General features: G+C 40.1%; 3 protein-coding genes and 1 non-coding gene across 4 annotated transcripts; all 4 read right to left on the reverse strand.

Moving 5' to 3' along the window:
• Positions 1 to 16,836: 16,836 nt before the first annotated feature.
• LOC142986626 (uncharacterized) lies at positions 16,837 to 17,712 on the reverse strand. Its single transcript, XM_076135164.1, has one exon. The coding sequence runs from the start codon at positions 17,710 to 17,712 to the stop codon at positions 16,837 to 16,839; it is 876 nt and encodes a 291-aa protein (XP_075991279.1).
• A 12,458-nt stretch (positions 17,713 to 30,170) lies between these two features.
• Positions 30,171 to 33,497, reverse strand: LOC142986474 (uncharacterized). Its single transcript, XM_076134990.1, has one exon. It carries the CDS (start codon positions 33,302 to 33,304, stop codon positions 30,407 to 30,409), a length of 2,898 nt encoding a protein of 965 aa, XP_075991105.1. The 5' UTR covers positions 33,305 to 33,497; the 3' UTR covers positions 30,171 to 30,406.
• On the reverse strand, positions 33,304 to 35,863 carry LOC142986629 (uncharacterized). Its single transcript, XM_076135165.1, has 2 exons — positions 34,741 to 35,863; positions 33,304 to 33,377 (listed from the first exon to the last, which is right to left on the reverse strand). Exons 1-2 carry the CDS (start codon positions 35,861 to 35,863, stop codon positions 33,304 to 33,306), a joined length of 1,197 nt encoding a protein of 398 aa, XP_075991280.1.
• Positions 35,864 to 69,355: 33,492 nt separating this feature from the next.
• LOC142986800 (U6 spliceosomal RNA) lies at positions 69,356 to 69,462 on the reverse strand. Its single transcript, XR_012960426.1, has one exon. It is a non-coding gene; the product is annotated as a U6 spliceosomal RNA (small nuclear RNA).
• Positions 69,463 to 72,089: the final 2,627 nt, after the last annotated feature.

Below are 72,089 nucleotides of genomic sequence, written 5' to 3' on the forward strand. Positions count from 1 at the left end.
ATTTTTCAAATCGGAAAAGTAGTTCCTGAGATTAGCGCGTTCAAACAAACAAACAAAGTCTTCAGCTTTATAATATTAGTATAGATATTGTTAACATTACTGGTTATAAATGTGTCTTGTTTGCCGATGATATCTCAATAGTTGTTTCCTCAGATACAAAATCTAACACAATTCATGATCACGAAGATGAAATTAACAAAACTATTGACAAATTGATACACTGGCTAGACTCAAATGACTTAAAAATTAATCTTGATAAATCCGTATATTATTATATGTTACTGTAAAAGCCCGACCTGTGGTAAATCCTAAGATTTTCTGGTAAAACCTAAGATTTACCAACTCTCAATGGTAAAATTCCGAACAAGCCAGAGTTTAAAAACTATGTTACGATATATAAAAAAATCCTCCTTCATAACTATGTTTATAACTATTTCACGGTATAATCTTCTTCTTCACGGTATAATTATATACTGTGACATAGTTATAAAGAAGGAGTTTTGGGCAAAGCGACATGGGTAGGTTAGGTTAGAAGGCTAAGGTGCCTTAGCCTTCGTGGTTATTTTTTTTAACCACCCAGAAGGAGGAGCCCCGCGAAGCGGGGCTCCGGCGACATCTCGGCATCATGAAGTGAGTATAGGTAAAAGTTCGAATTAAAAGAATTGTTCGGACTTTTACCATTGCGAGTTGGTAAATCTGAGGTTATACCAGAAAATCTTAGGATTTACCATCGTTCGGGCTTTTACAGTAACATATATACAATTCAATAAATCAACTTTTCTGTTAAACATCTCTTTTCATCCTATGGTTGCCTGTAAGAGATTGCCTTGTGCGATAAGGCCGCCGATTGTGCATTAGAATTGTATCCAGCCTTAGATTATAGTTTTTATTTACTCTTATATATTACTGATACATTGCGTACAATAAAGAGTTTTATTATTATTGTACATGTCATAGTCGTGGCGGTTATCAAATGAAGTAGTTAAAGTGAGATGATACAACTGTATCAAGTCCTTCACAGAGCGAGTTAGTAGGCAGTTGGACACTCACATAACGTTGTTTGCTGTCACGTCCCCACGTCACGGACACTTGGTCGCGGCCAACTATTGTAATTGTGTTTAATCGTTCTTCTCAGCTCTACCGAGTTCTACGACGCCGCGCCGCCCCGCGCCGACACTTCGGGCAATATCCGCCACGTATCTCTTAATATCGTTACACGATTGCACCCAGTTTGTGACAGTTAGCACATGTGTGGTCATTTGCGTGTATGGTTTCTTCGAATAGCCCACATTAAGACACAACAGTGCTGCGCTGGATAATGTGGATGTTAAGATTTTCATGAAGTGTTATCTAGATACATTTTCTGGACTTAAATTTGTGAATTAAATATTTTTATCCATTTGAATATTTAGTGGTTATGCTATAATAAGGTACGTGCGTAGAAATGTGTTCAAGACGTGGGCCACTACTTATATTTTGAGCCTAACTATGAAAAACGGTAAATATGTGAGTGAAAACTACTTTATCGTGTTCTCGGGTATTCTTATGCATGATCTGGATAGATTTTTATCCGATCGAAATATTTTTTTAATATATTTTTTTCTTTCCAGAAGACACCTCAAAACAGGGTGTTTAAAAGCATAACCTGTTACTTGAGCCGATGAAAAATTAATGTTTACGGTATTTATTGTTGACGTTTTTGATTAAAATAAAGTCATTTGATGTCAAACTGTAACGGTATGGCGAGAAACTCATTCATTCGATGTTTTCGTCCACATATTAGCCGGTTATTTAACAAGATGCGTTAAGGCTGACATTTTTTTTATAGAACTTGACATGTAGGATTTTGTGGTTTTTCCATGTTTCAAACCAGACTTAAGGCAAATTTTTGGTTGTAAATCAATAAAAATTAACTATTCTAAATTTTTCTGAAGGCACTTTGTGCAGTGATAACGTTTTTATAAAAAATCAAGGGATCGTTTGTTTCGAAATGCTTCGAGCGCGAATAACTTTTTCTGGATTTGGTTCATCTTAAAGCACCCATAAAGTCGACTGGTGTTTATTTTTCGGCTCATGCGCATAGATCCTAGTAGTCCATTGAAATGTTACATGAAATTTACATTTATTAGAGGACGCAATTTTATTTTTGGATCATGTAGGGGAGGTCAATAGAAGCTTAACTTGAAGTTTGTGGGGTCGCCACCCTTGTCCCCCGGCCGCCATCTTGGAAAAGGGGGTGGAAACACTTTTTTCACTATATCTCGGAAACTATGCGTCTTACAATAAAATTGTAAATGCATAATTTGTAGCAAATTATTTTGTCTACAAATATGTTTATAACTTTTTGCCCTAAATTAACAATTAAATAAGTTATAAGCAACAAAGTGCAATTTTTTTTATAATTATTTTCTTTATTGCTCTATTATTTTTTTTAGCGACAGCCGCGCGGATGGATCTCTGAGGTTAAGCCACGCTTGCCGAGATTATTTTGTGGATGGGTGACCATCTTACACATATCTAGTTCCTCCCTGTTTCGGAAGGCACGTTAAATTTTGGGTCCTGGCTGTCATTTTCGAAGATATTTGACAGTCGTTAACAGTACTCAGAAGCTTTAAAGTCTGACAACCAGTCTTAACCAGGGGTATCATTTTATATCCCAGGTAAATGGGTTGTGGAGGTCAGACAGGCAGTCGCTCCATGTAAAACACTGGTATTCAGCTGCATCTGGTGAGACTGGAAGCCGACTCCAACATATGTAGTTTGGAAAAAAGGCTAAGCTGATATGAATAAATGTAAAAAAATTAACTCAAACCAATCTTTTAGAGTATTTTTCGAGGAAAATCTTGCCATATATATATTTTTAATTTCATTAATTAGAAACTCAGTAACAGCGCTCCGAAATAGATCGAATATGGAAAGAAATTTTATGTAAAAAAAATTTCACAATTTTGCTTATACATATTTGTAGGCAAAATAATTTGCTACAAATTATGCATTTACAATTTTATTGTAAGACCCATAGTTTCCGAGATATAGCGAAAAAAGTGTTTCTACCCCCTTTTCCAAGATGGCGGCCGGGGGACAAGAGTGGCGACCCCACAAACTTCAAGTTAAGCTTCTATTGACCCCCCCTACATGTTCCAAAAATAAAATTGCGTCCTCTAAGAAATGCAATATTCGGCCCTCAAATTGTAACATTTCAATGGACTACTAGATCCGTGTTCTATCACGATTTGATACATGTATTTTGAAACAAAACTATAGATTTTTTAAGCATTTATTTGCGGTAATCGGCGCGAGGACCTTATCTAATTGTTGTAAAAAAAAATTGGTGCATTTAGAAAAAATCTTCTAATGGGAAATGTTGTTACCTTATCTTTTATATCTAAGAGTGGAAATAATGTTTAGGATTTCGTCATTCTTTTGATGCATCAGGAAACGAACTGGTGACCTTGGACGACCTTCAGGAATTTTATTGGTGAGGAAAAAGTGATCATGATCCTCTTCCCCCGGACCGCCGCAAGGTGTAGACGGGTACTCAGTGTCTTAGATATTTTTATTTTTTAATTATTTAAATTGTAAAGTGAATTTAATTCGATCACAAAAATAGGAGTGCATAAGATAATTCGCATCTTCTAACTCTAAATATTTCGAAAACCAAATATATAGCTTTTACCAATTATAATAACAGTCAACCCGGACCAAACATAACTATAAAAATTCGTACATGTGGTAACTCATCAAATATTGATTGTTCTTGTGAAAAGATTGAAAAAGTAAGCAATATAAAGTACCTGGGAGTTCATGTTGATCAGCGGTTATCATGGCATTCTCATATTGATATGGTCATGGCCCGAACTAGAAAACTGATCTGGATTTTTAAGCAACTAAGACATATGACAACTAATAAAATGTTAAATACAATATATGTCTCTCTGGCCCAATCCATTCTTATTTATTGTATACCCGTATGGGGCGGTGCAACAAAAACTAAATTTCTAGAACTAGAGCGGGTTCAGAGATCTCTAATTAAAGTCATGTTTTCCAAACCTTTCAAATTTCCAACTAATGAGTTATACTCCTTAAGCGACATCCTCTCAGTCAGAAAATTGTACGTACTTCATACCGTTTTAAAATTACATAAAACTCTATGTTATGACCCTCACCATCAACATAAGCGACGAAAACACAGTGTTGCACCTACTAAATACGTAAGAACAGCATACGCCAAAAGGCAATTCATTGCACATTCTGCCGTACTTTACAATAATATAAACAAAACACTTAACATAATTAATAATAATTATATCCTATGTCTGCAACAATCTGTAAAAAGACATTAATTGAATGGTTAAAACTGAAAACTTATGATGACATTGAAATATTAATGCAAACATCGTTAATATAAAATACTCTTAAACACACAGACTCACTAATTGCACACACTTACACAAACACACACACACACACAAACTTACACACACACATTAATGTAACGTATCATAAGACGTTTTTGTTTGTAAGAGATTCTATTTTGTTTAATATTCTTATAATTTTTAATTCTGTTATATTTAAATTTTCCTTTGTATTCCTTTTTTATATTTTATTCTGTACACCACTTTTACCCTTTTATAATTTGCTATTGAAGAGCGTGACCTCCTAGCACAGGTATATTTTTTACTTAAAAGGAGGTCTCTATGTAACATTTATTGTAAAAGTTGTTCGAGATAACGAAATAAACATTTTTGATTTTTTTTTTGATGATAGAACTCTATTTGTGTTTTAAATTTTCAGAGGATCGGACTTTATCGCCAAAATAAAAAATAAGTCGATATAGACACGGCTGTTTTTTTAAGTCACGTCGAAAGCCGTAAAAAATATTTGCACGAAAATGTTACATCCGAATGCCATTTTCCCGCACACTTACAATTTCTGATCGACGATATTGAAAATATTTTCAGCGCAGATTTCAAAACGTCGCGTTCTTCGGAATGTAGTAGTCAAAAATGTCAAACTTTACGGTGAAAACACCAATTGACGTCTAAAACAATCAGATTCGTCAAGGCTCAAAATATAAGTAGTGACCTAAGTACTATTACAAAGCTGAAGAGATTGTTTGTTTGTTTGTTTGAACGCGCTCAGGAACTACTGGTGCGAACTGAAAAAATATTTTACTGTTGGATAGACAACAGGAGCAGAGTACCAGTAAAAAATGTTACAAAAACGGGGAACATATGACCCATTCTCTCTTATGTGACCCAAGCGAAGTTGCGCGGGTCAGCTAGTAGCAGCATAGCGTAGCAGTACGTGAGACACTATTTATATTCTGAGCCGTGTTATGACACGGTAAATATGTGAATCAAAACTACTTCGTCGTGTTTTGAAATCCTTATATTTATGATCTTAGCATTTTTATTTGATCGAAACAATTGATTTTCTTCTATTCGCTGGAGTCCCCTCGAACACAAAGTACTTGTAAGCATTAACTGTTTCTTCTCTCGATGATATTTAATCTTGATGATTTTTAATAAAAGATTTAGAATAAAATAAGTCATTTGGTTTTAAACTAATTCTGTATTGCGAGAGCTACATCAACTCGATCATTTTCGTGTTCATATTATAGCCATTATGTTAAACTAGCTGACCCGTGCGGCTCCGCTCGCGTGAATTTCGTACTGTTGCTTATTCGTTTGAGATCGCGAATTGCGAAGCACTCGATACACCTACACATAAAAATGCTAATTGTGACACAGGCTCAGGCAGGCCTGATTTCCTGTGGTTACCTTCTTTTCCGCTCTCGTCTGTATCCGTACCAGTTTACAGTGTAAAATATAATACCTTATTATAGACTGACCATTGCTCACCCGTCTGGATTCAGAATATTATTATACGTACAGACAGACCTATCTGCGCCGGAGCTCTTCACACGCGTAATAATGTATACTTGCGATGATACGTCCGAAACCGCGTAACCCGTAATTATTTTTTATATATCATCCGTTGTTTATTTTTTAAAACTAACCACATAGTCTGTTTCATAGCTATCCAATTTATTTCCTTAATGCAACCAATTAATTTGGTTATGTGTTACGAACTACAACGCCATCTGCTAGTTGCGGCGAACAACGACAACAAACGAAATTACTCGGTTTGCCATCTAGGATATCCCGACCGCACCGGACCCACGTAAACCCACATTTTTGTGTAATATATCATACAACATTTATGTTTGAAAATCTAATAAATGTATAGCCAGTTTCAAAGGTATTTTTTTACAATTAAGCCATCAAAATAAATTAATAAGGAAAAACATGCTTTGTCGCAGACTATAACGCCATCGTTGGTGCGACAACAGGTATCGATACGGCCGGCGCCGCGTTCACTATGCGAATGTTGTGAATGTCTCTATAGGGAAACGCAGGTTCAAAACGATTTCTACGTATTTTTTTCAATTTTCTAAAAATCTATGATATTTTATACGATAAAAAGTATCCTATAAGTTGCTCCACTACTTATTCTATGCATATACCAAATTTCAGTGCATTCTAATCGGTAGTTTTTACGTGGCAGCATAACATACAGACAGAAAAAAGCCTGACCGTGACCTCTCTACTGATTTATTATAAGTATAGGTGAGTTGTGTTACGGCTGGCATTGTTTTAGTGGAATTCGATGAATAGAATTTTGCCGTACTTACATATTTTGAATCAGTCTTCACGTAAACTTGTGGTTGTAAACCAGTTAAAATAAACTATTCTACGTAGTCCTAAAGGTATTTTGCACCGTGACAAAGTTACTAGAAAATATTAGGGGACCATTCGTTTCGAAGTGCTGTGAGCGCGAACAACTTTTTCTGAATTTGATTCATCTTAAAGCTCCCATAAAGTCGACTGTCCAATTCATTTTTCATTTCATTTCATTTGGAAGCAAAACGATGTTTTTTTCAAGGATTTGTTTTCAATGAATCGGCTTGAGCGTCTTTGTGAAAGTATGTCAGATCACCAAAATGAGGAATCTACATTTACGTCAAGGCTCAGAATATAGTTTATTACCCTCAATATTTTTTACGGTGTATATTGAGCCCTGAAACACAAATAACAAAAGTGGTAGCGGAAACGTTTTAAGTACAAAACTGGACCTTTGTCTGGTGCATATTGCGTGCGCTTCCGGGAATCGACACTAAACGTACCCGTGAACAAAATCCTATCACTGTTCACTTCGCGCCTCCGAACCGCCAGCACCGCCACGTGGTACCCGCTCGCACCCGCTCGCACCCGCCATGTACCCGCGAACGCTATGACGACCGTCACTAGTTCGACAAGCACTCACGATATTATTTGACGACGTCAGCCGCTCTCGCCGGGACACAGCCGGCTTCAACCTCTGTTGTAATGAAAACAACCAAATATTAATCTGGTCGTCTTTGTCCACGCGACACGAACACTATGGACACACAAAAATAAATATACCTATACAGAAAAAACTTTTCAATTTCGTCAAACCCTGCTTCGAATTAAAACGTGATTTTGTAGCTGATACAATATTATTATAGACTTAACATCAAATATTATTATTTAAAGGACAGATTAGTGACTTAACGTTCAGAAAAAAAAACGAACAAATATTATTTGTGTTAGTTGACAAAGAACAAAGAAAGAGACTTTGCAAATACTTGACGACTTACTAAGCAAAGGATACGATAGTAAGAAATATCAGATGTGCAGGTAATAAAGTGAATGTGGGGATACTCTTCAGTGTTCAGTATTGGATATTCTTCCGCATTGTTGAGTGCAGTGAGGCAAGTAACCGTATACAGTAACTGTAGTATTCCCGGATAATATCTGCGACAGCGCACAAGTACTCGTCATTGGCTGTAGCGTCTCGAGTCCCCGGCGACACTCGGCGTCCTCTTTCGCCCGAGCCTGCATCGCGAGCAGACATATTGTTGACCGCTCCGTAAATCTAGTTAGTACGTACAGCCAATAATAGTCCGTAAAATTAAGTACCGAGTTGCCTTTCTTGTGTATACCAACCGCCGAACCGCGGGGGTGCGTCCGCGCACCCGCACGCCGCGAGGAAAAGAGACACTCAACATAATTGCTGCCCTGTTCCCCCAATTCTCGCGAGGAAGAGAGATAGTGCCGAGCCGCGTGAATGCTATCACGCTCACGCGCTTCGTAGACGACTGGTAGCCGCACTGCGTAGCTTCTCGCTATAAGGAACCGGTTTCCGCTACGAAAGTGCTACGAAGAATTGTTGTTGCTACGTCGCCGTCGCCGCACCGACGTGATTAGGTACTGTGTTATTCCACTCGTAATATATTATTATATTATGGATCCAATTATTTACAAATCGCTATCGGAAACAGATGTTAACCTGTCGGAGCAAAGTACACCACCGCACTACGTATTCCGGAGACAAAAGAGAAACCGAGGAGACATGGATGACTCACTTGATAAACAGCTTGGGGATTTCAAGGAAGAGATAAAAAAATGTTTGATCTCTTCACCGAAAAACAAGGACAAGAGATTCAGCATATCACGACTACTCTAAAGGAAATCCAAAGCTCAAATAACAAAATAGAGACCTCAATTGCCTATCTTCTTGCCCAAAATGATGATCTTAAAAAGAAAATCGAACAAATGGAAAACCAGTCAAAGCAAGATAAAAACCATATTAAACTATTAGAAGACAAACTCGAAATGATGCAAAATAGTAATCAGAAGACCAATTTTGTGATTAAAAATGTACCCAAACTACCAAATGAAACTAATGAAGACCTGATTGAAATGGTGATACTGAAACTTGGACTGTACTCTCACAAAACACGATATAAAAGACATATACAGAACGCGTTCAAGAAACAATGACTTTCTAAACACGCCAATAATTGTAGAAACCGGCTCGACTCTAATTAAGTCAGGTATTATAAAAATGGGTAAAGCCTTTATCACTAAATACAAATCTAAGCTAAGCTGCAAACATTTAGGTTTTAAATCGCATGCAGATACCCCCATCTTTCTCTCGGAGCACCTTACTGCGAAAGGCTCACGCTTGCATTTCCTTGCACGAGATCTGGTGAAATCCGGTGACTTTAAATTCTGTTGGACAGCTTATGGGAAAGTTATGTTAAAAAAAGATGAACATTCTCAGACAATCAATGTTACAAACGAACAACAATTACAACAACTAAAAATGAATAAATGACTAAGTCATATGGATTTTGTAACAAGCTTTACCTGCAACTTATTACTGTTCCATTTTCTTGTGTATTTGGCTACTTGTTGCTGGTCAAGGTCCAATGTTTTATGTTATAATCTGTTTATTACTGAATTTTTGGTTTTTGTTTGTATACTCAGCTTAAATATATCTCATAAAAACAATATCTACTTATCAAGTACCTATAACGTAGTTTACTTATCATGTTCCCTTGTTACTTTCAGTCCATACCTTTATTATGCTGTTACAAACTATCATAATTGTTTACTTTTCCTGTTACACACCCACCTACTCACACTCACACATATACACTGCACAAACACTCATTCCTCATTCAAATACATCATAAAAAATCAATTCCCAATCCCTATATATGAAACTAAAATAAATTATGATACAATAAAAATTCCCCTACTTGACGGCACGTTTTTTTCTACTCATGAAAATATTTAATGGGTGACTCATTGCAAACTCTTAATGAGATAGATTGTTTTGAAATTGCGCGCAGCATTGAATGAGACTGCTCGGAGCTATCTAAATGTATATAAATATTAAAAGAAATGACTTTACTGTGATTGCTCAAAATATCAGAAGTATTTCCTGTAATTTTGATGATTTCATACTTACACTCGCAAATCTTAAATTTGAAACTGATGTTATTATACTGACGGAATGTAGACTAACACCTGGAATAATTATTCCACAACTCAACAATTATTCAGCGTATTAGGTAGTTTTATATGTAAAAAATAGTCTTAAATCAAAAATTAAGGAAATTAAATTGTCTCAAGCTTCATGTTTGCAGCTAGAAATACTAAACAATATTGTGTTATGTATTTATCGATCTCCAGCCAACACTAACACTGAGCTGTTTATTAATTCCCTAAGCTCTCATCTCGACACCCTACAAACACAGAAAAATATTATTATAGCGGGAGACATAAACATAAATATTAAGCCTAAAGATACAGAATCTTCCTGTGAACACAGAAATAGAACAAATTATCTTGACACGCTATCTCTGTATGGTATACTACCTGGACACGTCCTACCTACTAGAATGGAAAACTGTTTGGACCACTTTATGCTCAAAATAAACAAACACAAAACCGCAGCTTCTGTAGCTATCCTACGCACTAGTATTACGGATCATTATACCACCCTTCTATCCCTATCAAAATTAAAAAACACCCCTGTAGCTAATAAAATTAAATCCACTATAGACTTTGAGCAGGCACACAAGTATGTACAAGAGAACAATCTAGCCGCATTACTTCTTTGTAATGACCCTGAAACCCTAACTAACTTATTGGTACAAAAACTAACAGAATCTATCAGTAGAAATACAATTTTAACTAAAATACCAAACAGTAAGCGTATTATAAAACCTTGGATCACTCCAGGAATTCTGCGTTGATTTTTATTGATTAATTTTGATTGACTGGTGCAAAGGTCTTTTGTAAGGCGTTGCAGAGCCTGAATTCATGCTAGAGGAAAACAATTCGGAATTACTTTAGTTTAAGGAGAATAATTAAATAAGATCGATGGTTCGTTCATTGTTTTTTTTTTATTATTATAACCTATTATGTTTATTACATTAAATATTCGTTATGGACTGACTCAATTACCTTGTAGACACTAGGGTTATATCGGGTGAGAGCAATCAAACACTGGTTACGGTATACACGTCTATTCGTTTGGCCACACAGTAAAGCTCTAAAACTAAAAGTTATTATTAGATACAATTGTACTGTGACACACTTAGCATACGCTGTAATGATACACAATTAGCATACGTGCCGTTACACCACCCCCCCCCCCTTTAATGAAAAATAAAAAACTTTATATAATATTAAAAATGTTAGGTAAAAAAACTAAACTATGCTGTCGCACTTGGTTCGCCTTGGGCTTGGTTGCGCCTGAAACTCTTCCTGACTGCATCATACGCCCCTGCCTGCAGCGACTGTATCTTCTTGGTAAACCACTTGTCGCACCCAGTCAGGCAACGCCGGAGAACCAAATATATTACCATCGCACCCATTACAATCAGTATGACGCTCCAACCGACCACAGTTATACTCGGTGTGCTGCTAACGTCGCCACTTGACTTTACATTAGCCACCACAACCTCGTCCTTGACCACTGAGTTGCCCATTTCGATCAACTTTACAAAATATTCAACTTATAAATATGCGTCTAAACCGATGTGTGGTTATAATACTTATGCTATTACTTACCTATAAATTGAAGCGCACGGGTTTTTTGCTGACCCGGCCGCTGCGCGACGTATTTACGGCCCAACTAGCACACAAGCTGCTTATACAGTCGTTATACAGCCTGATAGTTGCATAAGAGTCGTTCAAATGCTGTACAATTCTCTATAAGTTGTATACTAGCTATTTAAAAAACCCTTTAACAGCTAGGCGGGACAGTAGCCATTTAGTAGGAAACTAATGACTTATAGTGATATATGAGCATGTAATTGCACCGCTAGACAGCCTAGGGAAGTATAACTGAGTTAATGGAATCTTCTATAACACCGTTAACTGTATAAGGGGACTTTAGGAGATAAAGGAGTTTAAACGGAGTTATGCGTTGCGCTTATAGCGCTCAAGAGCGTAAATAAGCTTTTTGTAATGCCTTAGGTTCTATAACAGATTTTTTTAGGGCTAGTGTATTACTCATCTATAAAAGAGTTGCGTAGGTCTTTAATAGCGCCTTGAGCGTTATATCAGATATTTATATGGCTTCTGTACGGCAAATAGATGTATAAGGTATTCGAAACATTTTTACAGCCATGGGGATTACAGAATTATGTTAGTGTGTGTAGCACCTAAAGCGCTATAACCGAGTAATATACCTTTATACTAAAGCTTAAAATTATTATCATAATATATTTACATAGTGGTGGTTCAGTCTGTCAACTGTTTTTAAAGAATAAATAAATAATAAAATATAAATAAATAATAAAATATAAATAAATAATAAAATATAAATAAATAAAATAAATAAAATAAATAAAATAAATAAAATAAATAAAATAAATAAAATAAATAAAATAAATAAAATAAATAAAATAAATAAAATAAATAAAATAAATAAAATAAATAAAATACATAAAATAAATAAAATAAATAAAATAAATAAAATAAATAAAATAAATAAAATACATAAAATAAATAAAATAAATAAAATAAATAAAATAAATAAAATAAGTAAAATAAATAAAATAAATAAAATAAATAAAATAAATAAAATAAATAAAATAAATAAAATAAATAAAATAAATAAAATAAATAAAATAAATAAAATAAATAAAATAAATAAAATAAATAAAATAAATAAAATAAATAAAATAAATAAAATAAATAAAATAAATAAAATAAATAAAATAAATAAAATAAATAATATAAATAAAATAAATAAAAAGCAATGATTTTCAAACTATTTTAATATTCAACGACTGACCCCTAAAAGTACGAGTAAAATGCTGGTGTGCGACCAAAACAATTATATTGAAGCACTCCTATGCCACAACTGCAGAACATTGAGGTCTACAACAGCAAACACTAGAGCCTTTGTACAGCTTAAGCCGCTAGAGCAGATGTAACCAACTCTGAGAGGTGCTTGATCGAGACGCCATTACAGCATTTGGTAAACATATTTTTGAGGTTATTACGATCTTTTGAAGATCATATAAATCTATAGCCTGGTAACGTTAACATAATTAAAATCATTTTTTATTACCTATAACCCTAATTAAACTATCTGTAACCCTCAAAGTCTTATTTATGTTCAAAATACAATTTCCAAATCCACATATCTATATAATTTTTGCATTTAAAACTGAATATTTTGAGGGGGCATGAAAATATTGACGATAATATACATATATATTGACAGCAAACTGGAACTCGCACTTTCATATCACGTACACAAAGAAATAAAAGCGATAGACTACTTGTTATTTTCATAATCCAATCCGTAAAAATAAAATGTCTCCTCATTTGTCACTGATGATTCATTTTAATACAATATATTTAGTTTACACCATAATAAACCGACCATATTACTAATTTAGAGCGTTAGCATTTATAACCGTAACACAGTAGCGCTAAAATAAGGTAAAGGTGGTATAATCGCGCTGCAAGAGCTTTTTCGAACGCTCGTGGCGCTAACCACCTCTGTACAACAGCTGGTAAGCGCCACGAAGCTGCGAAAAAGCTCTTGTAGCGCGTTTATACCACCTTCATCTTATTTTAGCGCTCCTGTATTACTACTATACTACGTACTATTATAATTACTATTTACGACCACTGTAGATCCAATGTCGAGCTATAAGCTGGACAGTATGGGCCTATTTGACGCTACAAGAGATCTGTAGCCGCTTATAGAACCACTATACTTCTTACTAAGGAGCCTAAGGCGTTATAAAAATCCTTTAACCGGCCATTGTGCAGCTTGTTATAGCGCTTGTGTGCTAGTTGGGGGGAGCGGGTACAATAACGGGTGAAGCGCGAATTCCGCTTCTCGCTATGCTTGGCTCCGAACTTACAACTAATTCCTTATCATCTAATATCTTACTATTATTATCGTTGTCATTACAAACTAAATCCTCAGAATAATACTCAGGTTTGAGCCTATCAATTGATATATAGGATGTCCGACCTGGTAATTCTACTAAAAATGACTTTTCTTTCCTCATTAAAACTTTGAAAGGACCATCATATGGGGGTTGTAAAGGTTTCCTGACACTATCATTGCGAACGAATACACGTGTGCACTTATTTAAATCCGCGTGTACGAACAGTGTGCGCGCGTCCTTATGAGCTATCGGTTTAGGTTTCAGTTCGTTTATAATAGCGCGTAACCTTTGAACATATTGACAATGATCTACAATTTTATAACTGGAATCGCCATAGAAATCTCCAGGTAAACGTAATGTAGTGCCGTATGTTAATTCTGCGGCACTGACGCCTGTGTCGGCTCGCGCCGCTGCACGTAGCCCCAACAATACTATGGGAAGTTCCTCTACCCAAGAACTGGAATCGAACCTTGCTCTTAGGGCGGCTTTAAGACTGCGATGCCACCTTTCCACCATGTCGTTCGATTGAGGATGATACGCTGTTGTACGCTTTTTGTTTATACCTAAGTACTTCATAAGCTCGTTAAAAATAGAACTTTCGAATTGTCTGCCCTGATCGCTCGTCAGCCTATCGGGGCAGCCAAAACGTGCTATCCAACCGTCAACTATTACTTTAACAACCGTATCCGCTGTTATATCCTTGGTCGGGAAAGCCTCGGGCCATCCGGTCTGGCGATCAATTATTGTTACTAAATACTTATAATCCTGTATCGAAGAGGGTAACGGTCCTACGATATCGACATGTATATGAGAAAACCGCTCTGCTAATGGAAATGTACCTAATTCCGATTTATTATGCCTTGTAACCTTCGCACGTTGGCATCTAACGCATTCTTTCGCCCACTTGCCCACATCTCTATTCATACCGTCCCAGAAAAATCTTTCCTTAACTAATTTTCGCGAGGTACGAATCCCTGGGTGACTAAGATTGTGGACTGACTCAAAAGCTTGTCGCCTAAATTGTTGCGGTATGTAAGGCCGTATCTTGCTACCTGAAGTTTCACACGTTACTGCTGTGTCACATCCAGGTGTCACTATATCTTTAAATATAAACTTATAATTATTGTTATAACACTGAGTGCGCATTTTAGCCAGGTGTTCATCGTTAGCTTGTGATCGCGCGATCGCTTTGTAATCTAACGCTGTGGGACATGTTATTGTTTCTAACCGTGAGAGAGCGTCCGCTACCACGTTCTTATCTCCTATAATATAACGTATGTCTGTGGAGTACTCGCTTATATACATTATTTGCCTCACACGACGCGGTAACTCGTTATCGGAACTCGACTTTCTAAACATGAAAGTTAAAGGTTTATGGCCCGTAAAGATAATTAAATGTCGACCTTCTACCATGTTCCTGAAATATTTAATAGCTAAATACATTGCGAGAAGCTCTCGATCGTACGCACTATATTTGGTTTGCGATGGGGACATTTTCTTCGAAAAATATCCAAGAGGAACTCATTTGTTATCTATACACTGTTGTAATACGGCTCCCACACAGGTGTTCGATGCGTCACTCATGAGCGCTAGCGGAGTATCGTGTTTCGGATACGATAACGTCGCTGCGCTTTGCAAGCTACTTTTGCACCGTGAGAAAGCTTCATTAGATTTTTCCGTCCATTCTATTTTTGTTTTATCTTTTCTTTTAGAATGCTGTAAATATTGATTTAAATGATCTTGGTATTCAACGGCATGCGGTAAGTGTAATCTATAAAAATTGACCATGCCCAAAAAACGCCTTAATTGGTCTAAAGTTTCGGGCTTGGGGAAATTCGCGATCGCGTCAACTTTTTCTTGGAGTGGTCGAATACCCTGTGTGGAAACGTCAAATCCTAAAAATTCGATTTTAGATTCGCCAAAAATGCATTTATCTAAATTAATAGTAATGCCGAACTTATTTAAACGGCTAAATACCTCTCGTAAGCATTTCTCATGATCCTTTTGTTCACTAAAAATTAGAATATCGTCTACGTAGCAGTAAATAAAGTCCAAATCAGCAAGAACTGTGTGATTCATTAACCGCTGAAAAGTTTGCGCGGCGTTTCTCAAACCGAACGTCATGCGCGGGAACTCAAACAAACCGAAAGGTGTCGTTATGGCGGTTTTTTCCACATCGCTAGGATTCACAGATATAAAATGATATGCTCTACAGACGTCAATACGCGAAAATATAGTTTTGCCCGCCAACAAATAAGTAAAATCATATAGCCTTGGTATAGGGTAACGGTCTGCCTTAGTTATCGCATTAAGTGCCCTATAATCACCGCACGGCCGTAACTGACCGTTCTTTTTAACTACTATATGCAGAGGACTTGCCCACGCACTTTTCGACGGTCTACAAATCCCCAGTTCTTGCATGATTTTAAATTCTTCCCTTACCTTTATGTAGCGATGCGGCGGCAGCGGTCTGGCTCGAGCATGCACCGGTGGGCCGCTGGTCTCTATATAGTGGTACACATCATGTTTAGGCGGTTCTTTAAAAGAAATAGGCTTAGTTATATCTGGGAACTCAGCTAGTATGTTGTGGTAAGGACTACTAATATCAATTGTTTTTATTGACGTTTCGTTGCAACTTACAATTGACGCTATAACCTTAAAATTTGTAATTTCATCAATAATCCTATGCGCACTTAAATCTACAAGTAACCTAAAATGTGTCAAAAAATCTGCGCCTAATATAGGTTGGCGCACGTCGGCTACTACAAAAGTCCAACGTAATGCTCGACGTAACCCTAAGTCTAATGTTAAAGTTTTAGTACCGTAAGTGTTAATCTTCGTTCCATTTGCTGCATACAACGTGTAGCCTTGACATTCACTGTTACCAATGTTTTTACACTGTCTCTGCACTGGGAGAACGGAAACGTTGGCACCAGTATCCACCAGGAAGCGTAGTCCACTGTTGCGATCTGTAACACAGAGGCGGTGACACGGAGCTATGGTACAGACCTCCGCCGTTGTCGGTACCACGTCTAGTTTCCCTGCAACTTCTTCCAGGCACACGGGTCAACGCACTTCTTTGCACGTGCTCGACAACGATTGTGGTAGAAACAGAGCCAATCGGGGCTTTCGGGTGTCCTGCGGCCAACTGACGGTCCACGGCTTCTATTCTTCGATGACGAGCGTGAACGGTTGTGAGACTGCCATCGTGACTGTCTTGTGCCTAACTTCTCCAACTCTTCTATCTTCAGACTCAGCTTGGCGATCTCGGCTAGCAACATTTCGGTGTCCTTCGAAGTGTTGGGCTGTTGTGGTTGACATACCTCGCTCACATGCGCAGCTCGCGTTGTCGTCTCGAAAACGTTATCGGCGATTGCAGCGAGTTTGTCCAGCTCCTTGGTGTCCACCATGGCAAGTACTGCTCGCACTGCAGACGGCAAATGGCCTTGCCACAGCATCCTCAGTGTCTCGTCGGGTATCTTGTCCTTCGCCAACTCCCTCATGTGCCGCAATAGCTGCGATGGCTTCTGCTCGCCCAAATCCATTTCACTGATCAGCTTTTGCAATTGACGATTCTTCGATTCTTCGTAAATAGCGAGAAGGCGCGTCTTCAATGCCGAAAATTTGTTCTGCGCTGGCGGATCCATCAACAGATCTGTAACTTGCTGAATGGCCTCTTTCGAAAGTTTGGAAACGACTATGTCAAACTTCGCGGTGTCAGCAAGCTTTTGAGGTGCCAGCATAGCTTCGACTCTGTAAAACCATACGCGTGGGGTGTCGATCCAAAATTCTGGTATTTTCGAAGTCAATGTGATCGCTGCTAATTCGGCAGACGATTGACCTGAGGTAGCTTCAGGCTGGTCGCTACCGGGCGCAGACATTTCTTCAGGTTTAAGTTCTGTGGTCATTTTGCTACAGGGTGGTCACTAATAATGTTCAAACAAGTTTGTATCACAACACGAGTACGTCCGAAAAATCACGTCGGGGTCACCACTTGTAGACACTAGGGTTATATCGGGTGAGAGCAATCAAACACTGGTTACGGTATACACGTCTATTCGTTTGGCCACACAGTAAAGCTCTAAAACTAAAAGTTATTATTAGATACAATTGTACTGTGACACACTTAGCATACGCTGTAATGATACACAATTAGCATACGTGCCGTTACAACCTCTTTACTAAAAATAATTGCTTTCCTCTGGCACGAATACAGGCTCTGCAACGGCGTACAAAAGATTTTTTCACCAGTCAAGCCAAATTCCTTGCATTTATTTCTTCTGACGCTGTGTCAATTTTCTGGCGAAGTTCTGATAGATTTTGTATTGATTTCGAATAATATATACTTTTTCTTTTATGCATTCCCAGTAAAAAATATCTACTGAATTTAGATCGGGAGAACGAGGAGGCCATAAAATTGTACCACTGCGTCCGATCCATTTGCGAGGATACTCTTCGTTCAAATAAAAATAACATTTTTAATGGCAAGAAAAGTGGCAAGTGTTACAATATTTTGAAATTTTGATTAAATGCGCCAACTTTTGAAATAACTTGCCAAGGGTAGTGTAGTACATTTTTTTTCAGTATGAAGCGTCAAAGTTGACTAACGATATTTTTGAGAAAGATGACTCACTAAAACTTAACTTTTTTTATTAAATTAACAATTTTTTGTGCATTAATTTGTTATACGATTAATAGCATATTTAATTAAGATCACGAAAGTCAAAAATACACAGCGAAATTGTGACATTGGTGATCACAGGACTTGAAAATGCGACCAAGGGTGTGGAATTTCAACTTTTTTGAAAAGTGTCTATTATTGCTGAACTAAGTGATATGGAATTTTTTTTTTATTTTTCCTATAACCGGTATGACTTGGCCTTTCATCCTGTCTCGGAATATCGTTGAGTTTTGGGACACCCTGTATATGTTTTAGTGCTTCCCAACGCACACAACCAGGGAAAGACTTTATTGTGAAAATTCATACTTGTTCCACCAGCATGCAGGGCCAAAGACCAAGTTGTGACTGTTTGACCATCAACAAAGTACCTCATATTAAGTATCTGGGTGTAATCGTGGATCAAAGACTATCCTGGTACCCACACATTGAGCAAGTTGCAAACAGAATTAGAAAGTTAACTTGGATCTTCAGGACTCTTAGACATGTGGCTCCCAAGGCTTCTAGAGATAGCTCAGGTTTTCAAAAAGATTTCCTGAAGATGATTTATGTCGCATTACTCCAATCAGTGCTTTCTTATTGCATACCCGTCTGGGGTGGTGCAGCAAAAACACATTTGTTGGTGGTAGAACGAGCACAACGCGCCCTTATCAATACTAATCCTGTGCATATACTTTAAAAAGAAGAGATTACCTACCGAGGATTTATACCAGCTTAGCAACCTTCTCTCGGTCAGAAAACTCTATTTGACACAAATTATATTAAAAACGCATAGTTCCCTTACCTTTGATCCTAGCATACTATCAAAAAGACGTAAAGATATGATCCTTAACATCCCTGGAACGAGGACCTCCCTCGCTAGCATGCAATTTCTCAGACGATCGGCCGCACTGTACAATATGATAAACAAACATACTTACATATACCCTAAAACCTACCGGGAAAGTAAAAAAATGATAATGGATTGGTTAAAAACACTTACTTACGACAACACTGAAATACTATTGCTTTATTAACACATACACACACATACAATTATGTAAACGTACTCACTCACCACACTCACACAATACTATCTCACATATTCTTACACAATACACTTTCACATACTCTCTCACCATACACTCACACTACACCTACCTATTCACATACCTTGATTAAACTTTATTTTTATTTTAGACTAATATTAAGCATACTTAAAATATCTTTGTTTACCATAAGACATGTGTTTTGCTACGAAAGAGCGGTTTCTCCTAACACAAGCATTACTTGCTTAAAAGGAGACTCCATTCATGAATATTGTAAAAATGTTAACTTGTTTTACAAATAAATATATATATTTTTTCATTTCATTTTCATTTTTCATCCACTAACCCCTGATGACGGCCGCACCGCTCTCGCACCGCACCCTCACCGCACCCGCACCGCACCCGCACCGCAACCGCACCGCACCCGCACCGCAACCGCATCCGCACCGCAAGCGCACCCGCACCGCAACCGCACCGCACCCTCACCGCACCCGCACCGCACCCGCACCGCACACGCACCGCAACCGCACCGCGACCGCACCCTCACTGCTATCGCATTGTCACCTCACCGCTCCTGTATCGCACTATGTACCTACCATAAATTGTATTCAGACGCAATATATCAATTAATTGGTGGCAGCACATCGACAGGGGCTGTGATCAGAGATGATAATAATATATTATAAAATTCATCTCGTTTGACATCGTTTCCCATCGTCGTATATGTTTCATGTTTTATTTTGAACGAACACCCGCCCTGTTTGTATGCAACAGTTAGACGTGTACAATTACATAACAATTTACTCTGTTCTGTACTGTTCTCATCTGCTACTAGTCTACTAGTAATTATACATCAATAGCATATTATTAAAATTAAGTAAACAAAACCACTTGAATAAAAATAATAAATTAAATCAAATAGATAAATAAAATTAAATCAAAGAATAATAAATTTATTCAATTAGCAATACATTCCGTACATTGTGGCATCATGGCAACATAGCAACATAGCAACATGGCAACATTTATAATATGAATGAGTGCAGTGAAGAGGATTATATTTCATTGATTGTACATTCCCCACTAATATAATAACTAAAATAATCCATACTAATATTATAAATGCGAAAGTAACTCTGTCTGTCTGTCTGTCTGTCTGTCTGCTACTCAATCACGTCTAAACTACTGAACCAATTTGCATGAAATTTGGTATGGAGATATTTTGATACCCGAAAAAGGACATAGGCTACTTTTTACCCCGGGAAAATGACGCATTTCCCGGGAAAATGCAGAAGATTCAACGAAGTCTCGAATAACCAATATTATAATGACATTGAATAAACAAAATTCCGTTGCCATGGCAACTGTTTTAATGGCGGATATGCCTTAGCGCGACTTCGTTATACTAAGAGATATAAATCATTTTGAGAATATTTTTCGTGAAAAAGAACATATTTTATATCATCACGCTACGACCAATAAGAGCAGAGTAGGTAACAGTAAAAAGTGTTACAAAAAGATGGAAAATTCTGACCCATTCTCTCTTATGTGACGCAAGCGAAGTTGCGCGGGTCAGCTAGTGCTATATAAGCTGATGCGGTGGACGTTGAACTCGTATTAACTGGATGATACAATGATTATACGAGTTATCATGTAGCGCAATACAGCCGGTACTGTCGACAAGCGACAGTTTCATATTTAATTATTTAAAATGTTCTGCCAAAATAATTCTTACGGAGCGCCGTAGAGGCAAATAATAGATTTTAACAGTTTCTACACAGTAGTTCGAAATCGAAATCGAAATCGAAATCGAAATCGAAATCGAAATCGAAGTCGAAGTCGAAGTCGAAGTCGAAGTCGAAGTCGAAGTCGAAGTCGAAGTCGAAGTCGAAGTCGAAGTCGAAGTCGAAGTCGAAGTCGAAGTCGAAGTCGAAGTCGAAGTCGAAGTCGAAGTCGAAGTCGAAGTCGAAGTCGAAGTCGAAGTCGAAGTCGAAGTCGAAGTCGAAGTCGAAGTCGAAGTCGAAGTCGAAGTCGAAGTCGAAGTCGAAGTCGAAGTCGAAGTCGAAGTCGAAGTCGAAGTCGAAGTCGAAGTCGAAGTCGAAGTCGAAGTCGAAGTCGAAGTCGAAGTCGAAGTCGAAGTCGAAGTCGAAGTCGAAGTCGAAGTCGAAGTCGAAGTCGAAGTCGAAGTCGAAATCGAAATCGAAATCGAAATCGAAATCGAAATCGAAATCGAAATCGAATTCGAATTCGAAATTTGTTAATTTATTTCTGAATAAGCACGAAATCAGGTTAATAATTATAGAAATTGAGTTTTAAAGTCTATGTAAAAACTTGTTGACAACAGATTAATTATAATTAAACGTCTGCTGTTATACGGTGTTGTTGGATATTAAGTCGTGTATTATTGTTTATCTCGTATAAAAATAATAAAAAAAGGAACGACACTCCCTTAAGTTTGGTGATCAGCTCAATCAGCTGTTTGAATTTAGTTCGTTGAACTTCGTTGACACTTCACTCAACTTGAATATTGTACGTTTGCTTGTTACAGTTATATTTCGATGCAACAAATTTGTACACCACATCTATTATCACTAATTTACTATATTATGCACTAATACTTATAAATATACACTTATGATAATAAAATTAAAATTAAAATTGAGGAGCTACTATTTTACAATGTCATCTCACTCGTTAAATTAAATAGTCAGTTACTAGTTAAATTTCAAAATTCCAGAGACATTTCCTCAAATATGATACACACAGTATCATTTTGTTACTTAATAGCCATCATAATATTATTATTATAATAACGAGAGAAAATATTTTTTAGCGTAATTGTGTAAAGATTCTCTTTTCACTACGAGGTTACCGTTTGCTACGGGCTACGTGCTACGGTGCTACGCGGTGGCTACGAATTGAAAAGTTGTTTGTAGAAAGTATTAACTATTAGGGTCAGCGCAGACCAAGAGGAGCGCAGCGGAGAGGATTTTTTTAACGCACTTGAAAATCAACTTTAAATTAATTAAAATAAAGTGCATAATTGCTTGAACCTGACAAAAAATGCTCGCGCGTCCTCGAGGATGCGCGGGCATCCCCGCGCATACTCGAGGACGCGCGAGCATCGTACGAAAAATTTCAATGTTGTTACTGAGTTTAAAGAGAGAGAACGTCATTTTTATTCTTCTTCAGTCAAAAGAGCAATTATAATCATGACCCAGTCTACCATCGTTGACGAATTTTCACGAAAACTGGCCTGTTTAATGAAGAATGGTAACCTAGAAAGTTTTCCTCGCGCAGGCTCGAGCAGTCGCGAGCATGCTCGAGCATCCGCGAGCCGTAAAGAAAATGCTCGAGACCGCGCGAGGATTATTCCGGTCTGTCTGCGCTGGGCCTTAGGCCTGGACAGTCTCTTCAGTAGGTCAATTATATTGGTTAACTAGCCGACCCGCGCAGCTCCGCTCACGCTTTCTTCTATAGCTGACCGGCAGACTTCGTACTGCCTCATCGATAAATAAAAGACCTAATCTTTTGTATAAAATGATTTAAAACGAATCTGTATTTAATAAAAAAGTATTTATTGAATAAAGCATGAAGTTTTATTATTATTTTCACATATTTTACATCATGTTGCTTACTTAGAAAACAGTTACACAGAAAGAGTTTTCCTGAAATACAGGCCATTTATAAGGTTTAAATTTGATATTCACAGACACACACTGTTAAAATACTGTCTGTTTATTAATTTAAAGCTTTCTCGTAAACTATATTTTTTGTTTTGTTTTGTGGTGTATAATTGTCCATGCGCGAAACAGGGAAACTCCAAGTTGATTCCACAAACTTCTAACGAACTTCTAACATTTGCAGTTACATCTTGTTGCAAAAATACTCGCATGTTAGTTGTTAAGTGGAGTGTCTTTACGTACTGCCACAAATTTGATGATTTAAGGCATGCATTTAGTTCATCAGCAACAGTTGATCGGGGAATAACTGGAAGAGTCTGACGAAAATCACCTGACAACAGAATCATGGCCCCACCGAAAATATTTTGGTTGTCACGAAGATCTTTCAACGTTCTGTCCAGTGCCTCCAGTGACCTCTTATGGGCCATTGTGCATTCATCCCATACAATCAATTTGCATACAGCAGAGTTGCAGCTATTCCAGATGAAGCCAACGCTAGAGCAACATCATTTCGCGATCTGATCCTCGCCAAAAGCAATGAAATTAAAAACGTTTTTCCGGTTCCTCCGGGAGCATCAAGGAAATAAATTCCACCAGATCCACTGTTCACAGCTTCTATCAAAGTGTCGTACGCAATTCTTTGTTGTTGATTTAATTGTGGAACATTTGTACGAACTGTTTCGGCCAATGCTTCAATGTCGTACTGATGTTCTCTTTGCAACTCGTGGTTTAATGCATCGTGCATATGACGATTAGGTGCTGTCATTCCCAAACACGACAATACTTTATTTGCCATCAATAAACACATATCTTGATGATCATTGACATGATCAATGTGTCATTGTAAATTTCTTCATTCATTTGTATTGTAGGATTCAAAGTTTGACGGCGCACACGATGCAAAACATCCTCAGACATGTCATCTCTATACTTAACCCACAAATCTTTTGGATTCGAGGGGAAACATGTCGATATGATAATCGCAAACAACGTACGAATTTGATGCGGCGACGAAGATATTACGGAATCCTTGAGCGTATCATCCCAGTGCGAATCGTTCTCAAGTAAATGTAATAGTTGACATGCCTCACGGTAAGTCGCACACAGCTGTCCATCAACTGTTCTCAGTTGTTTAAACGATGTCGGACCACGAACATTCACCAACAACAACCGCAAATAATAACATTCATCGTTATTTGGATGTACTGTGTAGATGCGACCCAGAGCATCTGAAGCAAATACATTTGGATGTCCTTCAACTGGTGTTCCTTGTTTTCGACGCTGAAACGATTTTGATGATGCGTTCCATGTGTAATAGCGTGGCATGTCAGCATACACCAAAGTGCGAGCAAAATCATCAGTTTGACAGACTGTGAAGAAACTTGTTAATGTTGTCGACTGTGGATGTGCCGCTCTGTCTGCCGCGTTAGATTCATTAAAATAAACTCGTTGACCATTTTCTAAATGGACTGCCAAATGGTATAGGTACTGTAGGTTGTCTTTCATGGATCGCAAATGGACGACCTAAGTCAGATCGTCTTCTCCTCGGTTTCGTAAATTGTAATTAATCAAATTGAGAAAATTTCCTGCTCATTTAGCAGTAAAGTGTCACTATCACAAAGGATCACCAAAGTAAAGAAAGTTCTCGCGCACGTAGCCACAAAGATAGATATAATATTGTAATAATTCTTAAAACTTCATGTTTTATTCAATTTTTATTAAATACAGATTGGATTTGACATATTAGTTGGTTGTTCTATTTTAAAAATATCTAGGTATTTGTTGTTTTTCTTTTTTTTATGTACTTTTTTTTGTGACTGAGTTTTAGCGAGACTAACGAACAGCAATTCATTTTTATATATATAGATAACGAAGTCGCGTTATGGCATATCCACCATTAAAACAGTTGCCATGACAACGGAATTTTGTTAATTCAATGTCATTATAAAATGGATTATTCGCGACTTCGTTCGCCACCTGATTTTTTTCGGGAAATGCGTCATTTTCCCGGGGTAAAAAGTAGCCTATGTCCATCTCCTGGCTCTAAGCTACCTCCCTACCAATTTTCAGCCAAATCTGTTCTGCCGTTCTTGAGTTATAAGTGGTGTAACTAACACGACTTTCTTTTATATATATAGATTATTACTAGCTGACCCGCGCAATTTCGCTTGCGTCACATAAGAGAATCATAATTTTCCCCCTCTTTGTAACATTTAAAAATTATTATCAATTTAAAAATTATTTTTCTCAAATTGCCGCCGAAACGCTCCCAAACTGTCACGTGATAAATATCTACGTCACAGGCCGATAAACAAAGCTCGCGTTTTAAATCAAATCAAATCAAATCAAATTGTTTATTTGTCCATGTATGTGTTATGTATAAATAAGGCCGCTACACAGTATCCTAATGGATATACAAATGTTTTTTACTTAGTGTCTACTTACATCTAAGGTTATTTATTATACAATACAGTTATTGCACTACAACACTAACCTAATTAATAATACTAACAAATATTTTAAATATTAACTTACTTATTACTTATTTATTACATAGGAACACAGTAATTCGTCATCAGTCATATATTCATTGGTAATAGCATTTTTTAATTAGGAATAATTTAAGTTCTTTTTTAAACTCCATAATATTCAAGTTTCTTATATTTTGTGGTATTCTATTATATGTATATCTGGGGAGCCATCACAAAAATACTTTTGCGGAAAAGAGCTGTATTTGCTGATTCGAGTTCCAAAATATTATTTACTCTTTTTCTTAATCTTGAATCAACTGGTTTAAATTTAAATAAATGATTGTTCATTTTAATAAAAACAGCAACTTATATGTACAACGTATATGTACAAACATGGCAATGTTAATAGATTTAAAGATTGGAAGTGTGGTTTGCAGCTGTCCCTGGGGTGTAAGCTGCAAATAGCGCGTATGCACTTCTTTTGTATTATAAATAGACGATCTATGTCTATTGAGTTACCCCAAAAAATCAATCCATATCTCAATATTGATACTACATAACTGTGGTAGGCTATTAGTACTGTATCACGATTTGCAACCCGAGATAGTTTATACAGAGCATAAGAAAAGCTATTTATTTTTGCACATGTTGCCTCTACATGTGCTTTCCAATTTAATTTACTATCAATTGTTAATCCTAGAAACTTTATGTTATCTTTCTGTGTAACTATTGTCCCATTATGATTTATGTTTAATTCTTGAGGTTGTGGAGAAACGAGGTGATCGTGTTCCTCCAACACAAAGGGAGTATCCTCCGACCAGGCGAGGTGATCATGCCTGGTGGGCCTACGCTGCCCGACTGTTGTAGTCGGGAACTTGTATATATAGTCAGTTGCAGTGCAAACTTCGATAGCGCGATCTAGGACTTGTGACGTCAGTCACACTGCGCGTCGTGGTTGGTTGCGCGCTGGTTCCATTAGATGTCGCTGTATGTACCGAGCCGCTACAAGGTATTCGTCGTTGATAGAAATGCATCAAATGTGTTTTTCCTAAATTAATATGGAGATTATTTGACTCTAGCCATTCTACAGTTTGTGTTAAAGCTTTATTATTCTCTTCTTCGGGACTAAATTTCTTGTCAGATTTAATAATAATTGTGCTATCATCAGCAAACAGTATAGTTGGATGACTTAAGTTTTTAGGAAGGTCATTTATATAGACTAAAAAAAGCAAGGGTCTTAAGACGCTTCCCTGTGGGACTCCATATTTTACTTCTCTGACTTGTGAGCAATATCTATGTTCCTGTTTGGTTTCAGTGACTACATTGGTTATTTCAGTGTATTGTTGTCGACCGCTTAAATATGATGATAGTAGATCCAAGCATGTACCGCGTACGCCATATTTTTCTAACTAATCGAGAAGTATATTATGATCGACATAATCGAAAGCTTTCGTCATATCCATATAAACGCGCAAATCGGTATCCTATTATCTACACTCTCCATAACTTTTTGGAGGAAGTTAAATATGGCTAAATTAGTCGATTTATTCTTTCTGAAACCGTTTTGCTCATTGATTAGCATGTTTTTGTTTTCGAGAAAGTTATATAGACGGGAGTGGACTTAATGAAACACAGTAAAGTAGTACCACTCTTTAAGAAGGGATCTAAGAGTGAGCCCAGCAATTTCAGGCCCATTTCCATCTTGCCTGCGGTTAGCAAAATCTTCGAAAAGGTCATATTAGAGCAGCTCGAAAGTCACTTTAACTCGAATCAGCTATTTCATGGTAAACAGTATGGTTTCACAAAGGGTAGGTCAACAATCGATGCAGGTATTTCGCTCGTCAAGCATATCTATGATGCTTGGGAGACATCCCAGGACGCCATTGGGGTGTTCTGCGATCTCTCCAAAGCATTTGACTGTGTCCAACATAATACGCTCCTTAGGAAACTAAACCACTACGGAATTAGGGATACAGCGCTCGATTTACTTGCGTCATATTTGAGTAATAGGATTCAACGAGTAGATATCAATGGTGTAAGGTCTTCAGGTTCAGCTGTTTCTCTCGGCGTGCCTCAGGGTTCGATACTCGGTCCGTTTCTTTTTCTCGTATATATAAACGATCTCCCCTTTCAGGTGCAGGACTTATGTGATATTATATTATTTGCAGATGACACTTCACTCATTTTTAAAGTAGATCGTTCGAAGTCTTGTTTTATTGATATCAGTAGTATTCTTGAACAGGTCCACAACTGGTTCACTTGTAATAATCTGTTATTAAATTCTAACAAAACTAAGTGCATTAGGTTCACTATGCCCAACGCGAGGAATTTAGGTACTAACATAGTCGTAAATGGGCAAACTATCGATTTGGTAGATTCGGCAACTTTTTTAGGTATCAGTCTGGATAGCAAGCTCCAATGGGGCACTCAAATAGCGCATCTCTCGGGGAGACTCAGCTCCGCCGCGTACGCAATCAGAAAAGTAAGACAGTTTGCTGGTGTGGATGCGGCAAGACTGGTTTACTTTAGTTATTTTCACAGCGTCATGTCTTACGGTATATTACTGTGGGGTAAGGCTGCTGATATAGATGTTATTTTTGTCCTTCAAAAAAGAGCTATCCGTGCAATTTATAGTTTAGGAGCGCGAGACTCCTTGAGAGAGCTTTTTGGGCAGATAGGGATACTGACGGTGTCATCACAGTATGTGCTTGCAAACTTGTTGTATATAAAACAAAATTTAGGGACTTTCGCAACAAATAGCGATAGACACAATTACAACACTAGAAACAGACACAAATTAGTAGGTCCCCATCATCGTTTACACAAGGTGCACAATTCGTTTGTAGGTCTCGGCATTCGTTTCTTCAACAAGCTTCCAAAGCACATCATGGATTTACCCCTGCCAAAATTCAAAGTTGCTGTTAAGGAACATCTCGTTAGGAAAGCTTATTACAGAATTGATGAGTATCTAAACGACAATAGCTCTTGGGATTAGTCGCTCGCTTGATTAGGATTCTTTGAAATTAGGGAACTTTGCTATAAATTGTATAAACTCAGTAGCAGTAGGTCTAAATATTGTAAAATATGGGCAATTAATGATGCAAATAGGTGATGTTACGTACAATTTGATGTTATTCATAAAACTGTCACTTTTTTCTTTTATAATGTTCACAACCAGTGTGCTCACTTGCTGCCCATATTCTTATTATCACATGCTAGTAGGTGCTCCCAACATACGGTATGATCAGAGACTAATAAATAACCTAGCTATGTTCATTTAACTTAATTGACGTTTAGTCTATATCGCTGATTGTTGGCAGCTCCTCGCATGATCAATTATTGTATCAACCACATTGTAAAACTTTTTGGCGATTGAAAAGAGTGGCCGTGAGTTTCTCGCTAGCTCTTCTCATAAGGCTCTACCCCCTTTCCGAGCTAGTGGTAGATTCAGTAATTGTAACGACTATCATAAGTGTCAATATTTGACCTAAATGAATAAATGATTTGATTTTGATTTTGATTTTGATTTTGAGTGTATACTTTTTTCTATAATTTTTGAGAAGATTGGTATTAACGCAACAGGCCGTTACTTTTGTACTTCAGTTCTATCCCCTTTCTTGTATAATGGTTAATGATAGAAGTTTTTAATGCAGTTGGGAAAATCCCTTTCTCGAAACATAGGTTTATTATATGTGATAGTGGCTGATTAATTAAGTTATGTACTTTTTTTATTATGTTTGTGGTTAAATCGTCGGTTCCTGTAGAGTTTGTGTTTTTTAGGGACTGTATATTTTTAGATACTTCTTCTGGTGTGCTTGGCTTAAAAAATAGCGTGTCTGGGAGACGGTCTATAGGTGGTATTCTGTTATTACAAGGTATAGTGAGTCTGTCTACATAAAAATCATTGAATGTGTTACAAATATCTATTGTGTTAGTTATTTCGACATCATTGTGGATAATTTTTGATATTGGTTCATTGGGGAGATCTGATTTATTATTGTTAATAATTGTCCAAGTGGCTTTACTTTTGTTGTTAGAAGTTTTGATAAAATGATTATTCTGAGCGTACTTAGTTAACTGTATTATTTTTTTGTATCTGGCTGTATACGACGTGTAATGTTCTTTATTTATTTTGTTTTTTATTTTGCGATATTGCCACAATAGCTTGCATATTTTCCTACTACGCGCTTTAATCCCTCGAGATTTAATTAGAGTTTTTGTTCTGAGTTTTTTAGGGAAGCAGAGGTCGTAAAAAAGTTTAAAAGTGTTCAAAAAAGAGTCGTGGGCTAAATTTGGATCAGTTAGTTTGTAAATTTCATAAAATGTTAAACTTTTTATACACTCTATAAATTTTCCCACATGTATGGTTCAGAGTTAGTTAGTTTAGTTATAGTTAGATAGTGAGTTGACGGAAACCACAGAGTTCACAAAAGTAACATTTATTCGTTAAAAGTACACGACAGTTACATTTGATGCTAATCCGCGGTAAAGCGCTACGGCAGCTATGTGTCAACTAAATAATCATAATGTTTAAGTAACTAAAACGACTCGCAAAAGTAGGCTGCGGCGTTAACAATAATATATGCCTGTACGTGAACCGTACATGCTCCCAAGGGAAAAGTAGAATTAGCATCAATTACAAAGCAAAAAATCGTAATTTAAGGAGTTTGTACAAGTTTATATGTAAAAGTATAATTAAAGTAAATGTGTAAAATATTTATAAAGATACTATTTTAGTTAGATTAATTTAATTCGTCGAAATGGAATGCCTTCTTCGACTGTCTTGCTTCGCTGTAAACGGGCTCTGCTGCTTTCGGAGGCATTTCTTGTAGCTCGATGTCTCCTCCGAAGTTATCTCTACCTCTAGGTATCGCTCTTGGTTTTGCAGAGAGTGCTTTTGTCTTGCGCCAGTGTTTGAACGCAATATAGAGGGTGAGGGCAGCGATTCCTCCCAACAACAAGGATGTTACCGAGTACAAATAAACGTCATGACTTGACATGTCAGACGCAATCGGTAACGATTCTTTCTTTTTCTGAAATTCCAACTGCTGTTCTATTTTTCTAATTTCAACTGCAGTTGATGATGGTTGTACTGATATATTCAATTTTGCGTTTTTCCATCCGAGGTCAAAAATGTTGTTGATATTAGAATTAATTGACGGTATGTCTAAGTCGGGTTCTATGTTTACACTACTTCCCAGCTGATTGTGTGTAAATATTGTGGCGTCCTTTTTCTGCAGTAAGCATTTTGACTTCAAGGTTATCACTCCGGTCCCGTCAATGACCGTCGGTGTAATTTGATCGCTGCATATGACGCGTACTAGTTGTTTTGTACACAATGTAAATAGCCACATATTTGCTTTGTGAAGTTTTATCCAAGTTTGTTTACATGTGACGTCATTAAGTACGCATGATAGAGACTCCTGTTGATTGAAAACTTGGGCTTCACATGGAGCGTCCTTATCATGCAAGTTGTAAACAGGATTACGTGCCATACAAATGAATTCGTCTTCCCCATATGATGTACATTGGTGCAGGTCGTGTTTTTCCATTGTTATGTAAGCATTTTTTACAAAGTTTATTGCGATGAAACTTGAGCTGTGTTGCACGAGTTGCAAACGTCCTTGTCTAAGGAATGGTATCGGTATGACTCGAAATATTTTGTAGTCTTCATCGCTCAACAAAGGGATATGTATTTCAAAAAGCATGAAGTTGTTCGTAATTCGAGCCTTCACATGGATAAGGTCATAGATGTTTTTGAAATCCCTTTGAATATCTTTGACCGGTAACGACAATCCCGGTGGCAATCTTGCGGATATTATGTTTAGTTGTTTAATCAGTTGGTTAGCCGGAAATAGATGGGTGTCCAAATGTCCTTTGTATATTTTAGCGAGAGCATTTATCAACATGTCTAATATTCGGTTTAAATCACTTAAAATCAGAGTTGACGTCACAGCAGCGGAATTTATGTCATTCATTGTAAATAACATTTGCGCTCTGTTCTCTATTTTAGTGATTTCGCTGCAAGTTTGGTTCATGTGGGCTCGCAATGATTCTAATTGTTTGTCCATAAATGCAGTGTTCCTTTTTATAATGTTGTTTTCAGCCTCTACGATTAATGTTTGGTTTTTCATAAGTTGAAGTAAGTAGTTATCGTTTGCTTGTAGATTATATATGTCCTTCTCGTACTTTTCCGCAAAGTCTGCGTCGAGCACTCCGAACAAAGTTCTTGATAATTTCCCAACTCCATCAAAATAACCGCGTTTTCTTCTTGAATGTTGTGTTAGCAGCATAGAGTTGTAGTCGGCTAGGTGTGTCAGTTCATGACGTAGGTGGCGAACAATTGGCTCGCATGTCATGTACTCGTGCGATATTCTATTACAAAGTTTATCTATTTGGTTTACATAATCGTTGATTTGATTTGTTGCTTGCCAGTATAAAGTTAAGTTGTAGAAAACCAATAGAGTCCATTCGTCATGTATTAATTGTATTTTTCCCGCTTCGTCGAAGTAGATTGGGTGATTGCTTGGTATAGGTGTAACTCGCAAGCTTTTCGTTGTAGACTGCGCTGATTGTACAAATCCCGTTATAGTTAGTATGGATAGGAGTACGAGTGACAGAAAATTATTCGTGTTTTTTGTGGTGCCTCGTCGTATTTTGGTTTCCGATGTAGGTGCCGATTCTTCCTGTTTCAGCGGCAGTGGTGAAAGCTTCGTTATTGGTCGTTTGAGGGTTCCGTTTTTAGTTTTCAAGGTAACGACCCGCACAAGACCGTCGGCGCCTGGATGTAGTTCCAGAACTCTTCCCAAGGCCCAGCGGCCGGGAGGTAGGTGTTCGTCCTTTACTAACACAAGGCTTCCTTGTTTCATATTTTCTGTTGAGTGCTGCCATTTGCTCCGGATCTGCAGTTGATGTAGATACTCGTTCGACCAGCGCTTCCAAATATGCACGTTCATTTGTTCAACAAGCCTCCATCTGTTTCTAAGATCGTGCTCAGCAAAATTTTGCTCTTGTTGCGGTAGGGATAGGAGGGGGCCGCCGATGAGGAAATGACCGGGAGTTAGATATTCCAGGTCTTCAACATCCTCTGTTAATGGGCACAGGGGGCGCGAGTTAAGACACGCTTCAATTTGATTCAGTAAAGTAGTGAATTGTTCGAAAGTCAGCTTCTGCTCCCCCAGTACTCGATGTAGGTGATACTTCATGGCTTTGACGGCCGCTTCCCACAGGCCTCCAGCTGTCGGCCAAAGTGGTGCATTGAAATGCCACTCCACTTGAAGGTGACTCATTTCATCGAAGAATTCGAGAGTTTTGAATGTTTTATGTGTTTCAAATTCTTGTTGGAGTAGTTTCGCTGCGCCTACAAAGTTCTTGCCGTTATCGGAGAATACGTGCCGGGGGGTGCCTCTACGGGCACACATCCTTTTAAACGCAGCGAGGAATGTTTGTGTCGTCAGATCCGACACCAATTCCAAATGCACGGCCTTAGTTACCATACAAATGAAAATTGCTATGTAAGCTTTGCATGTTTTAACTCCTCTTCCTTTGTTGATTTTCACTTCAACATGACCGGTATAGTCGACGCCTGTGTTGGTGAACGGTCTTGATGGAGTTACACGCTCTTTCGGCAAGTCTGCCATTAGTTGTACATTTCTGTTTGGTTTGAACCGATGACATCGGACGCATTGCCTAAGCTCCTTCTTGACTGTTCTGCTACCGCCAATGACCCAATATTTTTGACGTAAATGAGCCAAAGTTAGCCTAGCGCCTCCGTGAAGCGTGTCGCGGTGAGCTTCTTGTATAAGAAGCTCAGTTAATCTTCCTGTAGGTGGAAGAATAATCGGATGTTTTGCTTCAGTAGATAAAGTTGAGTAGCCTAATCGTCCTTTCACACGCATTATTTCACGGTCGTCCAAAAATGGCGTTAACTTCAGCAGGTTGCTTTTTGTAGGTATTGGTCGGTTCTTTTTTAAACATTCAATTTCGTCACTATACTTCTCATTTTGAATTGTTTTGATGACCAATTCCGTTGCATGCATAATGTCTTGTGGTGACAAACACATAACTACTTTGTTGTTGCCGCAGTCGTGTAAGTTATTCGTTGGGTTTATTATGCGTTTTTGCTTACGATTGTTGCTCAGTCGCAAAATCCATGCAAGCACTCGAATGACGCGTTTGTAATTACTGTTTTTGTTTAGTAATGAGTCAATTACTTCACATTTATTGAATGTGACAGCGTAGCAGTTTGTGTTTTTCAACTCAGCGTTTGTCGTATAGTTAAAACTATTATTTTGGTGGATATTTGATAAGCTTGTTTGTAACCAATCTGGACCATTCCACCATAGTTTAAAGTCTAGAAGTTGATGAGGAGTGAGCCCTCGAGTTGCACAGTCAGCAGGATTCTCTTCTGACTTCACATAATCCCAGGACTCTGCTGGAATAATGCTGTTAATTTGTTTCACTCTGTTAGCTACGTATTTGTCCCATCGGTTTATATCACCTTGCAACCACGCTAACACGACCTTAGAGTCTCTCCAGCATTTCGTGCGCGGTTTTTTGTGACAGAGGGTATTTTGAACCCTTTCTATCAATTTAGCTAGCAAAGCGGCCCCACAAAGTTCCATTTTAGGTACAGATATCCTATTACTGATTGGCGCAACCTTTGTTTTTGCCGTAATCAGTGCAGTCTTGTATTCGCCGTCATGAATTTTCACTCGGATATAAATGACGCACGCATAAGCTTTTTCGCTTGCATCACAAAACCCGTGAATCTCGACATCGTTTTCTTGGCATTGTAACCATCGTGGTATGGAAAGTTTGCTTAGTAATGGGATATCTTTTCTCATAGCTTCCCATTCCGCCGCGAGATCGTCGGGTAAACGTTCATCCCAGTTGATTTTACTTATCCAGATTTTTTGGAAAAGAAGTTTAGTTTTTATTGTGAACGGCGATAGTAAACCAAGTGGGTCGTATAACTTGCTTATTTCACTCAGTAGTACGCGTTTTGTTAAGCTCTTTTTGACTTGTAGATCCCAATGGTATGTGAAGCTGTCGTTGTTTTGATTCCACCTCATACCCAACAATTTTGAGTTCGTTGTTTGTTTTGGACTAAAGTCGATGTTCGTATGGCGACACCTTTGATCATCTCGCAAATCTTCCAAGATACTGGACTCGTTCGTTTTCCATTTTCGCAAGTTAAATCCTCCTTTTTTTAACAGTTCATTTAACTGCGTGACGAGTGTTTTCGATGATTCAACAGTATCTTGGCCGTACACCAGGTCATCCATGTAGAAGTAGTTTTTTAGAATGTGTGCAGCTTCCGGGAAGTTATCTTTCTCATCTTCTGCGAGTTTATGTAAAGTGCGCATTGCTAGATAGGGTGCACTTTTTGTTCCATATGTTACTGTGCGTAACTGCCAATCTTGTAAAGGTTCGTCAGGGGATGATCTCCAAATTACGGTTTGCAAATGTTGTTGTTTTTCGTTTAACCAGATGAACCGATAAAGTTTTTCCACATCTGCTGTAAACACGTATCTGTATGTTCTCCAGTTAATTAGCAGTGTAAGGATATCCTTTTGTAAGTTAGCACCACAGTACATATTGTCGTTAAGGCTGCAGTCTCCTTTTGTCTTGTACGACGCGTTAAAGACAACTCTTAGTTTTGTTGTCGTTGACTCAGCTCTCAACACACCATGATGAGGTAAATATACATGGTCCCTATTCACTCCTGAGATAGGCTTCATGTGTCCCATAGCGATATACTCGTTCATGAAACGCTTATACTCGATGCTGAGTTCCTTGTTTCTGAGCATTTTTCTTTCGAGTTGAAGAAACTGTGCTAATGCTTGAGATTTTGCGCTTTTTAAGTTTGTTTCGAAGTTAGGTTTCATAGGCATTTGTACCACATATTGCCCGTTCGCCAATCTTATGGTAGTTGCGTTGTAATATTCCTCGCAGTGTTGTTCCTCACTGGATGGTGCTGATTTGTCTGGAATTTCCTCGGTTTCCCAGAATCTTGCCATGTTTTCAAAATCGTTAAGTGTCACCATGCAGTGGAATGTTTCTACCTTCCCGCATAGAATCCAACCCACTTTGGTTTGCTGAGCTATTGGGTAACTCTTATCACTCCTGATGACGCCGTTTAGGATAAGTTCTGAGTAGATGTCTGCGCCCAAGAGTAGATCAATAGGGCCGGACATGTTGAACTGCGGATCTGCCAGTTTCAAGTTTTCTAAATAATCCCTGTTCGGGAGCTCAGGTTGTTCTAAATGAATGGACTGTATTCGGTTGATTGATATATAATTTTAAACAAGTAAGTTAAGTCGTCATCTAAACGAAAATCTTGTGGACGTCAATCGCTAGCGTCGTCCGATCGTGAATTGAAGCCCGCCGCCGCCACCCGCCGCGCGCCGGCCACCTCGCCCCGCGCCGCGCCTCAGCCGCCGGCGTCGTCCGCTTGCATGATCACGCGTTTGATGCGTGAACATCCTCCCGCCTGTTGACGTCTTCGAAGGGAAGAGGGCAAATATTGTTGAACCCTCTTGTGATAACTCCTCTCTTTGTCTTCACGTCTGCTACCCGTGTGATGCCGTCGACACCTGCATAGGTTCGTACTACACGGCCTAGTGCCCAAACAAGTGGTGGAAGCGCCTTCTCTCGGATGAGTACAAGTGTACCTTCTCTGAGCTTCCTCTCTGAAGCGACTGACCATTTGGTTTTCTGTTGGAGTAATGAAACATATTCATTAGAGAATCGCTGCCAGAAGTGTTGACGAACGTATTCAATCCTTTTGAAGCGGTCTAAGCAGCTGATGGTTTTGTCGGGAACCTGTGAACACGGCAAAGACGTGAGTGTTCGTCCAATTAAAAAATGGGAAGGAGTGAGGACAGACAAATCGGATGGGTCACAGGACAAGGGAGTTAGAAGACGGGAATTGAGAACAGCCTCTATTTGACACAGACAGGTTGCCAGTTCTTCGTAAGTGAAGTTAGTGAGACTTAGCAACTTTCTTAGATGGTTCTTGGTGGACCTTACGGCAGCTTCGGCCATGCCATTAAAATGAGGGGAATAAGGCGGAGCAAAATCAAATTTAACGCCCTGCTCCGCCATTTCAGATGCAACCCCAGAGTCAGTAATGATTCGTTTGAAGTCGTTATCAGCCCCAACAAAGTTTGTGCCGTTATCTGATAGTATGCTTTGAGGTTTACCCCGGCGAGACGTGAAACGATTCAGAGCTGCAATAAAGCCTTCTTTGGTAAGGTCGGTGACGAGCTCCAAATGGACCGCTTTCGTTGCATGACAAACGAAGATGCATAAATAGGACTTTGTAAGCTTACAACCTCGACCTTTTCGGTCAGCTATCAGCACTGGGCCAGCGTAGTCAACACTAGAGTTAAAAAATGGAAATTTAATATTGGTTCTGGAGCATGGAAGTTGACCCATCATTGGTTGTATATTTTGACACTTATATCTGAAACATTTTAAACATTGTTTGACTGTTGTCTTGGCGAGATTCCTGCCGCCTAAGGGCCAATAGTTAAGTCGCATGTTTGCCAATAACAACTGTGGACCAGCGTGAAGCAACCTTTTATGTTGCATATGAAACAGAATTCTAGTAAAGTGATGTTTACTACAAAGTAAGATGGGATATTTTGTATTATAATCGTATGGTGAATTATCAAGCCTGCCTCCTACGCGTACAATTCCCTTTGCATCTACAAATGGTGTCAACGAAATTAACCGATTTTTATTAGGCAGTGATTTTCCCGACTTTAAAATATTGCACTCCATTGGAAACATCTCTGCTTGTGCACGAAGTAGTAGACAAGTTAAAGCGTTATCTAATTCATCTGTAGAAAGCGAACCATGCAATTTGCAATTAGATTTTTTTAAATTATGAATGAATCTATAGATATAGGCAATGATTCTTTGAAGACGATTAAAATTAGAGTTATTGTGAATTAATGACTGAATTATTGAATTGTCAGATGATTGATTAGAATTAATATGAGTGTCAACTTGATCAGTAAAATTACACACTACTTCAGGCAGATTGTGGTTATCGCTATTACAGGGCATAATGGGCCAGCTACTTTCGCAGCTATGTAAGAAACTAGGGCCCGTCCACCATAACGAGCATGCACCGATGGAATCGGCCCTCGCCCCGCGAGAAACAAGGTCCGCCGGATTGTCCTTCGAAGGTACATACCTCCACTGATTTCCAGCAGTGCTTTCCTGAATTTCGGCGACTCGATTACGTACAAAGGGTTTTAGTTGATTTGGTAATATGTTGAGCCACCCCAACACGATCATCGAGTCGCTCCAAAATAATCGCTTATCTATGGGTATAGTCAAGGATTCTATTACGGTAGTACACAGTCTTGCGCCTAATAGCGCAGCACAAAGCTCAAGGCGCGGAATTGTTACTGTCTTAATTGGTGCTACACGATTTCTGGACACCAAAAGTTTTACATTTACTGATCCATCACTACATATTGATCGAACATATATGCATGCGCCATACGCCTTTTCTGACGCGTCACAAAAAATATGCAATTCATGTTCCACCGCTTGGTTGCAGCAGACCCATCGTGGAATATTTAAGCTGTTCAGACTAGGAAGTGTGCGAACAAAAGTAGACCACCTTTCGACTATCTCAGGCGAGACTTCAACGTCCCATTCGGACTGCTCGACCCATAGTTGCTGCATTATTAACTTTGCTTCTACAATGCAAGGACCAACCAATCCTAGCGGATCGAACACTTGACTAATTACAGAAAGAATGTGTCGCTTTGTTAATTTTTTCTTTGCGGAAATATTAATTGAGAAAGATAATGTGTCAGTGTTGGGAAACCAGTGCAGACCCAAAGTTTTATGTGATGACTGGGAGTGGCTGGACAAGTCCAACGAACCAGATTTACCTGAATTACCAGCTATTTCTTCGAGAATTTCTGAACTATTAGATTGCCATTTACGCAGAAAAAAATGAGCAGACGAGAGAATAGAATTGATTTGCTTCACTAAATCTATAGTTGCTGATATAGTCGATCCTCCGCCCAAATAGTCATCTACATAGAAGTCACGTGCTATTGCAGACCTCACGTTGTCTGTGGTAGCAGCATCCGCAAGACTCACCAGACACTTTGTTGCTAGATAAGGTGCAGATGATGTCCCATACGTGACTGTGTTTAATCTGTAAGTTTTTAATGGTTCTTTGGGATCTTTCCTAAAAATAATTTGCAATAATGATCGTTGTGAATGAGCCACGTCTACGCAACGGTACATTTTTTGGATATCACCAGTAACAACATATTTATGTTGCCGAAATCTTAACAAAATTGAAAATAAATCATCCTGTACCTTAGGCCCTACCATTAGAATATCGTTAAGTGATACCTTAGAAGAAGTAGTGGCAGATGCGTCAAATACCGCTCTCAGCTTCGTTGTCGTACTGGATTCGCGAATTACTCCATGATGAGGGATGAAGTATTCGGTGCACTTGTTTGAATGAGGCCTTGAATTGTCAACTTCACTCATATGACCAAGGCTTTCGTACTCATTCATGAATTCAATATATCTGGCCTTGAATTCTGGATCCCGTTGAAAGCGACGTTCTAACGACAGAAAACGGTGTTTTGCCAAATTATACGATTCGCCTAATACGCTTGGATCAGCTTTCAAAGGCATAGTAACAATAAATTTGCCACTATCAGTACGAATAGTGTTTTGTTGGAAACTTAATTCACACTCCCGTTCCTCTTGAGACAGGGCGTGCTTAGAAGAGATGGAGTCCAGCTCCCAAAACCTAGTTAAATCAGGTTGTTCGGTTAAGTGAGTAAAATTACACAACTGTGAGACCTTTTTTGAAGACGAACGACGCTGAGAAACTGGACCCGACACTATCCAACCAAATTTGGTTTCATATAGCTTAGGCATGCGCTTGCCTAAATCTATCGCGGCAGTGCTTATAACGCTCCAAAATATTTCTGCGCCTACTAAAATGTCAATGACAGCAGGAACATTAAATGTAGGGTCAGCTAACCGAATGCTTGACGGAATAGGAATGTTCTTCGTATCGACATAATGGGCTGGCAAACGTTTAGTAATCTCAGGTAAAATTAGGCAGTCCAAATTAATCCTATAGTCACCATCAAAAGACTCAATATTTATATTGCAAGACTGTGTACTGTAGGAAGACTGTTGGTTGATACCTGTGACAGTGGAGGTAGTCTTACTTCGTAACAAACCCAGTTTGGTGCAGAGGCTTTCCGTCATAAAGTTGGCGGTGCTGCCGTTGTCGAGCAGGATTCGAGCGTTGACTTTCTCACCGTTGTTGCTCAACGCTTTTACCATAGCTGTGGACAGCAATACATTGGGTGTACTAGTATGGTGTATAGTATCAGCTGATAAGACGACACTGTTTGTAGTATCGATTGGTAAGGCGACACTATTTGACGCTGAAGGCATCGGGTCTTGATGAGGCTGCTCAGTCGGTTCAACATGCAAGAGAGTATTATGCCTGGATTTGCAATATTTACACCCAGCTAATCGACATTTCTTGGTGATATGACTCGAGCGCAAACAATTCAGACAGACACGTAGTTCCTTAGCCTTTTGTATGCGTGTTTCAGTAGGTAAATTTTTAAATAAATCACATGTATATAAAAGATGATCGTTAGAACATAATGGACATTTTAATTTGTTATGTATATAATTACTATGTGCCTTGTTGTTTTCTAACTTATTATTCATCCCTTCTATGTGGGTATTTTGATTCCCTTTGGTACTTGCAATAATAAAAGATTTTTGTTTATTATTGACACTAGTGCCTGAGTTATTCTGATTAACCTCTAATGTTTCTAAGAGATCAGCCCTCCCATTAATAAATGAAATTAGTTTCGCCAAGGTAGGAGATTCAGACAATGCATTGCGGTACTCTTCCCATTTTCGGGTTGTATTTACATCTAACTTTCTGGACATCATAAATATTATAAGAGTATCCCAATACTCTGTCGGCTCCTTTAAAGTCTTAAGTGCCCGTAGATTTTTATTTATGACATCGATAAGACGTCGCAAAGAAGCTGATGATTCCTTAGTTATAGGTTCTACATCGAATAGAGCCCGCACATGATTATTAATTAACAGGCGATTGTTGTTGTAGCGATCACACAGTAGGTCCCAAGCCATTACATAATTTTCATCCTTAAAATCAATATTTTTAATTATTTCCGCCGCACGACCCTTAAGGGATGCTCGGAGGTAGTGAAATTTATTTATACCATCGATACAATCGCTGTTATGTATCAATGATATGAAGGTATCTCTAAATTCTAACCAGTACTGATAGCTACCGTCGAATTGCGGCAAATCAATTTTAGGTAAGCGAACAAAGCCACTTTTAAACGATGCACCTGATTTGGAGTCCATTGTAGTGCTCGTCTCCGACCCCTTACGCTCCGAGCCGCTGGTTCTGAGCTGGCTGCGCGCCTTCGCGATCAATGAGTGGTACCGTTCTTCAATCTGATTTCGTTCCACGTACTCGTCTTCGGGGTTTGCCGACGCTAACTCGATCTCCATCTGTAATGTATCGAAAAGATCATACAAAGCTTCAAATTTGCTCAAGCGACCTTCTAAATCAATCCGTTGAAGTTCGGATATAAGCTTGGACGAAGAAAGCATAGTAATATACTTTTCAAAGTTGGTAAGCTTCGCTTTAATGCCACTGCGCTGTTTTACTAATTTATCGACATCCATGTTGCTCTTAATTTTGAGAATTGAAGACTTAAAAACCGTTAAGATTTGAAATTAATTCAAAGCCAAAAAAAAAATACTTTTATTGTAATGCAAGACGTATCAATACAAATAGCAAATAAGCGAACAAATCAATACAAAAGAACAGTCAGCTGACTAAGTAACCGTTATATTGCATAAAAAATAAGGTCGTTAGCAAGCGCAGCAGAGAACAAAAGAGGTGCGTCACCGTGTAAGATAACCGGTCTGCAGGTACGGCGCATTGACTAATACCGCTATCGATATTATAAGCCACTCGTTAGGATAGTAAAATATGCACGATAACACGACTGCGTATTGTTTTTAACACTGGTTATGTCTGTCTCAAATAAGGCTAAATAATCGATAGTGGGAAGAAAAATGATTTTAAAAACATTATAAAGTAAAATGGATGTCTAGGAATAAGGCAAATAATTGGAACGAACTCACAGAGGTCCTGAACCGTTTCACTGCCTGACTTCTCGCTGCAACGGTGAATTTGCTGATCGGTAACGGTTAACATTCGAATCCACTTTAACGGTTTTTCTTGATGACTAATTCTTCTTGTTTACTCCTGGATAATATCCGGCTCGAAGGACCATTGTTCGGGAGCTCAGGTTGTTCTAAATGAATGGACTGTATTCGGTTGATTGATATATAATTTTAAACAAGTAAGTTAAGTCGTCATCTAAACGAAAATCTTGTGGACGTCAATCGCTAGCGTCGTCCGATCGTGAATTGAAGCCCGCCGCCGCCACCCGCCGCGCGCCGGCCACCTCGCCCCGCGCCGCGCCTCAGCCGCCGGCGTCGTCCGCTTGCATGATCACGCGTTTGATGCGTGAACATCCCAGTTACTGATTGAAAACGATGCGGTAGGTAAATTGCTAATAAGTTTTTTCATAATTAATGCTTCGAAGCTGAATTTGTAGTCGGAGTGTATTGACATACATTCTAAGTTCATTGCTCCTTTGCAGTTGCCACTAAGGGCGCCTACACCCGATACAACAGCGCTCATTTTACGTCGTTGTAATCGGAGGCGCTGTGCGGCGTTTTCTGTAATAAGGCTCACTTGGGAGCCTTGGTCAAGAAGACCTCTCAAGTTTATGAAATTTCCATCGATTGTTCTGACCTTCAGAAGTACAGTTGTCAACAATACTTCCTTGTCTTTGTTCATTAAATTGTTCACCCCATAAGAAGTAGAAGGAGACGACAATGAGTCTTCCTTGGTTGAAAGTTGGTTTTTTCTTGATAGTTGAGTTTCAGCTTCATGCAAAAGTGTGTGGTGAGCCTTATGACACAATTTACACGTCTTACGTGAATTGCATTGTTTGTCCCCGTGGCTGAATAAGCAGTTTTTACAAATATGCAAGTTGCGCACTGTGTCATTACGCTTGTTTGTATTCATTTCTAAAAATTGCTCACAATTCATCAAAACATGATTAGTTTTGCATATTGGGCATGTTTTTGCTGTCGTGAAGAAGGTTTTTGGTGAGTTTTGAGACTTGTTAAAGTACGATGACCCCTGCGCTTTATTCTTGTTGTTATTAGGCTGCTTTTCTGATTTCCACGGCTTATTCATTGACGATATTTTTTGGCTATTTCCTTGCAGAACTTCCAGTGACATGAATTTCATTTCCAAAAACTCAGCGAACTCTTTCAAGTCGGGAAAGTCCCGGGGATGTTTGATGTCCCTTATATATTCGTTGTACGTATCGCTGTCTAATTTTTGAATCAATAAGTAAACCACAATCGGGTCCCAATTAGTGATGTCTAAACCGATGTTTTTTAGTCCGTTCAAGCACTCCCTCATAACGTCATGAAGCTTCCGTATGTTTGCCGCGGTTGCTGGCTGAATAACAGGTTGATTCAGGAGTGTGTTCATGTATGATGTAAATAACAGCCGTTTATTATCGTAGCGGTGGGTCAGCATCTCCCAGCAAGAGGCGTAGTTTTCAGCACTGATGCCAAGATGCTGAACCAGTTTTTCCGCTTCACCCTTCAATTTTGTTTTTAAGTGTTGCATTTTTTGAGCCTTTGAAAGCGTTGGATTGTTGTGTACACTTTCGAGGTAGAGGTCTCTAAAAGTTAACCATTGGTTATAGTTGCCATGGAAATCAGGTATTTGTATTCTCGGCGTCGATTTTTCATAATGCGCATTATTCCAGATGTTGTTTTGCAATTTCCTTTTTAGGTCATCATAAATGTTTTCTGCTGCATCGTATTTCTGTTGATAAACGGAGTCCTCATCCTGTATTATGTAGTCTAGTTCCCAATTTATCTTTTCGATATGCTCCCATTTGGTTTTCAGAGTGCTTAATTTGTCTTCCAACTCCCATTTTTCCATCGGAACCGCCAACGCTTTGCTTATTTTTTCGACGGAGCGTTCGAACGCTCTAAAATTACAATATTGGTGACGCATAAGATCTCGTTGCTTCTCCGTTGGATCGCCGTTCTCCCGTGACGGCGTGTGAAATTTGATGTCGTCGAACGTAAATTCCGATTGCCCCTTGCTCTGTTTAGGCGTTGCGGGTGGCTGTTCCATCTTGCTAGTAGATGCAGACGGCAACTCCGATTTACGTTTTAACATGTCCTGCAGCACTTCTTCATACAGCTTCTTCATACTGCTGAAAATGTCATCGCTGAAATATTGGAGGTCTGTTGCTCCAGACTCTTCCAGTAGTTGGTGATTGTGAACAAACTTCTCCCAGTTACTGTTCAGTCGAGAAAGACGATCCTCCAGGTAGACCAAGTTCTTCCTAGTGGGACTGTCCTTCTTATAGTTGGTGCAAATAAGCTTCAAGTCTCTAAAGATAATTTCTTGGCGGCTTATAAGCTCTGTTACACTCTGAACCATTGTTATAAGTTATTGTAGCTTACAGTAAATAATACGTACCGTTGAAGTTCAGTTTTCGATAGTACCGCAGAGTTGTTTCGCCGCAGGCACTAGTTCATTAAGTAGATACTAAGTGTTCTTAACCGTCTACCAGAGATATGTGCGCCTTCTCAATCTTACTGGGGCGACCCGCTTCTGGGAGACCAGGAAGACCGATTCGCTATCTCTAATAAAGTCACTCAACACACTCAATATCGAAGCTAAACTCGAAGGACCATTTGATGTATGGCTCAGAGTTAGTTAGTTTAGTTATAGTTAGATAGTGAGTTGACGGAAACCACAGAGTTCACAAAAGTAACATTTATTCGTTAAAAGTACACGACAGTTACATTTGATGCTAATCCGCGGTAAAGCGCTACGGCAGCTATGTGTCAACTAAATAAGATTAATTTATTTTGATTGCTATATTGTAAAAAAAATACATTTGGAACAGGCTATACATTGATAAGATTTTCAAACATAAATTTTGTATGATATATTACACAAAAATGTTGGTTTACGTGGGTCCGGTGCGCTCGGGATATACTAGATGGCAAACCGAGTAATTTCGTTTGTTGTCGTCGTTCGCCGCAACTAACAGATGGCGTTGTAGTTCGTAACACATAACCAAATTAATTGGTTGCATTAAGGAAATAAATTGAATAGATAAAAATTAACAACGGATGATATATAAAAAATAATAACGGGTTTCGGACGTATCATCGTGTAAACATGATAGATGATACATGATAGATGGCGCTGCCGTCGCGTAAACACGGAGTTCGTGTCGAAAGTTATATGATAATTTTATTGATTTCAATTAAAAAATACTCGTTTAAAACATCTTCTTAAGTACCAAAGTGAATAATAACTCCTAAATATACAGTACAAGTGTTATCTTTTAATTATATTCAGTTAAAAATGAAATTAACAGACTAAAGTGGAAGTGATCATAAACAAACAATATTATAAACTACGACTTTTTGTAAGTAACACATGACGTTATATCTCTAAATTAAATAGTGAACATTGTAGTATTTGAACTAATTGTTTGATTTAGTAAATCTGTGTGATAAAATAAATTTAACGACGGTTAATTTTCATCTATTTGAACGTCGTGCAGTAATAGCCTGACTGCTTTACCGACCGACATCGCGACATCTAGCGACGAATAGCCAAAACTAATAGCGATTGCAACTAAGCTTGCGCCAATAGCCTGACTGCTTTACCGACCGATATCGCGACATCTAGCGTCGAATAGCCAAAAAGGAAACTTAAAACATGGATAATATTACTGTACGAAATAAATTGATTAAGTCAAATTCTCAAGGGAACTTATCGCTTTCAACTAGTAAGGATTTATTGAATTCGACAATGTTGGATTCTACTATGATGAGTATACAAAGTGAAACGCAAAACTACGATCAATCATATTTAGAAGACCTTAAACGAGAAATAAATGAAATTAAAGAAAAATTAAATAGTGCTGATAATGAAATTGAAAATTTGAACTGTGAAAACAGTCATTTGAAACAGTTTATACAAGAACAAAAACGTCAAATGGAACTTCTTAAAAAAATTACCTGCACTACTCCGCAGAGGAAAAATAACTCATCTCCAATCTCAAGGAGAATACTAAGCATGAGAGTAAATACTCCCCGCCATTCTCCTCTACGGCTAGCTAAAAGTACCACCATAAGTAGCACCAGCTCTCATAAAATAGAGCAGGAAAACTCTGAGTGTAACAGGAACACTCAGTCAGAAAGTCGTCATTGTTACGTTGACAACACAATGTGCAATAAAACACACTCTGTTATAAGCTCGGAAAGCCTACCTGCTCTGACTGCCAACAACAAACACAGAGTAATTATCCTGGGTGATGGTCAAGGTCGGGGTCTACGCAACGTACTACAAAATTTACTTGGTTCCGCTTACGACGTGATTGCCTACCTAAAACCAGGTGCTGAAATGAGTAAGATCTTAGAATACTCGAAAAACGAAATAAGCACATTTACAAAAAGCGACTATGTGATTATATTGGGCGGGTGCTGTGATCGAAACCCGTATGATATGGACATAAATCTACATCGCTGGTTGTCGTCAACAGCTAATACAAATGTTATAATAAGTGAAGTACCTAGTAACAGATTTCTCAATGAGTCAAAAATTAACTATTTATTAAGATTTATCTGTAACAAATATAAAAATGTATACACTAGATTTCTGCCAAGTAGACGAAATTATGTACTAAATCTTGCAAGGTCTCTATTGAAAGAAATATTATGTATTCATTATCACTTCAAAGCATTGCAATATGAACAAATGTGTCAAATTAAATATAAGAAGTCTTTTGTCAGTAAATATGTGCAAGTAAACTTATCTTCTGAAAAAAATGTATTAGATAGACTTAATTCAGACGATTTAAATAAACCAATTAATAAACAAACTGAATCGGAATGTAGTGAAATCGAAAACCCAAACAGGAATAATTTATTTCGTTTATAGATTTGTAACTATCTTACATCAAAATACTAACGGATTACATAATAAATCGGATATGATTTCTGTTTGCGTTAACGAATTGGCTACCCAGAACAATCCTGTTGACATACTATGTATCACTGAACACAACATGATGGATGGTGATGAAGTGTATATAAAAATTCCAAATTATAAACTTGCATCCTATTATATGAGAGATAGCAGACACGGAGGCTCCTGTATATTAATAAAAAATAATTTTAAATATAGAAATCTAAACGATATAGTAAAACTTTCAATTAGCAACACATTAGAATGTTCTGCAATCGAGTTATTAGATCATAATATAAATGTCCTTTGTATTTATAGGCCGCCAAATAACTCTGCAGGATCTATTGATAGTTTTTTCATTACTCTGAATAAAATACTAAATAACTTATGCGCAAACGGAAAAAAGGTCATTATCTGCGGAGACTTCAATATAGACACCTTAAAGCGTACAAAACTCTCCACAGAATTTACAGAACTCTTAGCTAGATATGATCTAAAATTAGAATTCAAGCAAGTGACGCGATTCGCTAGTAAAACGTGCATAGATAACATAGCTCATAACATAAGAGCCTGCAAAGGCACTATCAGGGAATTAGCGCTATCAGACCATAATGCACAAATCATAAAGGTACCAGTCAAAAAGACATGTAGCATAAAATATTGGTATATCTTAAAACGGGATTACTCTTATGATCATAGAGCAATATTTATAAAATATTTAAAACAATTAACTAATAGTGATGTCTATAGCTGCTCCGATGCAAACACTGCCTACAATACATTCTCTGATAATTTCATTATGTTGTACGATCTCTGTTTTCCTCAAAAGAAAGTCAATATACATAGTAGATCTAGACCGAAATGGATTTCACGTGGCATAAAAATATGCAGTAAACGTAAATGCCAACTACTGTGGCAATATAGGAATAATCGCAATCCAACCACTAAAACTGCTTTCCAAACATATGCAAAGAGGTATAAAAATATAATCAGATTGACAAAAAAATCTCAAAACGATTACTATATTAAAACTGCTATAAATAAGAACAAAGCTACCTGGAAAGTTATAAATGATATCAAATCTAAATATCCAAATGAAGGCATAAATCAATTAATTAGAAATAGTGAAATTTTAAATCATCCTCAAGACATTGCAAATTCATTTAATAATTTTTTTCTTGACATTAATAATAATAATTCTAGTGAACCTCAAAAATCTTCCAATAAACTGACATATAATTCTAATTCAATATTTATGCAACCGACTATACCGAATGACATTTATAAAATTATAACCAATCTAAAAAATAAAACCAGTGCCGGCTATGATAACATTGTGACAAAAATTGTAAAAGATGTAGCTCATATTATATCTGAACCACTAAGCTTCATTGTAAATTTATGTATTGAAGAAGGCACCTTCCCGGAAAGACTAAAAATAACTATAACAAAGCCATTATTTAAAAAAGGAGACACAGGTGACATGAGTAATTATAGGCCCATAGCATTAATACCTATTTTTGGAAAAAATTTTGAAAAGGTAATGTTCAACTGTCTCTATGATTTCTTTGAATCACATAACATTTTTGCTCCCAATCAATATGGTATCAGAAAAAACAAATCCATAAATTTGGCAGTATACAACTTTTTAGAGAAGGTAATGAATAACTTGGATAAGGGACTACCAGCTGTCGCGCTATTCATGGATATGTCGAAGGCTTTTGACCGTGTTGACCACAAAATCCTTTTAAGAAAGTTGTATGCATACGGTGTGAGGGGAAACGTATACAAACTTATAGAGTCATACCTTAGTAACAGACAACAGTTTACAGAAGTAAGGAGGTTCAATCCAAGTAATAAAACCGAAGAAATATATACTTCTGAACCCGGAACTGCTCATTTTGGCGTGCCTCAAGGGGGTATTATGGGCCCTCTGCTCTTCCTTATTTATATAAATGACATGCCTTCAGTAACAAATCATGATATCACACTATTTGCTGATGATAGCACTGTTTTATTTGTTAATGAAAATTTAATCGACTTGGAATCTGACATAAACAAAACTATGTCCCTATCTAAGTAATGGATTTTCAAGTCATCCGTCCGTCGAGTTCGTATTTTAAAATTCATTATTTTTGTTTTATCAATATTAATAATTAAATTGTTGATTTTAAGCCAGTCTATAATTAGTAATATTGTTTTGTTTATGTCAGATTCCAAGTCGATTAAATTTTCATTAACAAATAAAACAGTGCTATCATCAGCAAATAGTGTGATATCATGATTTGTTACTGAAGGCATGTCATTTATATAAATAAGGAAGAGCAGAGGGCCCATAATACCCCCTTGAGGCACGCCAAAATGAGCAGTTCCGGGTTCAGAAGTATATATTTCTTCGGTTTTATTACTTGGATTGAACCTCCTTACTTCTGTAAACTGTTGTCTGTTACTAAGGTATGACTCTATAAGTTTGTATACGTTTCCCCTCACACCGTATGCATACAACTTTCTTAAAAGGATTTTGTGGTCAACACGGTCAAAAGCCTTCGACATATCCATGAATAGCGCGACAGCTGGTAGTCCCTTATCCAAGTTATTCATTACCTTCTCTAAAAAGTTGTATACTGCCAAATTTATGGATTTGTTTTTTCTGAAACCATATTGATTGGGAGCAAAAATGTTATGTGATTCAAAGAAATCATAGAGACAGTTGAACATTACCTTTTCAAAATTTTTTCCAAAAATAGGTATTAATGCTATGGGCCTATAATTACTCATGTCACCTGTGTCTCCTTTTTTAAATAATGGCTTTGTTATAGTTATTTTTAGTCTTTCCGGGAAGGTGCCTTCTTCAATACATAAATTTACAATGAAGCTTAGTGGTTCAGATATAATATGAGCTACATCTTTTACAATTTTTGTCACAATGTTATCATAGCCGGCACTGGTTTTATTTTTTAGATTGGTTATAATTTTATAAATGTCATTCGGTATAGTCGGTTGCATAAATATTGAATTAGAATTATATGTCAGTTTATTGGAAGATTTTTGAGGTTCACTAGAATTATTATTATTAATGTCAAGAAAAAAATTATTAAATGAATTTGCAATGTCTTGAGGATGATTTAAAATTTCACTATTTCTAATTAATTGATTTATGCCTTCATTTGGATATTTAGATTTGATATCATTTATAACTTTCCAGGTAGCTTTGTTCTTATTTATAGCAGTTTTAATATAGTAATCGTTTTGAGATTTTTTTGTCAATCTGATTATATTTTTATACCTCTTTGCATATGTTTGGAAAGCAGTTTTAGTGGTTGGATTGCGATTATTCCTATATTGCCACAGTAGTTGGCATTTACGTTTACTGCATATTTTTATGCCACGTGAAATCCATTTCGGTCTAGATCTACTATGTATATTGACTTTCTTTTGAGGAAAACAGAGATCGTACAACATAATGAAATTATCAGAGAATGTATTGTAGGCAGTGTTTGCATCGGAGCAGCTATAGACATCACTATTAGTTAATTGTTTTAAATATTTTATAAATATTGCTCTATGATCATAAGAGTAATCCCGTTTTAAGATATACCAATATTTTATGCTACATGTCTTTTTGACTGGTACCTTTATGATTTGTGCATTATGGTCTGATAGCGCTAATTCCCTGATAGTGCCTTTGCAGGCTCTTATGTTATGAGCTATGTTATCTATGCACGTTTTACTAGCGAATCGCGTCACTTGCTTGAATTCTAATTTTAGATCATATCTAGCTAAGAGTTCTGTAAATTCTGTGGAGAGTTTTGTACGCTTTAAGGTGTCTATATTGAAGTCTCCGCAGATAATGACCTTTTTTCCGTTTGCGCATAAGTTATTTAGTATTTTATTCAGAGTAATGAAAAAACTATCAATAGATCCTGCAGAGTTATTTGGCGGCCTATAAATACAAAGGACATTTATATTATGATCTAATAACTCGATTGCAGAACATTCTAATGTGTTGCTAATTGAAAGTTTTACTATATCGTTTAGATTTCTATATTTAAAATTATTTTTTATTAATATACAGGAGCCTCCGTGTCTGCTATCTCTCATATAATAGGATGCAAGTTTATAATTTGGAATTTTTATATACACTTCATCACCATCCATCATGTTGTGTTCAGTGATACATAGTATGTCAACAGGATTGTTCTGGGTAGCCAATTCGTTAACGCAAACAGAAATCATATCCGATTTATTATGTAATCCGTTAGTATTTTGATGTAAGATAGTTACAAATCTATAAACGAAATAAATTATTCCTGTTTGGGTTTTCGATTTCACTACATTCCGATTCAGTTTGTTTATTAATTGGTTTATTTAAATCGTCTGAATTAAGTCTATCTAATACATTTTTTTCAGAAGATAAGTTTACTTGCACATATTTACTGACAAAAGACTTCTTATATTTAATTTGACACATTTGTTCATATTGCAATGCTTTGAAGTGATAATGAATACATAATATTTCTTTCAATAGAGACCTTGCAAGATTTAGTACATAATTTCGTCTACTTGGCAGAAATCTAGTGTATACATTTTTATATTTGTTACAGATAAATCTTAATAAATAGTTAATTTTTGACTCATTGAGAAATCTGTTACTGTAACATTTGTATTAGCTGTTGACGACAACCAGCGATGTAGATTTATGTCCATATCATACGGGTTTCGATCACAGCACCCGCCCAATATAATCACATAGTCGCTTTTTGTAAATGTGCTTATTTCGTTTTTCGAGTATTCTAAGATCTTACTCATTTCAGCACCTGGTTTTAGGTAGGCAATCACGTCGTAAGCGGAACCAAGTAAATTTTGTAGTACGTTGCGTAGACCCCGACCTTGACCATCACCCAGGATAATTACTCTGTGTTTGTTGTTGGCAGTCAGAGCAGGTAGGCTTTCCGAGCTTATAACAGAGTGTGTTTTATTGCACATTGTGTTGTCAACGTAACAATGACGACTTTCTGACTGAGTGTTCCTGTTACACTCAGAGTTTTCCTGCTCTATTTTATGAGAGCTGGTGCTACTTATGGTGGTACTTTTAGCTAGCCGTAGAGGAGAATGGCGGGGAGTATTTACTCTCATGCTTAGTATTCTCCTTGAGATTGGAGATGAGTTATTTTTCCTCTGCGGAGTAGTGCAGGTAATTTTTTTAAGAAGTTCCATTTGACGTTTTTGTTCTTGTATAAACTGTTTCAAATGACTGTTTTCACAGTTCAAATTTTCAATTTCATTATCAGCACTATTTAATTTTTCTTTAATTTCATTTATTTCTCGTTTAAGGTCTTCTAAATATGATTGATCGTAGTTTTGCGTTTCACTTTGTATACTCATCATAGTAGAATCCAACATTGTCGAATTCAATAAATCCTTACTAGTTGAAAGCGATAAGTTCCCTTGAGAATTTGACTTAATCAATTTATTTCGTACAGTAATATTATCCATGTTTTAAGTTTCCTTTTTGGCTATTCGACGCTAGATGTCGCGATATCGGTCGGTAAAGCAGTCAGGCTATTGGCGCAAGCTTAGTTGCAATCGCTATTAGTTTTGGCTATTCGTCGCTAGATGTCGCGATGTCGGTCGGTAAAGCAGTCAGGCTATTACTGCACGACGTTCAAATAGATGAAAATTAACCGTCGTTAAATTTATTTTATCACACAGATTTACTAAATCAAACAATTAGTTCAAATACTACAATGTTCACTATTTAATTTAGAGATATAACGTCATGTGTTACTTACAAAAAGTCGTAGTTTATAATATTGTTTGTTTATGATCACTTCCACTTTAGTCTGTTAATTTCATTTTTAACTGAATATAATTAAAAGATAACACTTGTACTGTATATTTAGGAGTTATTATTCACTTTGGTACTTAAGAAGATGTTTTAAACGAGTATTTTTTAATTGAAATCAATAAAATTATCATATAACTTTCGACACGAACTCCGTGTTTACGCGACGGCAGCGCCATCTATCATGTATCATCTATCATGTTTACACGATGATACGTCCGAAACCCGTTATTATTTTTTATATATCATCCGTTGTTAATTTTTATCTATTCAATTTATTTCCTTAATGCAACCAATTAATTTGGTTATGTGTTACGAACTACAACGCCATCTGTTAGTTGCGGCGAACGACGACAACAAACGAAATTACTCGGTTTGCCATCTAGTATATCCCGAGCGCACCGGACCCACGTAAACCAACATTTTTGTGTAATATATCATACAAAATTTATGTTTGAAAATCTTATCAATGTATAGCCTGTTCCAAATGTATTTTTTTTACAATATAGCAATCAAAATAAATTAATCAGGAAAAACATGCTGTGTTGCGGACTATAACGCCATCTATTGGTTGGTGAGAACATCAGGTATCGATACGGACGGCACCGTGTTAACTATATGCGAATGTTGTTAAGTGGATTGCAACGCCATCTATGGTCTCTTTAGAGAAACGCAGGTTCAAAGGATTTCTACGTATTTTTTTCAATTTTCTAAAAATCTATGAAATTTTATGCGATAAAAAGTATCCTAGAAGTTGCTCCACTACTTATTCTATGCATATACCAAATTTCAGTGCATTCTATCCGGTAGTTTTTACGTGATAGTGACACATACAGACGGAGGACAGACAGACAGACAGAAAGGAAAATTATAAATTGCAGATTCGGTATCAGTATCCGTTACTAAACATCCCCCATTGGTTTTTTTTTAAATATATTCAATGTACAGAATTGACCTCTCTACAGATTTATTATAAGTATAGATTTACATATATCACTTTTTATTCGTTAAATATATGAAAAACTAATTATTTGCAATTAATATTACGGGAGCGTTTAAATCACCGTGTTTACTTGATTAAGGCGGACTGAGGCGGACCAGGGTATGAGGACACGAAATTTCAAATACCTCCTATTTATGAAAGTTCACTTATTTTTACTGCAATATTGTTGACTGCCTCTGTGGCGCGATCGGTAGTGTATGCGGCTGCCGTGCGAGAGGTCTCGGATTCGAATCCTGGGTCGGGCCAAAAAGTCTTTTCTGAGATTTTCTGTTAAGAATTTCTTAGATATTGCCCGGAGTTGGGAAGTTTGAGGTCGAAGACCTCCGTGCCTCGGAGAGCACGTAAAGCCGTCGGTCCTGCGCCTGACCTCTCTCTGGTCGTGTCGGTTATCCGTCCCACCAGACTATGAGAGTGATGGAATAGAGAGTGTACCTGTGTATTGTGCACACACTTGGACACTATAAACAAAGTCCTGCATAGATGGCCAGTTTCAATAAAACTGACCGCCGTAGCCGTATATCGACTAGGAGGACATTATTATTATTTAAAAGTGGATTGTTTCTCCCTCTTTCAAAGGGGTGAATTACATGCCATGCGGGCCAAAGCCAAGCGTGACATGTTAGAAAGTGATTGCAAAATCAAAATCAATCAAAATCAAATCATTTATTCATTTAGGTCAAATATTGACACTTATGATAGTCGTTACAATTACTGAATCTACCACTAGCTCGGAAAGGGGGTAGAGCCTTATGAGAAGAGCTAGCGAGAAACTCACGGCCACTCTTTTCAATCGCCAAAAGTTTTACAATGTGGTTGATACAATAATTGATCATGCGAGGAACTGCCAACAATCAGCGATATAGACTAAACGTCAATTAAGTTAAATTAATATAGCTAGGTTATTTATTAGTCTCTGATCATACCGTATGTTGGGAGCACCTACTAGCATGTGATAATAAGAATATGGGCAGCAAGTGAGCACACTGGTTGTGAACATTATAAAAGAAAAAAAGTGACAGTTTTATGAATAACATCAAATTGTACGTAACATCACCTATTTGCATCATTAATGCCCATATTTTACAATATTAGACCTACTGCTACTGAGTTTATACAATTTATAGCAAAGTTCCCTAATTTCAAAGAATCCTAATCAAGCGAGCGACTAATCCCAAGAGCTATTGTCGTTTAGATACTCATCAATTCTGTAATAAGCTTTCCTATCGAGATGTTCCTTAACAGCAACTTTGAATTTTGGCAGGGGTAAATCTATGATGTGCTTGGGAAGCTTGTTGAAGAAACGAATGCCGAGACCTACAAACGAATTGTGCACCTTGTGTAAACGATGATGGGGACCTACTAATTTGTGTCTGTTTCTAGTGTTATAATTGTGTCTATCGCTATTTGTTGCGAAAGTCCCTAAATTTTGTTTTATATACAACAAGTTTGCAAGCACATACTGTGATGACACCGTCAGTATCCCTATCTGCCCAAAAAGCTCTCTCAAGGAGTCTCGCGCTCCTAAACTATAAATTGCACGGATGGCTCTTTTTTGAAGGACAAAAATAACATCTATATCAGCAGCCTTACCCCACAGTAATATACCGTAAGACATGACGCTGTGAAAATAACTAAAGTAAACCAGTCTTGCCGCATCCACACCAGCAAACTGTCTTACTTTTCTGATTGCGTACGCGGCGGAGCTGAGTCTCCCCGAGAGATGCGCTATCTGAGTGCCCCATTGGAGCTTGCTATCCAGACTGATACCTAAAAAAGTTGCCGAATCTACCAAATCGATAGTTTGCCCATTTACGACTATGTTAGTACCTGAATTCCTCGCGTTGGGCATAGTGAACCTAATGCACTTAGTTTTGTTAGAATTTAATAACAGATTATTACAAGTGAACCAGTTGTGGACCTGTTCAAGAATACTACTGATATCAATAAAACAAGACTTCGAACGATCTACTTTAAAAATGAGTGAAGTGTCATCTGCAAATAATATAATATCACATAAGTCCTGCACCTGAAAGGGGAGATCGTTTATATATACGAGAAAAAGAAACGGACCGAGTATCGAACCCTGAGGCACGCCGAGAGAAACAGCTGAACCTGAAGACCTTACACCATTGATATCTACTCGTTGAATCCTATTACTGAAATATGACGCAAGTAAATCGAGCGCTGTATCCCTAATTCCATAGTGGTTTAGTTTCCTAAGGAGCGTATTATGTTGGACACAGTCAAATGCTTTGGAGAGATCGCAGAACACCCCAATGGCGTCCTGGGATGTCTCCCAAGCATCATAGATATGCTTGACGAGCGAAATACCTGCATCGATTGTTGACCTACCCTTTGTGAAACCATACTGTTTACCATGAAATAGCTGATTCGAGTTAAAGTGACTTTCGAGCTGCTCTAAGATGACCTTTTCGAAGATTTTGTTAACCGCAGGCAAGATGGAAATGGGCCTGAAATTGCTGGGCTCACTCTTAGATCCCTTTTTAAAGAGTGGTACTACTTTACTGTGTTTCATTAAGTCCGGAAACACACCAGTATCTACGCACCTGTTAAATATTAAAGCCAAATGGGGGGCTATTTCCAGGATGATACTTTCTACTAATTTAACAGAGATGCCCCAGAGGTCAGGTGTTTTTTTGGAGTTGAGCGACCTAAAAGCCTTAACTACATCATTAGAGTTGATATGTTTGAAGAAAAAAACACTACCACATTCTTCTACACTATTTCGAAGTAAACATTCTGCCTTGATGCAGATGATATTATGGATGATGATGAAAGGAATTTGCGAGTGATACGACAAGTGTTGAGTATAGTAGCCTTTTGGAGTAAGTGTAGTGAGTGTGTTGGCATGTGTAGGATGTCAAGACTTTGTGTGAGAGTTTTGGGTATTATGCCTGTTGATGATAACACTATGGGAACTATGTGAACAGTTTGTGCTTTCCATTGTGTTTTTAATTCTATTGCGAGATCTTGATATTTATTATTATTACTATTGTTGATACCAACTGTATTTGTATGTAATTCGGATAAGGTGTATTTTGAATGATAAATAATGTAAATCAGCATACAATTTAATACTTACAAAGATATTTTCACGTTTCTAAGCTCCGATGCACAAAAGTATTTGTTTGTTGCAAAGAAATTTGCTACCATCAAAGAATCTATCTTCAATAAATTACCGCTATTTGCTTTGATGAAACCACTCTACATTATACGAACAAAATATGAGGTTTTATAGTCGTACTATTCAATAGTAAATATTATATAAACAGTTTGCCGGTCGTACTTTTAGTATTGAATAGGACAGAAATGTCGGCTACTTCCCATTTGGTAAACCTCAACTAATACCTACTAAAAAGTTGCATTTGGTAAACATTATTGATTTCATACATTTATTCCCATTTGGTAAACTTTCATTTGAGATGGGTACAGTCTTCAAGTACAAAAAGAAAACACAAAACTGATGATAGTATTAATATTATATAGATTAGTAAGTGGGAGAAGAAAAGTCTAGGTTTAGAGACAAGAGACTTTAATTTCAATAGGTAGGTATTGCAAAATCAATTTACTTTTGACTCATAATGTGTAACCAGCCATCGTGTATGTACTCCCTGGTTAAATGTGCAAGATCCATACATAGTTTGGCGTGATTGTGAGATTCTTCATGTTGTAACAAGCCAAGAGGTGTTGCCTTTCTTAATAGCGCTCTGCCAAAATTATAACACCCTTTGACAGTTATGTTTGGTAATGTCTTTTTTATTGCAATGCTTGGAGCTTTTTCGAAATCCAAGGTCTGAAACGAGGTCGAAAACTTCTGCTTTCCACTCGGGTAAATGAAATTTTAGCATGGAAATTGTCAGAATTACGTTTAATATTATAATGCAACGGGTCTTATACGCGATTGAAAATTTAAAGGTTAGGATACCTTATTGTCGTATAAGACCCGTTGCATTATAATATTATGTGTACTAGTCGCGAGAGTTTAAAAAATAATTACGTTTATCTTTACTGCTACTTGATAAGCCGTACTTTTTGATGGTCGAGATTTTGTCTCAAGACTTTTAAACTTTTAAACACATGAACATTAATTTCACACCGACTGTACCGTACAAAAATAACAATACTAACATAGTTTACCAAATAGGATTAAATGTAGGAAGTAACGAAATGTTTACCAAACGCAACTTTTTAGTAGGTATAATTTGAGGTTTACCAAATGGGAAGTAGCCAATGTCAGCTTGTTTTTCGTCCAGTGACGTCACCGCGCTCTGATTGGAGTTCGCACTCGGGTGATCACCGGTAAAAATTAAAGCATTTTTAATTATTTTTATTTAATTATTTATTAATAATTAGGTTCTTACAATTTTATTTTAGGTTTTATATGCTGTATTTAATAAGTGAAAAAAAGAATAAGATGGATTTGTAACCTGAGTGAACATGCCTATTCCGTTATATGTTATCAGCGTCGTGTTACTCTAGCCGTAGGGTTATATGATACCGGTTTATATATAGGTACCTTGTTATCACATAACAAGTCCCGAACTTTCTGTTGGTAATCAGTTGTATTCATCACTACAGTGGCGTTTCCCTTGTCGGCCTTAAGCATACACGAAGTCCTGTCATGGCTGCTCCAGTCAGCCTGCGACCACGGCGAGTGCAACCTGCGCCGAAACGTTAGGCATTTTAAGGTAAAATGCGTGTTCGCGTTTCTATTATACATTAAACATGCAACGCGAGAGTTTAAAGTCATAATTCCGTTATACTTTTTGGTATAAAATTACATAATAATATATTATATTAATGGCGCCATATACACACAACTATGTCGGATCATTTCAAGTCTGGGCACTGGTAATTTTAAATATGAATGGGTGACTGTTCGTTTATTGTTGTTATTTTTCACTTCAAAAAGGTGAGTGTTATATTTTACAAATTAAGCTGCTTCATAAATATAAATACTGGGTACTGTTAAAAGATTGTGTGTTTTAAATATAGGCTTACAAGATTCATGCCGTTCCAAGTTAAATATTGCACGTACACGTTTATTTTGTGCTACAAATATCCTTATACTATCTATTGAATGTCCCCACACAACTATACAATAGCGAATTATAGAACAAACATATGCATGGTAAGCCATCAGTGAAGCATGCATGGAAGTGGTAGCTTTAACTTTTTTAATGCGAAGACAAATTTGTTAATTTTTACAGATGCTGGCAATGTGTTCAGTCCATTTTAAGTGTTGGTCGATAATAATACCCAAGAATGTAGTACTTTGTAATTGATTGATATTTTGATTATTGTAGGTATGTTATGTACATTTATGTCTTCGTTGCTTCTTTTTTGTGTTTTGAAGTTAATTATGTTAGTTCTTTCTATGTTAATTTTTAAATTATTTAAGTCTAACCAAGTTATTATATCTTTTAATGCATTACTAATATTAGTTTCAAATTTTTCTTCATCTTTGGAGGTGATGATTATTGAGGTATCATCTGCAAACAAGACACAGTCATGTTGAGCTACTGCTTTGGGAAGGTCGTTTATATACAGTAGAAATAGTAGTGGTCCCAGGATCTACACTACGGTGACTTCTAGTCGAGGTATATTCTAATATCATAACAGTATCTCCATTAGGCAGGTTTCGAGAGTCTGCTTGAACGAAAGTACCACTCATTTTGTTGAAACGTTTATAAATATCTATAATAATTACGATTACAATAAGATCGGTTTATAAACATAAACAGAAAAATGACAGATTTCATGATGACAGTCGACACTTGACACACAGAAAATCTTTTCTCGAAGCTCTGCTAATAAGGCAATGGCACTAGGCATTATGCCACTGATGACGTCACATAAAATAAATGTGAAATATATTTTGTATATTTAAAAAAAATATATCGGTACTAAAATTAAAATATTCAAATTAGTTTCTTAAAATACTCTATATTTTCAAAAAATAAAATAAAAAACTATGTTAAAAAAAAATTAACAATCCCCATTGGAAAATGACTATGGGGCAAGAAACAATCATAAAATGATATTTACAATTATACACATACATCAAATAACAAACACCAATATACATATATGACATAATTATATTTCCCGATGTCTTCTACACGTAGCCATGTTGAATACAGGACACTAATATTGATACAAACTTGACCATTCAGAACTCGTATCAGATTTGGCAAATTTGTACCATTATCGGTGACCGGCATTGTCTTCACCTGAAGATGCTGCTTTTGATCGTCCTTGTATCAGTGTAATGCATTTAGTACAATTTAAATGAAATGTGTTAATTTCTGTTTTTATAAAACACATAGTTGGCTGAATGTCAATGCAAGAAATTTGGAACTTCCTGTTAAGCGATTATGTGAATTAGGTAACATTGACATGGGCTCAATTATATGTGTGATTATGGTTAAGTAATAAAACGTTGAACCATCTAGGTATATGTCACCGTCGTGTTGTAAATACCTACTAGGTACACCGATACAGCTACAAACAAGACCAATCTGATAATATTGTGTCACAGGTTCATTCGTCCGGGACTTAATCGGTGAGCCGCACTTTCACTACGTCTCCGAGACACTAAAATTGATCTTGATCATTCTAATATAACAAGGAAAAACTTTATTAGTATACCTATAACCAAATAAACACATACATCTTAAAATAAATGAACAAAACAATGAATGCATGCAACATGGATTCAAACTTACCGAAGTACTGCTGTAGATAATTATACTGATGTAGATAATGATATGATAAGTAAGTGAAGCACACGTCGTACTCTTACTCTACACCTCCTCTCACGTGTCACATCTAAAACGCACAAAGATATAGATAATTATTAGGTATGTTAAGTAGCAACCTGTAGTGTACTCGCTAATACGTTTGTTCGTATATAATGTTATTATTTCTTACATTTGACAGTAAAGTTCTTGAACATTAGTGATCACGCAAGAGACTACATTGTATCGTTCTCATGTTGTCATGACATCTTAAGTGGGTGATAGACGTGCGAGAAAGTACGTGGACTTATGGCTCGACGACTTTTTTCGTCTGTGTGTCACTCTAAGTACGCGTACTTACTTTAAAAACCTGTTTGAAATCTTGCTCGTAGCTCGTCACGGCTCGTACATGTGGCAGCACTGCGAGCCGCGAGCCGCCATTTTTACCAGTGTTTTACCCACATTTTTCGATACTTCCTAAATAACACTAAGCTTCTTCCTTCGACGACATCGCAATAAAGTGTGGGCCATCTTCTCGTGTGTCACCGAGGTACAGCCGAGTTAGTTCGCGATCTTAAAAACCGTGTCCTTAAAGTTCGTACGACTATCACCCACTTTATATTTGATCGTCGCGCTAATGATAATAAACGTCATCATTGTGAGTGGCTAAATAGTAAAGTGAGTGCATTACAAATGTTTATCGTCTACGAATGTATTCAATATTCGAACTCAAGGGAAAACGGTCGTTGCCACGATGTATCGAACTCACCGCGTTTCTGTCTTGCATCCAGCTAGATTGGTTGAATCCTAGTCTATTTTTGTGCTGTGATCATTGTAATGGACAAATACACCAGTGAGCTAATTCTAGTGCGTATTATTTTGGACTATTCGCCACGACTGACCAATCTGATAGCGAGGTACCCCATATGCCTTCGATATTACAAGTGGATTGTCAGGATACAACCCCATACAACACACCGTGCTCCGACATCAGAACTGGGATGAGAAGACCACGCACCACGTGCTTCGAACTTTAATGCACCACGTACTATAGGATGTGAAGACCTCGTACCACACGCTATGGACATCAACGAACCACGTGCTTCGAACGTTACCGCACCACGTGCTCCGAACCATGACAGTAGTGATGATATGCTTGTGCGTGCTATGAAGACATCAGACATCTTTATCGGCTGAGCTACGACTACCCCATTTTGATCCCGATAAATCCGAAGTGGATGCACGATCATGGTTTTCTACCGCGGCCCTGTGTATCAACGATGAACATGATCATGGTGCGAAGCTGACGGATGCTTTGAGCCGTGCTTTGAATGGACAAGCCCCCACGTGGCTGTCGACGATATCTTTTCCTTTTTTTTTTTTTTTTTGACGATGGGGAAATGCATTTACGCATTCCCGGCTTGAAATTGGGGCATAGCCGGGATATGTGGGACTCACCCGAGACTGGGTACTACCCACTAAAACCCCACCGGAACAACGTCTTCGCCATAATGGGGTGGTGCAGGTTCACTTGCGTATTTCACTGCGACCACCCCGGCGCGGCACCTCCATGCTTTACAAACTTTGGGCGCCCAAATTTACCCAAGTGGGGGCCCCCAAGCCCCCAAGAACACAACATTACAAAAATTTATACAGCACAAACACAAACATAATGGCAGGCTATGGCGGGGGGAGGAGGTGCGCATATCTCCTCCTCCGCGGTCCTCGTCTCCGCTGGCGGCGCGGGTCGGAAGAAGACGCCTCCCGATCCCGCTCCGCGGCCTCCTTCTGCGACATGACTGACTCGCAGAAGGAGGCCACCGCCCTCCAGGACCCCTCGCTTTCAAGCATCGAATTGATGACACTTGGTAGCGAGAGGTCCCCCTCGACGTACGCCGACAAAACGTGCCTTTGTGGGCTCCAGGCCGGACACTCCTCCAGGGTGTGACGCGCCGTATCCAAAGTCGCGTCACACTCATGGCAGGCCGGGGTTGCTTCACGGCCCGCAATCTGGTGCAGGTACTTTCCGAAACAGCCGTGACCGGTAAGCACCTGCACCAGCCGGTACGACAGTACCCCCCATCTCCTTTCTAACCACCGCGTGAGGTGAGGCCGGATTGCCTCCACCGTTTCTCGGCCAGCGGCGGGGGACGACAACTGCTCCTCCCATCTATTAATCAGGTCGGCTCGAGCCTCCGACCTGACTCTCCGCACCTCTTCGCAATCCGGCCTCTCGCGCCTCCATCTTACAGCGGAATACTTCCGCTAAGACCCCCGCCTGAAGCTCCCAGGGGGGGTCGCCCGCTAGAAGGGTGGCCGCCGTCCAAGACACGGTACGGTACCCCCTTATTGCTCTCACCGCTATCGTCCTTTGGGGTCTTCTAATAAGAACTCGGTTTTTAGCGGTGAGAGCATCAGCCCACACGGGGGCACCGTACAGCGCCATACTTCGTATGACGCCGGAGTACAGGCGCCTGCAGGCCGAGCTCGGGCCTCCCAAATTCGGCAGCAGCCGACCAAGAGCAGCTGCGGCGGCTATCAGTTTCGGGGCCATTTGTGAAAAGTGGGCCCCGAAATTCCACCTCCCATCAATGGTCAGGCCCAGATACTTCAACTGGGCCCGAACCTCGACCTCCACACCCTGTACGACGATGCGCGCGCCTTGGGGTGGACCCCTGCGCGGGCCGTGGAAAAGGAGAGCCTCCGTCTTTGATAGGGAGACCCTCAAACCCAACCGCGCGAGCCGGTCCACCACCAATGATACAGCGGTGGTGGCCAGTTGCGCCGCCTCCTCGTATGAACTCCCCCGGGTCGCGACGAAGGTGTCGTCAGCGTAGCCGATCACCTCCACGCCGGGAGGGACTGGACCCCGGAGGAGCCAATCAAAAGAAATGTTCCACAGGGTCGGACCTAAAACCGAACCCTGTGGAACGCCGCAGCTCATGCGCCGCGCGCACCGCCGTCCATCGCTGCCGATCCAGGCGACTTCCCTGTCCTGGAGGTACGCCCCCAACAGCCTCCGGAGATACGGGGGCACTCCATGGTACCGGAGTGCCTCCATGATGGTTTCAAATGGGATGCTGTTGAAGGCATTCGCCACGTCAAGCGACACCCCCAGGACAACGTCTCCTTCAGCCACCGCCGCCTTGGTCAACTTTTTTAGAGTGGTCAGGGCGTCGATGGTAGACCGCCCCGACCTGAACCCGAACTGGGCCTCCGATAGCGGGGGCCCTACCACCTCCAGATGTTGGACGAGACGGGCCGCGAGAATCTTCTCGAGCAGTTTACCCGTCTCGTCCAGTAACACTATAGGCCTGTATGCCGAGGGGGAGTCAAGCGGATGATCTCCCCCCTTCGGGAGCAGGCCGTCTCCATCTCCCCCTCAGTAACAAGAGGGGGGGCAATTTCCTCCGCTGCAGGCTCCACGAAACTTGGGGCCATCACCGGGGGCGTGTGTCCCGGCGAGTTGGGGAACAATACGCCTACCACCCTTCCGAGGAGATCCGGCTGAAGCGACTCCGTCAGGGGTGCGCCTAGTGTGCGCAGCTTCTTGCGTGCTGCGCGATACGGACGCCCCCAAGGATCCCTATCGAGGTCCCTGAGGATCTCCTCGATTGCAGCCGATTTGGAGCGGCTTATAGCGAGCTGCAAGTTTTGCTTTGCCGCCCTGTACCGTTCCCACAACTCAGCCTGAGCCTGCTCGGCCCCCTCCCGACCCGGGTTTCTCCAATTACGGGCCCTGCAGCGGGCATGGAGTCTCCGGGCTCCATTGGCGGCGTTCCGGAGTTCCGCTATCTCCGGAGACCACCAGTACACCGACCGGCGCGCTTGACGGCGTCGCGCCCTCGGCATGGCCGCGTCGCACACTCTTGTGAGGGTGGTGCGCATACGACCGGCCAGCATCTCCGTGCTGGCTCCTTCTTCCGGTGCAGAGGCGAACCAACGATGAACGATGGCCGCCTCCTCCGCCAGTTCTTTATCCAGCCGGCTGAGGACCCATATCGGGAAAGAACTGGCCGGTCGTACTGCACCCTCTACGAGGGGGGAGACGTCGAATCGTATGTAGAGGTGGTCTGACAAGGTCTCGACCCCCTCCTCTACCCTCCATCCGGATACTTTCCGGGCAACCGCCGGAGTGGCAAATGAGAAGTCAACCACTGACCCCCCATTGTGCCTCACACAGGTGTGGGCTGTTCCCTTATTGAGCAGGGACAGCCCGGAGAGGAGACCCCAAACCTGCACCGCCTCACCCCTCCCGTTCGTGACGGGACTGCCCCACGCCCGGGACTTGGCGTTAAAATCGCCGAGGACCACAACCGACCCTGACGGCCCACGTGCCACGGCCGCCCTGACAGAGTCCAGGAAAACTTCGAACTCTGCCAGGGAACGGTTGGGGGAGAAGTACACGCCGACAATGGTGTACTCCCCCCAACCGGCTACAACAAAACCTATCCCCCTCTCGACAACCATGAGAGGGGGCCCAGCGCCCATACGGCCAACAACCGCCACTGAGCCGGCCAAGTCCTCGGCCCAATTTGGTTGGGGGGGGATGAGGTAAGGCTCGCACCCCCTCGTGGGTCTGCACCTTGTCGTGGTGAGGGGGCTCAGTAGCAGTAGCGAAGCCAAGACAGACCCGAAGGGACCGTCTCGTTCTGAGGCCTTCAGGCTCAGAACCAGGTCCCTTCACACCGTGCGGTGGTGCGCGAGCGCCACTGCGCGAGAGAGGAAGGAAAACCTCTATAAAAAACCATGGGGGGGCGGACTTTCATGTCCTGCCCGGGGTGGGGGTGTCCGTTGAGTACCGTTCTCGGCGGACCCAAACCGCAAGCCTGGCCCAATTCTTGGGTCAGGATCGGGGGTCGCTGTCGGAGGTCGGGGAGACAGCGGTCGCGAGGAAGAAAACCTCTATAAAAAATAACCCTAACCGTAAGGTTGCCCGTGCCGAGGCGGTGCGTGGCCGGCAGGGGTTCGGTCGCTAGCGGGTGTTAGGTTTAAGTTTAGTTTTAAGGTTTTGTAGGGACCAACCCTAATTAAAAAAAAGGAATTCATTATGAGTATCGCATCTTGTAACATTGAGGTACCCCAGGTCGGTACCGGCAGCGCCGCTGCCGGAGAATCCGACCCCGCCGTTCCGGCGCCGGCGGGCAGAGCCCCCTCGTACTCTGGGGAGGGGCAACAAATGCGTTCCGACAGCCGGCTGGAAAGTTCGGTTGTCGATGGGCCGTCCTGCGCCTCGGGAGGTCCTGGGTCTAGTGAGGCAGGAGGGAGGAGATCACCAACACCGATTGGCACTGGTGTCAACAGTACCGATAGCACCAATAAAGTGGGTAGGGAAGGCCTACAGCAGAAAAGGGATGGACGGGGAAGATTCCTCAAGTCCGGTTATGATCCCAAGATAGACGAGATTGGGGGCAAAAAGCCCGGCAGTGCAGACTGCGCAGCAGTTGAGGGGCGGCGCACGCCTAGTATTGCGCGCCCCTCGTCGGTTGGAGGAGGGGGTTCTAGGCCCTTGTCCCCCGTCGTGGTGCTGGAGCGGCTCCCCATCCACATTGGGAGCCCCAGCGTTAGGTCCCGTATCGCTCAGGAGTCCAGTGTCGATTCCGACACTGGCTCCGATATGAGCATACAATCCGACGGGAATCATCCGTCGGAGAGCGGACGCTTATGGCGTAAACGTCGACCGCGCCCCGAGTCCGAGGAGTCGGATGGGGCGCGAAAGAAAAAGAAGGCGCCGGCGAAAAGGGCGCCTGATTCTGACCCGGAGGAGAAGTCTGCCAAGCAATTGGCAGACGCAATTCAGGAGAATTTGGAGGCAGTTGTCGAGGTCGCCGACAAATCCGGGAACCTCAAAGGGACCTTTATTAAGTCCCTAAAAGACGCCGCCCGGAACATCAGGCTGGCGGCGTCTGAGTTAAGTCGGCGGTCCGCGACCAACGAAAACGTTGCGCTTCAGGCTCAAAACAGCCGGCTAAAGGCGGAGGTCGATCACCTGAATAAGGAGATGGCGGCGCTGAAATCCGTGGTGGAGAACATTCACACCACCACCACCGGCGCCCAGCCCGTAACAACTGGGCAGGCATCTCCGAGCGTGGAGCGCGCCATCGCCGACCTCCGCCTCATGGTGGACGCCCGCTTTGGGGCCATAGAGGCCTGGCTTCCGCCGGAGCCCCGCATCTGTCCGCCCCTAGCGGCGGACAAAAAAGCGGCAGGGGCACCTCCTGTGCCCGCCACTAGAGCGACAAAGACGGCGGCACCAACACCCGCCGCCAGAAAGGGCAAGGCGACAGCGCCACCAGCGCCACCAGCGCCGGCAGCAGAACCCGCCACCGCGCCAAATCCACCGGCTCCCTCGACAAAGAAAGGAAAGGGAGGAAAAAAGGGCAAGCCGTCGTACAGCGCAGTGGCGGCCATGCCCGCCAAAGAGGCTCCCGCAATCCCGGCGACTGCCAACGAGTGGCAGCTCGTCGGGAAGAATGGAAAGGCGGCAAAGGCGCCTAAGGAAAAGGCGCCTAAGAACGCCAAGAAGAAAGAAGCCTTGCCGGCCGAACGCCTTGCCGGCGGGAGAGCCCGACAGACCCCCGCTTTCCTCCCTGGGGCGGGACATGCAGTAATGCATTTTCCTGACGCAAACAAAAAAAAAAAATAATAAAAAAAAAAAAGGCTCGCAAGCCACCGCCACATCAACTTCCCACTGTGCTAGGGACTGAAGGAAGAGGTCCTGGGCCCCCGCGCAGTGGTTGAGGTTCGCCTGGAGGAAGCTAGCGTGTCCGTTGTTAGCCATGGTTATTCGGACATGCTAGCCTCCCGAGTCACTCCCGCTGGTCGAGTCGTGGCGGTGGGAGCGGTCCACGCCCCCACGCCCGATCTACCCTTTACCATGGGGGGAGAGCAGAATCTCCCCCCCATTAAGTGTCCGGCCGGCTTCCCGGCAGCAGCGCAGACGCTGCAACGCATCGCTGCAGACTCGCAGGCCGCAGTCTTGTGACCCTCCTCGCCGCACCGGTAGCAAACTTTGCTTCGGTCAACGGTGGAGGGGCAGGTTCGCCTAGTGTGGCCTACGGCCATGCACCTATAGCAGCGCAGGGGTCGTTGCTCCAGCAATCGGACCAAGGCGGAGGTCCAGCCGACGAGAAGTCTTCCCGCTTCCGAAATGGCTTTGGCGGCCGTCACCGGGCACTCCACGATGCATGAGCCCATGCCGTCGGGACCCGGGATGATCGGGTGGACCTTCACCTGGCCCAAAAGACAACCCCCGGCGTGGGACACGGCGATGGCAACCTTTCCCACGGTGGCCGTGTCCCCGAGTCCCGTCAGTCTCAGGTCCGCACACTTGACGGGGACCGCTATAACCGCAACCCCGTCGAGGGCGGCCTTCAATTTCTCCGCCAGGGCGCAGGCCTTCTCTTGGCCTTGGGAGCCCGGGATCTCGATGACCCTAGCCCCGGTGGCGGACCGACGGAAATGGATGGACTCTATGCCCAGGTCCATCGGGTTAACTGCCTCCTCCGCGCGCTCCATGGCCTGGGCATAGGTCACACCCTTGGCGGCAGCCTCTGAATGGAGGGTTACCACCACCGCCGCCGACTTCGGAACGGTCAGCCTCGGCCTGGCCGGCACCTGAGCCGTCGCGTTAGGGGGGGTTTTCTTCCCCTTGCCCTTCCCCTTGCGTACCACCTCCGACCAGGTGGACGCTGATCCCGACGGACCCGCCTCCGGAGGAGCCTCAGCTGCCCTCGGTGTTGGGGCAACCGCCGGCAGTTCGGCGACAGGGGGGTGGCTTACCCCTTTCTTCTTCCCCCTTTTCCCGGCCCGCGAAGTGGGGTCCCACGACATCCGAAGTCGGGGCCGGAGTAAGCACAGGCGTTGGGGTGGCAGAGGACCCCGCCGACATTCTGTCCGCCCTAAGGGGAGGACGGACCCTCGCCTCCGGGAGCAGGCGCCCCTCAATTCCTTCAAAGCGGTCGTCCAGCATCGTCCCTACCGAGGCGATGAGGGAGCGCCTAAGCTCTTCCAAGAGCTCCGCGACGGTCGGAGTGGAGTCCGAGGCCACAGGGGCAGGTGGTGGGCACGTTGCTCTTGTTGCAGGAGGGGGGGCCTTTGCCTGCTCCAACTCCCGCAGGAGCGCCTTCCTTTCCGCCCGAAGCATGTCGTTCTCACGACGGATCCGGGCGGATTCCACCCTGGTACGGCGGACTTCATCGGACACCGTCCGGTCCGCCAGGGCCTCCACAATGTCCAGGAGACCCGCTGCCGCCAGCTTAAGGGTTCTCTGGCAACCCCCCTGGAGGTGGCCCGACTTGCGGACAACCTCGTAAATTGCGGCCGCACTCTGGCCGGCCTGCGCCCTCAGCTGTTTGGCGTCCATGCGGTATGGAGACTCAGAGGCCGAGCTCTCCATACCCTCCTCAGGGTCAAAGACGGGATCAGGGGGAGCCATGACCCCACGGGACGAAACCCCGCCTCTGGAGGATGTAGCCCCAGAGGACGTTTTCCCGCGCCGCGCCACCGGCCCGCGCGGGCACTCTGTCTCGGTCTCAGACCCAGACGGCCCAGATCCCAGGATTGGGGAAGTCCGGTGCCTCTTACGGCGGGCACCGCCGCCCGGAGCCGAACTGGAGTCCAACTCCATCAACAAATGCCGCGAACGGCAAATCCAAATCGGAAGCAACGGTATCCACAAAACAAGCCAAGGTCAACGGTCAAAGTATGAGAGATCAGTCCAAAATGCTACGCGAAGTCGATGCAGAATACTAGAGAGTCATCAAGATAACTCTCTAGCAAAAAGCAGTATCAAAGTCCAGAAAACAGGCCAGGTCAGTCAAAAAAAAAATCAATAAAACGCTCTAACAGCACCTCCAGAATATCCTCCAATCAAAATCCCAAAATCCCTCCTCAAATTTCAACATCCAAAAAAATGTGGAACGCTTCACGATTTTGCGTGTCATCCTTGCGCAGGGGCCATGCTAATCTTCTCTGTATCGTTCCAATTTTAGTATATGTACTGCCGAAGCAAGTACGACGATATCTTTTCCTGGAATGACGTGGAGTGACTTCAAGGAACTCTTTATGCAAAGGAAACCACAGCAAGAAGATGTCAACACCCTGGGCAAAGCCTGCTGTGACCTGCTTCCGCTGTCAAAGGCAAGCCACTACGCATCTAATTGCCCGCAACTACGCAGTCACGAGGGAAGAAGCAACGTAAGCAGTGGTCCCGTTGCAGCCAAGAAGAGACGGGTTGACCTGTGCATTATGAATGCACCTACTGGAATCCTACGCCATAACGGTGAGCAGCTTTCATTTCATTATGATTCTGATACAGAATATTTGTTAGTGAAGGAGTCATTTAGTCCATTGAAATGTTACATGAGTTTTACATTTCTAAGAGGACGCAATTTTATTTTTGGAACATGTAGGGGGGGTTAGTAGAAGCTTAACTTAAAGTTTGTGGGATCGCCACTCTTGTCCCCGGCCGCCATCTTGGAAAAGGGGGTGGAAACACTTTTTTCGCTATATCTCGAAAACTATGCATCTTACAATAAATTTGTAAAAGCACAATTTGTAGCAAATTATTTTGCCTACAAATATGTTTCATAACTTTTTGCCCTAAATTAACAATTAAAGAAGTTATAAGCAAAAATGTGTTTTTTTTATCAAAGTTTTCTTTATTTTTCTATAACTTTTTTTAACGACAGCCACGCGGATCGATCGCTGAGGTTAAGCCACGTTTGCCGAGGTTGTTCTGAGGATGGGTGACCATCTTACACATATCGAGTTCCTCCGTGTTTCGGAAGGCACGTGAAAAAATTGTGGGTCCCGGCTGTCATTTTCGAAGATCTTTGACGGTCGTTAACAGTACTCAGAAGCTTGAAAGTCTGACAACCAGTCTTAACGAAGGGTACAGTTTTATATCCAAGGTAACTGGGTTGTGGAGGTCAGATAGGCAGTCGCTCCATGTAAAACACTGGTATTCAGCTGCATCTGGTGAGGCTAGAAGGCGACTCCGACATAGTTTGGAAAAAAGGCTAAGCTGATATGTATATTTACAAAAAAATTACCTCAGACCAAACTTGTAGAGCTTTTTTCGAGGATTTTTTTTCCCTATATTTTTTAACAGCGCTCCGAATTAGACCGGATTCGGAAAGAAAACGTTTGTATAAAAAAAACACTTTTTTGCTTATAACTTCTTTAATTGTTAATTTAGGGCAAAATGTTATTAAAACTATGCGTTTTACAATTTTATTGTAAAACGCATAGTTTCCGAGATATACCGAAAAAAGTGTTTCCATCCCCTTTTCCAAGATGGCGGCCGGGGGACAAGAGTGGGGACCCCACAAACTTCAAGTTAAGCTTCTATTGACCCCTCCTACATGTTCCAAAAGTAAAATTGCGTCCTCTAAGAAATGCAATATTCGGCCCTCAAATTGTAACATTTCAATGGACTAATTAGCTTCCAAGCTTTGTGGTAAAAGATTTGATAATAATGTAGGTAAGAATAGTCAAACTTCTGTGCACTCTATGCTCTGGCGACGAGTAACGGTAAGTTAAACTGGAAGCGTTAACACGAAGACGTCAGACAGCAGATTATTTCAGTGCTGACGAGTGAACCAGTACTAATGATATACGACCCGGACTTGGAAGCAGAGCTACACACAGATGCAAATGCAATTGGGTATGGTGCCGTTCTAATGCAAAAGTCAGAAGGTAAGTTACAAGCTATCGCTTACTATAGCAAGCGCACGACAGTTGTGGAGTCTAGATACCACTACTACGAGTTGTCAAGTCAACGCAGTCAAGCACTTCTGACATAACCTTCATGGTCGCAAATTCTTGGTGGTAATGGACTGCAGTTCTCTACAGATGACCCGCAAGAAGCTGGATCTCACACCACGTGTCTACAGATGGTGGCTTTTTTGCAGAGCTTCGACTTTGTTATTATTCATCGTAGAGGTAAGCTTAATGTCTCATGCTGATACGGATCCGAAGCAGATACGTCTGAAAGACAGTGTTTCGCTATTCGGCGCACTAACGAGGGACAATCGCAGACCAGGGACGATGTTTTGCTAGTGTCGAGACTTCAAAGATTACTGTGAGTCGGTAAATATAAAGCTCCACTTGATTGCGACTGGTAGCTCGAGAGCTAACGGTCAGGTCGAGCGCACGATGAATACAATTAAAAATCTACCTACGGCTGCTGAAACAGGTAACCGTTCATGACAGAATTGCTCTACCTGATGTGCAGCTTGCGCTTAACTACACTCAGAACCGAGAGACAAGAGCCAGCCCATTGGAGTTCTTAATTGGTAAGGTTGCGAGACCGTTAGACATTATGTCGGCTGGTGATGCTGACCCTGAGGTTGACATTTATCAGATGAGGGCAGACGCAATTCAGAACATCAAGCGAGCTGCAGAGTTCGACAAGGTTTGTTTCAATAGGACTAAAGCTAGTTTGAAGCCTTTCTCTGTTGGAGGTTACGTTCTTTAGCAAAGCGCAGAACGTAATCAGACCAAACTTGAGCCCAAATACAAAGGTTTGTTTAAAGTCGCAGAAGTCTTAGAAGGATACCGGTATGTTTTGAAAGCCTTAAACTTAAATCGCACATACAAATACGCTCACGACCGTTTTAGGAGAATGCCCCACAGTATT

Source organism: Anticarsia gemmatalis, chromosome Z (genome assembly GCF_050436995.1).
Source record: "Anticarsia gemmatalis isolate Benzon Research Colony breed Stoneville strain chromosome Z, ilAntGemm2 primary, whole genome shotgun sequence".
NCBI classification, from domain to species: domain Eukaryota; kingdom Metazoa; phylum Arthropoda; class Insecta; order Lepidoptera; family Erebidae; genus Anticarsia; species Anticarsia gemmatalis.

Excerpts from the sequence above, each read along its gene's own strand:
- LOC142986626 (XM_076135164.1), bottom strand. The coding sequence starts at position 17,712 with ATGACCACAGAACTTAAACCTGAAGAAATGTCTGCGCCCGGTAGCGAC.
- LOC142986474 (XM_076134990.1), bottom strand. The coding sequence starts at position 33,304 with ATGGCAGACTTGCCGAAAGAGCGTGTAACTCCATCAAGACCGTTCACC.
- LOC142986629 (XM_076135165.1), bottom strand. The coding sequence starts at position 35,863 with ATGTCCGGCCCTATTGATCTACTCTTGGGCGCAGACATCTACTCAGAA. Across the intron at positions 33,378-34,740 it reads AACGAACTCAAAATTGTTGG|CAGAACAGTCAAGAAGGAGC; the intron begins GTATGAGGTGGA and ends CATTGGCGGTAG.